The 72,089-nt window shown below is 38.8% G+C and overlaps 1 protein-coding gene and 1 long non-coding RNA gene across 2 annotated transcripts; one reads left to right on the forward strand and one right to left on the reverse strand.

Annotated features, from left to right (window-relative positions):
- Positions 1 to 342: 342 nt before the first annotated feature.
- Positions 343 to 6,025, reverse strand: foxf1 (forkhead box F1). The gene is made up of 2 exons (XM_048547186.2): positions 4,668 to 6,025; positions 343 to 2,141 (listed from the first exon to the last, which is right to left on the reverse strand). Exons 1-2 carry the CDS (start codon positions 5,647 to 5,649, stop codon positions 1,981 to 1,983), a joined length of 1,143 nt encoding a protein of 380 aa, XP_048403143.1. The 5' UTR covers positions 5,650 to 6,025; the 3' UTR covers positions 343 to 1,980.
- A 752-nt stretch (positions 6,026 to 6,777) lies between these two features.
- LOC125460083 (uncharacterized) lies at positions 6,778 to 30,097 on the forward strand. The gene is made up of 3 exons (XR_007249171.2): positions 6,778 to 7,003; positions 26,987 to 27,110; positions 29,406 to 30,097. It is a non-coding gene; the product is annotated as an uncharacterized LOC125460083 (long non-coding RNA).
- The last annotated feature ends 41,992 nt before the right edge of the window (positions 30,098 to 72,089 follow it).

The raw sequence follows: 72,089 nt of genomic DNA on the forward strand, positions 1-72,089 counted from the left end.
AACGTGTTGAAGTCGTGGCTGGCGCTATCCAAATGCAAGTCTTCGTGTTATTTCTTTGCCTGCATGACGCTATGATTTTGGAAGGGATACTGAGCTCAGTAATTCAAAAAGGGAAACGGGGCCGCGCGATGGCGCTACAAGAAAACATATTCCCTCTGACATTCCAGAAGTTTCCCGTTCCTTTAACACGCGACCCTCCACGGCTCTCTCCCAGCGTCCAAGTGTGTTAACAGAGAGATTGATCAACTTTTATTGATTTGACTTTTTATGTGTTGCTGGCCAGGTTTGTGAAAGTTGCTTTTTTTAAAGTCCCCCAAGAATGTCTCTCAGCTGTAAGGCATTTTAGAATTTTTAATGTCCACATATACAGATTACATGTCTGATCACACGAGATACACAAATGCACGGACATAAATGTGGATGTATATATAGAGAGATTGGAATGTGATTTCAGCAACTTAGAACAAACGATGAGTTCACGTGTGGATTTAACGATCTATTTACATCAGTGAATCTGTCCATGGTTTTTCAAAAAGAATGTAATCAATACTTTAAAAAAAGGATCAAGCTCCGTAACAAAAAAAACTGCAATGGAATGTCTACGTGAAATCAGCGCTGTCAAGAAACAAAAGGAAATAGTGTGCAGAAAGTTGGAGGAAATAATGAAGAGAACTCGCATCGAAACGGAAGTGGGCATAATAAGTACAATAACTTTAATAGAATGACATCCACATCCTTTGGGAAAAATATACTTCTTAAATGGCACAACACTCTTTAAAATAAAACGTATAAATTATACCTACGTGAACGTCTTCGTAAGCACTTGCTATTAGTAGTTACAATTCTGTGATATCCTCCTTAATAATGCGACAATTGCATTCCACTGACCACACTATTCACAAAAATAACGCGGGGACACGCCTTATGATGATGCGATTGTCAGCGGTATTTTGTGTCTATTTTGCATGAACACAGGATTTCAGAAAGTCTGGACCAGAGTTTGATCTGTCAATTTATTTCCTTGTATTTGAAATAGTTTTTTTTTAAAAATTGATTTGTTTTTAAATTCGGAATTTTCTGCTCGTTAAAAGATTGCATTTGGGGCTCGCTGTTTATTTGCACTGCAATTACAGAGTTAAATAACACTGATAATCCGAGAGGAACAAGCTTTCAAATAAATTACACCCCAGGTCTGAAATGTCAACTTTGAAACATTGCAGTTTCAGTTGTCCAGGACCTCGGGAGTAAAGCGACCTGCGGTGGGTCTACACGATTAAACCTCTCCGCCTATAAACTAGACTACACATTCCAGGCCTAAAATGTAGGCCGTGTTGTTTTGTTTTACTGAATTAAACAATATCATGTAGACTTCATACACAGAATAAAAGAGCATTTCATTTCGGTCATCTACAAAAAGGCACAAACCATCTCGTCTATAAATCCACACGAATTACATTTGTATACAGTGCATAAGATTATGTTAAAAGTCAGGTGTCAAAATATCGATTTTTTTGAAATTCTTCCCAATGCCAAGAGACACTAAATTGTGTTTTTTTTAATACATATTCAAATTTAAAAAATGGTTAGAATGACTTTATTTTAAAAAATGCATATTAAGGCTTGGTTTACATTATATGAAACAAAAACACTTCAGGAACGGCAAATATTGCCAACACACTGCACCATTGACTTATTTTACAATACTGATCAGTTTTAGAGACTATGCGGTGTTTTATTTATGATGGGTAGCTAAAACTTAGAATAAATAGAAACTATTAGATTGAGCTTCGCTGAAAGTGCCTTCACAAATGGTATTTTTCTCTCTCTAGTAATAATTCTGGATCCGCTTAATGTATTAAATAAGGATCCAGAACAATGTTTCTATGGACAAGAACGCACCGCTGCTGCGAACTATCGAGGTGCAAGACCGGGGATGGTGGGGTTGGGGAGAGCATATTCCACTGATTTTTCTAGATAGGATCACATTACACACGGTTTGATATCTTGGTAAGTCACTTGCTGGTGATAATAAGATCCATTGGTTGATGGATGCATTGAAGGGGACGTCATGGCGTTGAAAGAGAAGACGAATTCTTTCCTGTCACACATGCTGGGAGACTGCGAGTGATATCGTGGAATTCCTATTAAAAGAAAATGGGAAGAGGAGAGAGAGAGAAAAAACACCAAGATGAAGAAATGCCATTTAAGAGAATGTGTTTAAACATTAAGCATTAAAAAGGCCCGCCTAGTAATATCTTGCTTTCAGGCCAGGTTGTGAAGAATAATATTAAAATGGAAGTTCCCAACTGTTTACAATACTTTCCAATACTGTGAAAGACACATCTTTTAATAGAACATCTGTAATTCAAACAATGGATTCGCGTAAAGGCTTGATTATAACGTTTATCAGAGACCAATAAATGTTACCATGAATCACCATCTAACAATGTATCATTTTTTTTCCTTAAATCAATGTTGATAAGTTGGATGCAATAAATCAGTCGTCATTGTTAAACTATCCATTCACTAATATTTAACTTATCCAAGCACAAAGTACATATCTGGGATTATCTGCATGTCAAAACTGCGCCCTAGTTTTCCCAGCAAGTCAGCTCATATTTTATATTGTCCAGTTTAGATCAGAGGATAGATCTCTCTGTCTTTCTTTCTGATAATTTCAAAGACTGCTCAAGGAAAACCGCCGCCCGGTCATTTGAATTTCCCCGGTCTGATTTTTTTTTCGCCCCGCAATGAAAGATGCTCACCGTGATTTGTACGGTGCGGCTGAAGTGGAGGCATTACGATTAGGTCTTAACTAAAACCCAAGCTTTGGAAGTTTTCATGCCCACATATTTAAACACCGTGTCAAAACTGCTCTACTTCATCTCAAAATGAAATTCCCCCACGTGGTCTGATATTTTGAAATTTATCACGGTCAAAATAATAAGTCACAGATGAATTATTTCCCTTGTATTTACAAGTTACTACTGGCCGCCTGCTTCAATTTTCTTGGTCCATATACTTTCATGACAGAATCTGTTCGGAAAGGTGAAGGAAATTTTCTTGATTGAGATACTTTCACAGTGTAATATCAGTTATATCAGTTAAACTGAATCTGTTCGGAAAGCTGAAGTGCCATATTTAATATCATCATACTGCTAGCCACTGCAAGATGAGCAACTCGTATACCACAGAAGAAATGCTTCGACGGGGAAAAATTTGGTTTGCGGATTTATTTTACGCCATTAATTTGTGGTTGTTTTTATTCACAAAATAGACATGGGTTTAAACTTGGCTTGCACCTAAAATGAGCATCTGTTCTTGTCCATTGGGAACATAGTGTATCTGCAGTTACTACTGGTACACAAGCGTTAACACGATGTCTGTCAGAGTGGCAGAAAAATCGACCAGGTCAAACCGTTTGTGGTTGGACTTTAAAATCTGTTCCTAATATGGAACTGTTTAAAACAGTAAGCATTTGAGGGTTTTTTAAACGTAGAATATTTGCTACCGGGTCGATTTTTAAACATTAAATATCCCCGAGAAGATGCTCCGAAATTGGAATATCTTTCTCAGCATAACTGAGAGTGGGAATTTGGGCTACTGGAGAGTTATTATTCCACCCCCACACTGCAGATTCACAGAGTTAATGGGGCTCCTGGCCGAGTTGCTCTGGGAGCTGAACCGCACGCTATGAATCCCCAGTAGACGGTTTCTGCGGCAGGGAGTCGTCCCTTTTGCATTCTGATGTTGTTATTGCCGTCGTGTTGGCACCACAGCAAGCACTGTCCCTGCGGGGATGGCATCGAGATGTTTTCTTTGACCACGTTTTGGAATTTGTTGGAAAAACAAAAGGCCGGTTTATTCTTTTTTAGTTTGTTAGCATTGCAGCCTAGTAACCAATTACGTGCGCCGAGAGGAAGCGAAAACGACCTACTTCCTTAACTTAATGACACTTGTGAAACTCTTCTCCAAGACAACAGCTCTAAATCCAGTCTCTACCAAATTCCTTCTCAATCTTACTGGTGCATAGCCTCCTAACACTTTATACAGAGGGAAAGTGCACGAAAAGCATTACTTTCTCTCTTTAATACTTTTTCCTTTTTTTCAAAAAAAGTGACCAAATTAACCTTAAGCAGCAACATTAACAAGTCTTGGTTTTCGAGTTGCTCTCACTCCAAAAGCAAAACACTTTCTTTGGAACGACTGCATGAGAAGTGAAGCTGTCTCAAATAATTACTCGAAATCTTATCTAAGCCCTTGTTTTCACTAAACCGCTTGAGCTCCAAGCGGCTTCTTTTTCTGGTCCCTGTTTTTGTTGCTTCCTGTAGCGCTGTTTATTTTAGCCAAAATGACTTGCCACCAGCTCGAACACAACAATAAAACGGGGGGGGGGGGGGAGAAAAAAGTTGCGTATGATATTATGGGTTCCACATCTGGATTGACTCGTCCTAATAGCATGGAGCAGAAGTAAGTTCAACCGCACTATTGGGTCTGCTGTATTCTACAAGCATTCTTTAAAAAATCAGATTAAAATTAGATTAATACGTTAGTTTGTCACTTGGCAATATACTGCTGCTCTGTCGTTCGTAGATAAAGTACCTCCCGCGATTTAAGAGCATAAATCTTTCTTGCTAATGGCTATCTGTAATACTCTAGCTCTGTACCTTGTATATCGGTCGCATTGTGGCTATTTTGGTGTAAATAGGACTGGTCTAGGGAATGTGCTTGCAGGTTTGAAGTTAGGTTCGCCGAAGGGTTGCATGGTGATAGAGACTGTTGTTTGATGTAAGGAGCCCCGTTGTTGAGTGCAGAAGCCGGGGGTGCCCACGCCGAAGCGGTGGATGTGTACATGGAGTGAGGTTCCATCACCCCACCGCCGGTCAGCAAGGGAGAGGCGGAGACCGAACTGTCGGCGTGGTTGGGGTAATCTCCCACGGAAGAGCCTGTACAGCTTCCCATATAGTGCCCGTTGTTGGTCGACAGGTGAGAGACCGAGTGTCCTGGTAAAGCCATCCCATCAACGTTGTTGGGCAAATGTCCATTCATCATGCTGATACTACTGTCTAACGAAAGCCCGTTTGGAGCACAAGAGATGGGCGCTCTGGAGCCCTGGAAGTTATAAGTCTCTGGGATGTGGTTGAAGCCCAATCCGTTCATCATGCTGTACATGGGCTTGAGCGCTTGGCACTTCCTACGAAAGCCCCTGGGTCTGCGTCTGAAGGAACCTTCCTCAAACATGAACTCGCTGGCCGGATCAATGGTCCAGTAATGGCCTTTCCCAGGCCTGCCCAGGCCTTTGGGCAGTTTGATGAAGCACTCGTTCAGGGAAAGGTTGTGACGCACCGAGTTCTTCCAGCCTTGGTAAGAGCCCCGGAAGAAAGGAAAGCGGCTCTGCAGGAACTGGTAGATCTCGCTGAGAGTCAGCCGCTTGGTAGGAGCGCTCTGAATGGCCATGACAATTAGAGCTATGTAGGAGTACGGCGGCTTCTCAGGGCGTCGGATGCCAGCGTTTGTTTTCTTGGTTTTGGTGGTGGAGATGGCTGATTCCATCACAGAGGTCTGATTGTTGGCTTTCTCGGGAGATGCAGACATGGGGCTGCTCTGGGCCGTGCTGTGAGCCGGCGGCTGCTGAATCTCGGCCGTCATTCAGGAACTAATGTCGCCGGGCACTCAAAACGCCGAAAAAAAAATCGCCGACTCTGAACCTCTTTTTGTTCTTTAGTCCTTTGATTCAACTCCGCCGTTTCTTCAATATTTCCAAAGTAAGGTTTCAAAATAAAACTTGTTGTTGCTCTAGAATTTTTTTTTCAGAAAAAAGACCGGATCTTTCCCCCACCCACCACCAAAAAAAACGCACACACACACACAAAGTCAGCCGAATGCTGGGGAGGGAGCCTCGGCGCAGTTATTTCTTCAACTCTGTTACTTTTTGCCTGGATCGCCTGCACAGGGAGCAGCTTTCCATCGCAGTTGTTCTGGGATCTGCCACGCCAAAGAGATCGCGTTTACTTATCTCTTGTCATCAGCGTCTCGAACCTCTCGACTGTCAAGACGTAAGAAACAAGGAACTCCCCGCCCAGACCCCCCTCCCACCTCGGTCAGGACTGGTGGGCTGTGAATGCTCCTCAACACCCGCCTTCATTAGCGATTTGATATGGTGTCTGTCTTTCTCTACGTAGTTCAAACCAGCTATAATGTTTGGGGGCGGTGGGGGAATCTCTATGTAGATAGGTTTATATATCTCCACACACATACACACGGATATTAAATACAGTTAGTTCATTTAAATGGAAACATGAATAAATATAAATATTAAACCATGAACAACTTTTTAAGCCACAAAGAGCACAAAATTGACTTAGAATTGTTCAATATATATATTAGTTTTTTTTAAAGAATCAATCATTCAAAGGTGAGGAACGTTGTTTTCAGGCTGGCAAAAATGAAAAGTTGCAGAATTGGTGGTCTATATATTTTTAAATTTTAAGACGTAAAGTTAAATCTCATAACAGGACGGGGTGTTTATTGTACTTTATGAATCAGTTTAGATATAATTTTAAGAAATCGTTGATAATAAATTACGATTAGATTTTCTGATATTTAGAATCTGGATCAGATACACATTCTGTCCCTTGTTTGAAAACTTATGTTTAATAGACAGGAACATGTACAGGATGTTTATACAAAAACAATGTAAACAATCTGCAATCTGCTCCTTTAAAGAAATTTCAGTGAAATCCCATTTAATACTGTTTCTTTTCTGTTACTTATAAAATGCTCTTTTGTAGCCTCACGCCTGACTGTTTAGATATTCTCTTTATATATGTATACATAAATAAGTCATTGCAAGCTGAATTGTGCCCAGTTTCTGGCCCTGCACAGACTTTGCCACACACACTCCGAGAGAGAGAGAGGGAAAAAGCAGCGACGTGAACGAGCAGCCTCGGCGCCTGGCATCGTTTGCAATAACGTGTCGCATCTTTTTCTAAAAAAAACTAAGGTAAGAGACATCACAGATATCTCCGCACTTCTTCTACACAGTGTGAAAGATTTTCTGTGATTAGAAGACAACAGTGAGAAAGACTTGCTTTCATTCGGCGTTCTGGTTTTAGAAAGTGTCACTCTTGCTGGTGGTTGACATAGTTCAAAAAGATGAACTACAAAAGCTAATGTATGCGACACGACCAGACGGCGCCTGTAACCCTGATTTCCCCCCACATCTCGTTCTCTGGTAAGATCTCGAAATTGTTTAAAAAAGTTAATTCATCTATATAACGCCGGATTTCTAATAAAGTTGGGATTATGTTGGAGAAATGTTATTTAATGCAGATAAATTTGAACTCTAAATTCCTAGGAAGAACTACACCTCTGTAAATCAAATCTTGAAGAAGTGTGATTTTCAAGGGAATTTGCATCTAATTTCGCCCGAGAGTTAACTTCAAATTGAATGTGTTGCACCTTAGAGATTCTGTAACCGAGTTGCTTCCTTTTTTTCAGCGAAAAGTAAGGTTTTCCGGAAAGTAAGAGTTTTGATATCACTTACGACACGAAACATACTTTGCAAAGTAGCGCGGCCGTCAAGGAGCCGCCAATTGACTTGTAATAGTGGTTGGCAACAAATGTGTTATATTCCTCGTCAATGCATAGACCCTATTCACAGCTGTCCCATCCACATTGAGCATTTTCAACAGGTCTGAATTGTGTTTCTCGCAAGAACACAATCACATCACAATGTTAAAACAAAGCCGTGGTTTACAAGATCACATCCCGAATGTAATCTGGCTGCAAAGAGCTAATTCGTTTTTATTTTTAAACGATGGAAATCGGGAATATACTTAACGTTCGAAGTGATTGTATTTCCTAGCTTTGGCAAAACATAATATGGTTGATAGCAAAAAGAAAGCAAAACTCAAAAGAAAATGAAACACAGCAGCTAACAATATTGCAAGGAAGCGTTGGTGCAATGCAACTACGGTATGATACTTGGAGATGTATTTGTTTTTAAACACATTGGCAAGTAGGGTAAAAGCAAAACTATAAAACTTGTTGAATTCCTCGTGAAACCTCGACAGGAGTTCGAAAGCCGATCTGTGTATTCCAGTGGATAAGACAAATTGGAAAGTTTTAAATACACGCTGCATTCAAGTGGCATGTTTCCCTAACCAGTTTAGAGATTCTTTTGTTAATACTTAAGGTTGATTATTGAACAGACTGTTGTTAAGTTGTTTTTCGATCTATTATACTTCAATTGTTTAATTTCCTTGTTTTGATAGTCTTTACGCCAACGCCTTTTTGTAATAATATTATACCTATATGTTGAACTGCTGTTCTTTGATAATATTCACACGCTTCGCCCACACGCATCCAGGCTCCTTAACTATCAGCAGAATTGTTACAAAAAGTTTATTTCGAGTAAGGAAAAGATCCAAACAAGAGAAAAACGTGTAGGATTTGTTGGCGCACATTAATTTTAAATTAAATTCTGGTCTCATGCATATTGTTCTAATCATATATAATTTAAACACAAAATATAGAAAAGTTGTGATTTATCGAAGTACCAAAGAAGGTTTCAGCTTTATTTGATTGAACGAAATGTTCACACTGGAATGTACAGCTTTATTTGCGTGCATTGATGACTGACAATGCTTTACATCTTCGACTGTAATAGACAATAGTTTTATAGATTCTTGTTTTTTATATTGTGCAGAGAGCTTTCCACTTAAAATGCAAAATCGATAAATAAAGAAGCTGTAAATTTTATTTATGGAGAAAAAAGTTCTTTCTTAATCGTGAAAACCCATGGTCTGAGATCACCGTTGATGAGTGAACTCGTTTCAACATAATCTGATTTAAGTGCATGTGGATGGACTGTGTGCAATATTTTCTCATGCCCATGGTACAAAATGATCTACTGAGTCAATATTGAAGTTATTACCGCGCTTATTGAATTTTAACAATCTAAAATTATACATGTGCGTTATTTAAAACAACGTCTGTTATAAAACCAACTCTTTTGGGAAGTCAGCGTTTTACAGTTCCCATCCCACCCTCTTGGGCCAGTTTGGTCCCCCCACCCCCACCCCCACCCCGCCTCCCACCACCACCCATTAAAAAGCAGTTTCCGTTTAAGATCAAATTCGGCACCGGCCGAGTCGTGTTGATTATATTCGAGATTGCATGGGAGGTGCAAATAACGTTAATAAAAGGGGTATTATGCTGTGCAGAGACCCAGGTTTGGGTGAAGTTATTGTAAACAGGCTGCGCAATCAGTGACCCTGTTAGCCGGGGCCAGGCATTTATCAGCGCTCAGGGGGCTGAGGTAGAGAGAGGTGCCGAGACCACCCACCTCGCTGGAATGGAGGCACGCGTGTGCCCCGTTCCACTCCCTGATTTTAATTAGCAACCCCCTACCCCACCCCCAACAAGTACACACACCGATCACCTTCAACAGCGAATATTTAAATATAAAACCCTCCCTAACTTAGAACTTGAGGGCAGCCATGGAAATTGATCCCTCAACGTTTATACAAGACAAGGGGGTAGTGACAGGAGTAATTCCATCAGCTATTATACGCTTCTTTTCCCCCCATGGTGGTGACAGAGTAATGTAGTGTCTTCTTAATGGAGGCACAAGGTCGGTTCGTGAATAGCATACACACACGCACGCACACGCACAAAACTTACAAATGCCATCTGGAAAGAGGGACCCAGGATTGGAAACTAATTGGTCTATCCTCTCTCCCCGCTTTTTGCGATATGTTGTGAGCTGTACTTTTGCTCATCATTGTATTCAGCAAAAAAAAGCCCAAAAGCAGGAGTAACAGTGAAATGAAGGAGGCACATAAAACAATAGGATGAAGCATTTTGTCCAGTAACGTGAATATCAAAACAAAGGGAGGTCATTTTATACAAGGTCAATATTTTGATTTGAGTGTTATAAATGATTCTACAATACACAGTAAAGAAAACAGTAAAATGTATCTTCCTGACTGCTTTCTTGTACATTGCTCTTGGTAATAGTTTGTTTTGGTTATGTACTATCTATGCAGGATCATAGCAAACCATGCATTAGGCTGAAAGACTTGATGGCGCATGATGTTCTCTTAACTGGACTTTACGAGATGGGAGAGATTAGGGTACCGGCTGACGCGGAGGAAATGCTTTCCAATTCAGCTGTGTTTTCTGTTGCTGAAGTAGTATCAGGGTGTGTTGACAGGGGAGCAAACGTACTGACGTGTTGATACAATTTAAGTTAATGCCGCAACATAACAGGCGAGGTTTTGTTACTGAATTTTAAATCTTAAATACACTTGTAACGCCTTTGTAAATTATAAACTAGAAGAGAGCAGGAGCATAATATTTGCAGTGACCATGCAAAATAGTTACTGAACCAACGTGCAGCTAGTATTTGAAACAAAGTGAAACGGAATGGATAAAATACATTGACTTGGTGATAAGGTGCATTTGCTACTTCACCTTATTTCAACTACGAGCATCCCATCATATACCCGTTAGGTGCTCTAGAATTTAAGTTTGTTTACAAGGGTTCATGTTGAACAGGCATGAGCTCCATAGTCCCCATTTTATGATTTCGGAACAGGTCACATCCTCACAGATTTCATTGACAGGCAGTCTTGGTCGAACCCTATACTTGGTAAAGGAGATGGATGGAGTCCAGAAGAGCGTTAACGTTATTTTACAGTCGCTAGTTACAAAAGCACCGTCTACAACGTTTTGGCTCAGAAAATCTAAATTACTTTTGTGGCGTCCCTCGCTCGACCTATTCCGGCTGCCTCTTGAGTCGAAGGGACAGATTTTCCATGACGTGATTGCACAAAATATGTGACAACTCTGTAGTTGAGGGAATTTACAGCCTCTTCCACAGTTTTATGATCTGATCTTGTATCGCCAGCATTAAACAAAACGCACAATTCGAGTCTGCTTTAACACAAACATTGGCACGACAGTCAACAGACAAAATATGTAATTACTGGCAGTTTTTTCTATCAGAATTCCAAACTGAACAAAGGCAGCACACACGATAGTATCATTCATTAGCCGTTCTTGCTTCCTCAACGACACCCAAATATTAGGATTCGCGTGTTGACAACCTCCAAGTATTAAAATGCAGGAACATGGTCCAAGTGTGTATGCGTTATAATACGGAAACGAATGGGGTTCGCGATCATGACTGTAACGCACGTGCAACCGATTTTGTCCCTTTACCTGCTCAAAGGCATCGCTGTTCTTGAGTGAAAGTTTCATTGGGTTTCATGTGCGTGCGCCAATATTCCTAGCGGCGATTAGCCTTCTTTCGTTGTCTCCAAGCTTGTTGCGTTAGAGGTGCCATGAATCTATCCATTTCCCTCGCGCAGGCCAAAGGCTGGTAAAACTGACCCTCAACTACTTTTTTTACTGGGAGGGGGACGCTCGCATTTATCGCAATCACTGCCAATAAGTGATAAACCAAGCTTTTAGAATGCATTTCCCAAAACTTAGATTTATGTTAATAGGGATTTTTTTATCCACAGACAAGTCAAGATTAAAAGGCTAACTTTTTTAACTAAGTTGATGCATGTGGGGCAAGACCACCATAGGCGTAATTCTGTCAATTTTTTTTGTTGCTGTCTTGTTAATTGTAGTTTTAATTGCCTTTTTAGTTAAGAGGGTGGGGTAATTGGTTTCACTATTCTCAAGCAAAATAACGCATGAATCCAAATTTGAATCTCCACACGCCAACGCACTCGATTGTGCAAAATATTCTTAATAAAAGCATTGAATAATTAAAATTCTTTCGCCAATTTTTTGACCAATGATGTAACTGTCTGACCGGATTTGACTTTTGACTGTTTACAGCAACTTTGTGCACTATAAACATATTTTCCAATCAGATAGATTATTTTCACTACACATTCTGCTCAAAGCGAAACATCTCGATTTCTAACTTTCTACTTAATTAGATACCTTTTGCAAGATTTCCAGCTCCGTTTGAGTTCATTGTATTTTTTTCGTGCTTCATACAACAAGACTTGGAAAAGACCAGATTTGCTGTCTTGGTGTCGTGATAAACAAGTTTAACCCTCTTAGGTTCAAACCTCACGGAAGGGGATACTACATTGGTGTCTTAATGTAGAGACAGCGACTTAGTAATTTTCACAAGTGTCAGCATTTAAGGAACCCCTCTTTCTCAGCCAGAACCAGCAAAGCATATCTGTTGTCTTGTGAAATGTCCCAAGACGCTACAGACAGAAACAAACTCATGTTAGTTTGTTTGCACAGATTGTGAAGGAACCCTGGTATCTATATTGTGGGCATTAACCATTCTCTGCGGTAGCCAGTTTCACATTTTTCACCATTCCTTATATAAAGAAGCTCCTTCTGAATTTCCTTTTGAATTTCTTGGCAATCGCCTTATCTTGATGAACTTTTGTTCTTGCTCTTCCCCGCAAAATTCATAATATTACTCAGGGTTTTCAGAAAATGCTGTTAAATCTATTTGCATGTCCTGGTACAAGTAACTGTCGGAAATATGCGTTTCTAAATCGAACCCCAGTTTAGCACTGAATAACTGTCAACAGGCTAAAAAGCAGGTTCGAACGAAATCACTTTCAATGTTTACCTCAACTGTGTACAAACGTGACAATATAATTAGACACTCATGAATTAGTGGCCACTCCAATTTCCAACCAGTTTAAATAAGTATCAAAATGCAATATCTTTGCCCATTTTTCAAACTGTCACTTTTATCAGCTGAGGTCAATTCGAGATAATGTTTTCCAGATCTCCTGCTGTTGGAATGATCTTTTTGAGGAGAGATTGACCCATTTAAAAGTGCATGCGGTTGCGAAAATAGTGATGCTAACGTTGTAAATGTCAATTGTGTGCAGAGTGCATTGTATTAAGGTAGCTCGGTGTTGAGGATTACAGTTATTGTGTTCGGAAATTGTAATTCTACCGAGTAAGCACTAGAGGTCTTTCTTCGAGGTTCTTCATTGATTGAAAGCAGGACTGAATGTTGCAGGGACATAGCCGACTTGACCTGAAGTAAACACACATGATAAGGGACTATCACTGTCAAGAGACTAGAATAAAAGGAACAAATGCATATTTACTTCTATGTCAGTTGTGGTCGTTTAGCGAATTTTGGCCAGTTCAAAAGTCAGTTACTTCCACACCCTACGGCAATACCAACGAAATAGTTTCAGCATTAAGAAATTCAGCAGGGTCTACGTTTTGTTGTGTCAACGATCTTACAGTAGACAATAAATAAATCTGGAGAAAGATACAAAACAGTCCTAACTAGCACACAACAAATACTATGAACACAGGTTGGGACTCATTGGAATTTAGAAAAATAAGAGGTGATCTCATTGAAAGATATTGGATTCTAAGGGGGCTTGACAGTGTAAATGATAAGAGAATGTTTCCCCTCACGGGATAGTCTTAGACCAGAGGGCACAGCTTTAGAATTAAGGGACACCAATTTAAGTCTAAGATGAGGGGAAATTTCTTCTCACAAAGGGATATGAGCCTTTGGAAGTCCTAGCCTCAGAGAGCTGCGGGAACAGAGTCCTTGTGTCTATTTAAGGCTGATATACATTCTTGATCAATAGCGGAAGCAAGGGTTGTGGGAAAAGCTTAGGAAAGTGAGGTGTGTCAGATCATCCACGATCCTATTGAATGGCAGAGCAGTTTCAAGGGGCTGAACGACCTATTCCTATTTCGAAATCTTATGGTCTTAATTGTTTCATTAAACATTTCCTTCGATACTAGAAACATAAGGCTTGAAGAAATCACACTTAGCTGAAAACGTTAACTCTGTTTCTCTCTCCACAAATGCTGCCAGACCCGCTAAGCACTTTCCACAATTGCTGTTTTTGTTTCAGGTTTTTAGGATTTATTTATCTGCAAAGATTTACGCTTTCGTTTTAAGGAGCTTAGAAATTTGAAACAGAATCTGAAAATAGTAAAAGGTACAGCAGATCGGTCAAAACATGAAATTGTTCTAAGGTTGGTTCATCGAAAGTCGTTAGAAGTAGAGAATAGGTTAAGAGAAATACACGTGTTGTCATTAGCGAGAAATTGGGAGATTTGGGAGAAATCGATGACCAAGTACATAGATAGCCAATGATAGAATCGACTTGACAGTGAATTCCGAATAGTTATTACCCTTTGTTTTTGCACAATAGCCACAACTTAGTGACAATTTACACACTAGAACACACTGTAGCACAAGCACACCAGTTTTTCTTTAAAATGCAAATTAATTGTACAAGTTCATGCTGAGGCAGTTTCGAAGTTCTTGGATTAGTAGCACTGAGCAGGTGAATTTTTCGAACAGTTGAGTGAGAACGAAAAATTACATTCTTCGCAAATTCTAGCTTAGAAATACTTTTAGGACGGCTTGTTGCTTTAGAAAACGTTCCACCGTCTCAGTGAGAAAGCTTTGGTCGAATGTCCAGAACTCATCGATGCAAACTTAATGCAACCACATTGCTAACGACGATTAAATAGCGGCAGGTTGTATCGATTTGTACGGTGTCCCTAACATGATACGTGTTGATTGTACTCAAGTGCTGTTATAAGTCTGTCATGTACAAAGAATTCCTGTCTCGTCCGTTTTGCCACATGGACCTTCTTTTGCGCCAGTGCGGAAAATGATGGTCTGGAAATGCATGAAAGATCACATGGGTTTAGTATGATAATCTAACGAAGACTATCTGGTGTATCAGATCAATCAGAACAAATACTTCTTGGAAACAAGTATAGAACATAGAACATTTTAAATATTTTAAAATATGATCATGTAAAATTAGTTGTCAAACTTAATCTCCTGAAATCTAAATCTCGTGTGATACATCTTAAGTGAATTATATTTTTGGATCATTGACTTGTCTCTGTGTTGGCCCAGGAGCACCAAAAGGACATATGTGAAGTGAGTTCAGCAAAGTTTTGAAACTTGGATACGCACAGCAGAAACAGAATAATCACATGGCATATCCGTTTCGGATTTCAACTTATTTCGTTTCCAAACAATTTCGTTGAAATATATTAGAATAGGATTTAAGAATTTAAGATTTTTTTTTAAAGTTGCTCTATGCTTTGGATTTCATGATTCAATTAGTTACATAATAACTTGGCACATTTTCTTCATTCGCTAGAAAATCCTGATTTACATCTTTACGACATAATTGAATATCTTCAAATTAGGTCGATACTAGACTTAAAAAAATGCTACGATCTCAATTGCTCACCCGTTTATCAGAAGATTCTTATAAAGTTGGAGTTTACTTATTCTGAGATTAGATACAATGCACATCACGGCGATTTTCATTGTGTTGTGTACAAGAGTAGGTAACTAGGTGTTAAATTAATACAAGATTGTAATTTTCACTTATTGGTAGTGCAGGGAAACGAAAGGTTATATTTGCTGTCTTTTATTTGAGAGTCAATGAAAAATGTAAATATTGCGTCTTATATCTATCATTGTCTTTTGTCTGCTAGTGTTTTTATTTTTATTAACATCTTTGTTAACCTAGGGTTGCTTTAACCAGATAGGACTAAATTGGCAATATTTGTTTGTTCACAACATTCAATTAAAATTGGTACAACACTAGACCTCTTGCACACTTATTTTTTTCTACGTTAAACAAAGAATTGCTGTAGATTGCCACATGTGACTTATCCTTCCCAGTGATATGTTACAGTGTTGTCTCCTTCTCCAGTATTGTATAGTATCCTTCCCAATGATATGTTACAGTGTTGTATCCTTCTCATTAATGTGTTGTAGTCTGTACAGTAACCCTTCCAGTGGTGTTGTGGTGCTGTATCCTTCCTGGTGCTGTGTTATAGTGTTTTACAGTATCCTTTCCAGTGTTATGTAACAAGAGCTGTACCTTTCCCAATGACATGTTACAGTGCCTCATCCTTTCCAGTGATGTGTTACAAAGCTGTATCTTACCCAGTGATATGTTAGCGTTGCAGACTTCTCAGTGATGTCATACACTTTTGTATATGCATGGCATTTTCGTTTGGATATTTTTCCAAATTATTTCCGGACACTCCAAGCCCGCTTATTCTGGTCGGAAACCATAAGACTGGATCTCTAGTAACGTGCGTCCATTTGCTTCAAAGAATAATCCTTTGTCACCTCTTCATTCTTGACTAGTGAAATCTATTTAGAAACACCATGGACTGATAAGTGGGATTGGGGTGTAAACCGCCTTTAGTTTAGTGCAATCTATGTTTTCCCTCCCTTTCCCTTTGGAAGTGATTGCACGGATATCGGCGCAGGCTTGGAGGGCCGAAGGGCCTGTTCCTGTGCTGTAGGTTTCTTTGTGTTTCTTTTGGATATGGGCTAACGATACAAACCCTTAGTATTTCAGTCCACTTTACAATGGGTTGGTTGATATGTCCCAAAAAAAACACTTGGAGGTGGTTTCCTACCGAAGCAATAAGTGGTTGCTTTAAGAAAAAATTACGATTTTGTTCTACACAGTTAAGAAAGACTTTTTACCCAGCCTCGGCTGACATTTTCCATTAGGGTTCTTAAGTGTACGTTAACCGCATTTCTTCATGCAAATTATCAAGCTGAGAGGTTATGATTTGCTGTTCACAAGCAACTAGAGTCACTGATGTCTGCAGTTTTGTTTTTCAAACGTAATGCATTCTTTAAGTCTCGTAAGAACTGCCTTGTTTATCAATTAGAGGAATACCAGATCCATCACACAAAATATAAGCTGTCTAGTTTTTGTTTTGCATACAATCTGTTGAAGAAACACCAATGCCCGAAGCGCGCCATTATTAGCCCACCAACCAAAGAACAATTCCAGTCGATATGATTCTAGTGGGATACGTTATTATCCGTGTGGAGAGTGTACAATAGCGCTGATTCTTATTTATTGTCCTGTACATTCTTCATTTTAATAATTTCACGCTAGGAAACGCAATAACCAAATGAATTGGTGATCTCTATCTTACAAAAATATATTTCTAGGCCTGCACAAACTCATAATTTACTATTGTCGAAGATTCAAAGAAATAACAAAAAAATCACAGCGGCATCCCGATTTTAATTGTTACGATCTCAGAGAGACTTTAGGACCTCATGACGTTTGCCACTATATTTCTATAGATTCTAACGTACACCATTATTTCTGGATAAGAACGTCAGCTCCACACGTGCTGTGTGCATACAATCTAATCAGCAAAATGCTAATATATTAATTTATTTACAGAAAACATTTCCCAAACAGCCGAAAAAAAAGCAAACGTGACGGATGCATTCTGTTTCCTGCACGCTGCACGAAAATAGTCTAAAATCTGGATTTAACATTTTCGCGTGTGGGGCAAAACATTCGCCAACCACGTTCCCAAAACTCAGCAGCACAGTTAAGGTTACTTTTTGAAGAAAACATATTTTGTCTTTACGATCTGATCTGTAGGACTCGACTTCCCCATCTGACGCCACCGTTTGTTTTAAAGATAGAGCGCTGAGAGCGGCTCAGAAATTGGGGGTTCAATGGGTTTAACAAAAACTTCATTATTTCATGACTCACATCGCTGAAAGCTAAATAAGCCAATCATTCTCTCAATGGGTGGTATCTGTGGAACTCACTGTAGCTGTTCTAAATTCTCGCTTTGATAAATTGATGCTATAGTCACAAAGAACATAAATCATACAACACACATTCGATTAATCATGATCAAAGTTGCCACAGCTAGTCATTTGGCTCATTTTCAATTTCTGCATTTGTTGAACTGAACGTTTCGCCAAAGTAAAATGCGAGGACATGAAGGTTTGTCAATGAGGGGGCTATTACCCTGGGTCAACGTTTTTCACAGCCTTTCGTGCATTTGCGTTTTTTTTAGCAATACAGCGCGTTTCAAAAGACGTGTTATCAACCAAAATCCGCACGGTTTGTAATGTGCAATCAATAATCCTTCTTACGCGGATTGCAATCTTAAGTCTTAAAAAAAACAGCCACATCAAAATCGATGCAATTACCTTTTATGCCATACAATCCACACGAGCGATTACAGTTCCTCTGTGTAACATCTGGGATTTTGTTTGAGGTTTCTTTAAACGCATCCTGAAATTTGATTGACAAAGCATAATATTTATTACTGTAAGATTGCTGAATGGTTCTTCCACCATTCAAATCCACCATAGGTCCTGGCAGAGAAACCGCTGTAATTTAGTATTGAATATAGTTTAAAACACAATTAGCAAGTAGTTTTGAATTACAGAAGTCTGGAAATGAGTTTGAATTTCAACCTTTTCGATGGAAGAGGTATTCGATTTATTTGCTAAGGACGGTGCACCGTCGTGGACCATTAGTCAGTCTTTTCACAAATTAAAAAGAACATTCAAAACTACCATCGACTTTATCTAAGACGTTTTATTTAGTTGAATGCAATTGCTGATTGCTTTTTTGGTGTCAGCTGTGCTGACTCTAGTGACAGCTCATCACCCAGAGAAAAAAATCGCAAGAGTTAATGGTAATGATGGGATTACAACCAAAAACTTTAAGGGTTGTAACAAAAAGAAATACTTGCATTTATATAACACCTTTTGCAACCTTGGACCACCCAAACATCCATTACAGACAGTGAAACACATTCAGAGTTTATTCACTGATGAGAAGGTAGTTTTTGTACAGAAAATTTCCACAAGCAAGAATGCGATTATCAGATTTTGTTTTTGTGTGATCATGATTGAGAAGCAAAAATTGTCCTAGATACTAAGTGAATCTCCAATGCCTGTCCTCAAGCAATATCAAGAAACATTTTACATCCACTGAACCTCTCAGCCATTTGAGCTTTTAGTGTATCATTTCATCTGAAAGATAGTACAACCAACAACATTTGGTTAAGTTAAAACATCTTACATGCATTCAAGATAAAGTGTGGAGCTGGATGAACACAGCAGGCCAAACAGCATCTTAGGAGCACAAAAGCTGACGTTTTGGGCCTCGACCCTTCATCAGAAAAAGCATGCATTGCATGCATTCATATTGATTAAGACAGGCTTTGATTTTCAGGTAACACGGTCTGAAGCTGGATGAGCTTTGATTTTCATATTTAGTTCAGAAGCAAGTGATTGGAGCTGTCTGGCTGTGTAGTCAAATTAGGACATTAGCTTTAACCTAAAACAAGGATCTCTTGTTGCCCATCCTCAAAATATCAATGAAGTTGTAGCTCATGTTCTCATTGGCATATACATTACTTTTGGAATGATTCACATGACCCTCAGAAAATAAAAGTCATACAGCATGGGAACAGACCCTTCAACCCAACTTGTCCATGCCAAACAGGTTTTCCAAACTAAACTAGTCCCATTTGCCCGTTTTTGGCCCATTATCCCTCTAAACCTTTTTTTATTCATGTAACTGTCCAAATGTATTCTAAATGTTGTAACAGTACCTGCTTCCACCACTTTCCCTGGCAGTTCATTACATAACAGTCTTTTAACATTCATTTACTTTTTGTAAAAATCATTCGTTGGATATGGGCCTCTCTGATGGCCAGTACTTATTGCTGATTTCTAATTGCTTTGCAGAAAGTGATGGTAAGCTGCCGTCTTGAACTACAACACTCAGTGGGTTTTAGAAACATCCACAGTGCTGCTAGGAAGGAGTTTCAAGATTTTCATTCCAGTGACAGTTGAGGAACAGTGGTACAGTTCCAAGTCAGGATGTTGTGTGAGTTGGTGTGGAACTTGAAAGTGATGGGATTTACCTTCTGGACAATTTCAAAGGTTTGGAAGGTACTGTTGAAGGATATTGTGTATTGGACATTGGGCAACCTGCTGTCATTTTGCGTCAGTGGTAAAGATAGTAAATGTTGAATGTGATGGATGAGTTGCCATTAAATAATAATTCCACCATGAACTGTCACGGTGACAATACAGTACACAATAGATCTGGAGTCAGTAGCCAATCTGATTCTATACTGAAATTATATTAGGCGCTCTCATGAACATAGTCTCTCAGCTCCTGGCGCCTTTGTGAACCTACCTTCTTCAGGAGTAACTGAAAAATTGATAACACATAGAACATTCCAATCTGATCAAGCTAGGATTGAATCCTGATTGAGATGAGCCTGTCAATTAACACTTAGGCTTTGATGCTTTAAAATGAACATAAAACACATAGTGCATTGTCAAGTATAGCAGTCCTGTGCTCAGGGAACACATCATCATTTGACCGACCGTGAGCAAAGTTACAAGAGATATCTTAATGCCTTTGTTTATAAAAATGTTCTTTATATTTTCAGGAAGATTGCCCATAATGAATAAGTATAGAATGTTGAAACCATACCTAGTTAAGATTCTAGCAATGATGAACTCAATATTAGTTATAATGTATGTGGATGTGTGAGTATGTGTATTGCATGTGAAAGATTAGGCTTGCAGCTTTTGGAGGAAAGCAGCTAAGGTGGCTGGTATTGGTAACATGATAACTGCAGATAGGTTATTAGACATTAATAGGAAGTTTTTCCAGAATTTCTCACCATAATATCTTTTAATGGTAATGATTTGGAACCTAATTCAACTTTCAAATTTTCTTTTCACTAAACTTTTACCGAGTTTACTTTACACTGCACCCAGAATTAAAACATGTTTACATTTCTGAAAAGTTGACATTCCAGAGTGTAGTTGCATGGATGCATACACTTAAGCAAGTCAGTAAAACATGAGACATGCAATATATTTTAAATCATGATACAAAAAACTCAAAAGCATTCTAAGTTATGTTGTTTACAAGATATACCACTTGGCCTGGCTAAATACCATAGCAACTGTATGATTTGAATTTATACCTTATGGTAATTCACTATATGTGCATGATTTATGGTAATCTTCATCTATAATGTGCAAGTAATATAATCCATTGTGTATGTTCCAAATTTTCATGAGATGAACAACAATAATGCACAAATATTAAATCCTAACCATAGGGAAATTTATTCATATATCATATATAATAATATATACAGCCTTTTCCTTCTATACAAACCAACACAAGCACCATTAAAACAGCATAATTGCAGCTTTTGTAACTTCTAATGAATGGAATCTAGGTAAAAAGAATATACAATATGGTAAAATTTAGGTTAGCTCTTTTTGCACAACATCTATGATTGTTTATTATGAGAAAAGGTGACTACATTTCAGGATCTTTTACAAACTTGGGCGGCTTTCAGAAATGTAGTGAAGTGTTGATAGGTGATAAGATAATGAAAGTTCAGTGATCTGAAGAGAAAATCACATCTTAGAGTGTAGCGCAGTACTGGGTGGCATTTTAAATGGAGCATCATTCTTTTTGCTACTCTGTCATTGGTTAACAAATGGATTATTTCCTTCTGAAGCTAAACAGAATATTCACAAGATACAAACTGACTAAGCATTGTGATTAGAAAGCCCAAACTAAGTAATCTTATTTAGTCTACAAAAATACATAAACAATAAACTACAACATGTTTCCTTTTAAATTGCCCATTATTTTAGTTAAAGTTTGGCCACGTATTACAATCTTTAAATATTTCTCAGATGGTTGACTTGGTAATAACTTAGAGTTTAAATTTCATTAAATGAATCACTTCGCTGAAAACATGTAATGTTATTCCCTATTATTTTAACTGAACTCATTGTTTGATATGAAAAGTATTTGGAATATGGTCCCATGAATGCGTTAAATGTGAACATTGAAACAAAACAAAATTCAGTGTAAATCCAGAGGGAACAACATCAGAATTAAATTGTAACTGTTGAAATTAATCTTTTCAGTAGACTTTTGAAGCAATTAATAAAGTATCTTTTAAATGGGAAAACTGACAACATTAAGATTTCAATTATTGTATGTTTGAAATATGAATTTGCTTATCATCACTTACCAATTTGTACCATTACAATTTAATAATGTGGAAGAATAATTAACATGGACTGAAAAATTACGAAATTGAGAGAAGATTAAAAAAATCAAGAGATGGTCAGATGATAATTTTTTTTTGGAATTTTAAAATCAAGTAGTTTCAGGGATGACAAATAATAAAAGTAAGGAATTTTACAAGCTTGAGATTCTGGGAATGAACACATTAGCATAGGGGATGAACTTAGTCAGCTCAGTTTAACAAAAGCATGGTGCAAGGAAATGGAAGAATTGAGAGAAATTGTTGAGAGGAGACATGAATGAAAAAGATTAAAAGCTACTATGATCATACTAATAAAGCAAGTAAAAGTCTCATGCATCCCCTTCTGACATGTTGGAGCATATGTTGCACACCTCCTCAGATATGACACAAATAATCTGGCTTCGGATAGACAGGGTTTTAAAATTACTTAAGGGTGTTAATGGTGAATAAGCAGCTAATGAGGTAAAAAGAAGTACTGAAAACTGGGTTTATAGAGGCTGCTAATTTAACATCAGGGAGATAATAAGGCCCAGAAGAAAACCACATACTTTTTGAGACCTCTCATGAGAAGTCTTGATGACTTCTTGATGAAATAAGGAAAAAATGTTCCCACTCATTAAAGGATCAAGAATATGAAGGCACAGATTTAAAGTGGTGTTGGCCAGAAAAGAACTAAATATGATATGAGGAAAAGTCTTTTTTTCATACAACGTGCGGTTGGGATCCGAACTGTACGATGTGAGAATGTGGTGGAGGCAGGTTCAGTTGAGGCATTTGAAAGCAATGTAGATGGCTGTGTGAAAGCAATGTGCAGGATTACAGGGAGAAGGCATCAGAATGGCAGTAAATGAAAAGCTTATTTGGAGAACTGGTGCAGGCACAATGGATTGAATTATCTCCTCCTGCGCTGTACCAATTCTGTGACTCATATATGACACATCCTGATTTAATTATGCACAATAACTCTTCTACCATTATTTCCCTTAAAACAGCCTGTGCCTCAGTGCAAGTAATATTTAGTTAATTCAGTTAGCTTTTAAATGTTGATGGGTTTTATAGATATTAATCCCACAACAGAGATTGATAATATAATTAAGCAGTTACGTGGATAACATTGTTTCGTCTAAACAGTGAAACAAAATCATGCAAATTAAAATGTACTATTCTGTTGATGTGATGGGTATAATTTCTTTTTATTTTGCACTGTTGTTGCACTGAGTTTCTAGGCTGAGTTACAGACAGGGCATGGTTCATAGGCAGTAGATATCTTGGTTTTGTTTTGCTTGATAATACATCTCACTCTGTTTTCCTTACATGCACATATGGATCCATTACTTCATCACAGCATTAAAACGGATTCTGCTTATGTTTATAAATGTTGTAAAAATCCAACTGGCTACCTAAGCACTTTTTAAACCTACTTGACTGTACTGGACACATGCCCTACATAATAACAAACCCGTATGATTTAAGATGGTTCTCCCAATGATGTCTCACACTGCTTAGCTTATGAGCACTTTGGAGATAATTTATAGCCTGACTGCAGAATTAATTTGTCCCTTTTGTTTCACTCTAAAAGAAAGATTTATTGTTTTTATCAGAATTTGATCATTTAACTGGAACCCTTTCCTTCTTTATTCTTAAATATTAGTTATTTCTGAAGCTGGGGATTGAAGTGGTGGAAAGGATAATTTCTTTTGAGTATGGGGCAAATTGAGATGCGTGCAAGATGGCAAAAAAAAATTCTTATACCACAACGATGTTTGAAGTGTTCCTTTCCAACAAAGAGAAAGGTGTTTCAAATTAAACCAAATGTTTATATCAATGTAGAAAGAAATAACCTGGATACATGCATAAGTAACATGCAGAAACAAACACATAATGGATTCAGAATGCATTGATCATGATGAGTTTTTTTTTAATTAAGTGACAATATTGACATATAGACAAAGGGCTATAGTAAATAAAAGCTGGAGTAATTCCTTCATCCTCTCAAGGCCACATGGGTATCATGGGCAAGACCAGGGTTTATTGCCTGTTTCTATTTGCCCGTTAACTGACTGACTTGCAAGGCTATTTCAGAAAGCAGTTCAGAGGATGGTGTATCTTTGGAATTCTCTACCCTGGGAGGAAGCTCAGTCTTTGAATATTGCCGAAGAAGAGGTTGAGTAGATATCAGATATAAAATGGCCAGTTAGTACAGGAGGCAGTCAGAGACTTCTTTGCCCTTCAAGCAGGTGTGGGCGGTTGGGGATTTTGGATATGGAGGAAGAATAAGGCAAAATAAATACAGAAATTGTGGGTGAGGAGGCAAAGAAATGTTGGAGAGGAGATTATTGCAGTGATAGAAACATGAATAAAAGCCCTAATTGCTGGAAATACTCAAAGGGTCAGGCAGCATCTCAAGAGAGAGAAACAGTATTAATTTTAAGGTTGCCGTTTATAATTAAATATGTTGCTGGACATTTCATCACATGTTTGTTCCCCATGTCCCAGCCATTAATCAGCCATCACAGCCAACCTTATACCTCAATGGATGGTATCTGAATGTCAATCAGTCCTTTTTAACCCCATTTTCAATCATTTTACATGCAGTTGAGAGAAATAGTCAAAGAAAATGTTAAAATAAAAGCAATTTTTATAATATTCCTGTGAAGTGTCTCCAAGGTTGCACACTGTCATGTCCTAGAGATTGATCTCCATTTCCTGGAGACTCCAGGCTAGTGCAGCAGTTTTGTGTAGCACCTAACTAGTGAGTGGTAGAAGATAAATTGCCATACAAGCAAGATGAAATGACTGCCCATGACATCAAGGTAGAATTTTACAGAATATGGCATCAACAAGCACTAGCAAAATGTGTCTTTGGTAATCAGGAGAATCTCTGCTGGTTAGAATCAAACTTTGCAGAAAGGAAGGTGGTTGTTGGGACTCAAACATGTCAGCCATCACTTCAGGAATCCCTCAGGGTAGGTCCCTTGGCCCAACAGTCTTTAACTACTTCATAACTTGATAATGCACCCCTCTATCATAATTTCATAAATGGGATGTTCACTAATGATTATATAATGTTCAGCACCATTCACAACACCTGAGATACTGAAGCATTATATGTTAAGCAAGACATGGATAAGAGCTAGGCTTAGCTTGATAAGCGGCAAGTAACATTTACAAATCATACGTGTCAGGTAATGAGCATCTCTAACAAGAGACAATCTAATCATTTCTCCTTGTTACTCAATGGCATTACCATTGCTGAATTCCCCACCATCAATATCTTGGGGGTTATCATTGACCATAAACTAAACTGGACTAGTCAAATAAATACAATGGCTACAGGACAGTTCAGAGGCTATGAGTTCTGCAATGAGTGAATCAGCTCCTGAACTCACAATGCCTGTCCACTTCCTACATGCCTCAAGTCAGGCATTTGCTGGAATTCTCTCTACTTACCTGGGTAGGTGCAATTCCACCAACCCTCAGGAAGTTTGACACCATTCTGGACAAAATGTTCCTTTTGATTGGCATGCCATTTGCCATCTTGAATATTCATTCCCTAAAATCACCGATGTACGGTCGGTACCATTTACTAGTTGCAATGCAGTAACTCACCAAATGTCCGCAGACAGCACTTTCCAATCCTGCGATCTCTGCCACCTAGAAGGACAAAGGCAGCAAATGCATGGAAAGACCACCAAGTTCCCCTCCAAGCTGCTGTTCATCCTGACTTGGAACTGGAACAGTGTTCCCCTACTGTTGCTAGGTCAAAATCTTTGAACCTCCTAACAGCAATGTGGATGCACCAATACCCCAAGGAGTGAAGTTGTTCAAGACAATATCTCACCACCATCTTCCCCAGGACAATGACAAATAGGTAATAAATTCTGTCCTAGCCAGCAGCATGCACATTCCCTTGAATGAAAACAAGAGCATATTTAAGACAAAATATGGTTTATTGTCCATACCAATAAATTCAACAATATTTGGTGAGGCACAATTACTAGGACCTAGGTTTATGAATACACGTGCATACGTCCATTTCCTGTGAAAGCTGGTGGAGAATCACATGTCTTTACCCACAGTCTTTGTTTGTCATCAGTAGAATGATGGAGTCAATTTAACATTAACCCCTTCAGAACCATTACTTTCTGCAATATCCTCCAGCCACAAAATGCTCTGAGACATCCACTTTCATATAATTTTTGCCTCTTGAACATTGCCATTCATAATCTTTTCATCATTCATGTCCATGCTTTCTATTGTCCAAGCTGCAAGCAAAATAATTCCTGCCCTACATCTCTCCACCTCTCTGCCTCACTTTATTCCTTGAAGACACTTCTTAAGACCTACAACTTTGACCAAGCTTTGGTCATCTGATTTGTGGCTTGGTTCATAGATTCATACAGCAGCAAGAAGGCCCTTTGGCCAATCTAGTGTGCACTGACATAATTGACATCAAAAGTACACTAATCCCAATTTCCTGCACTTGTCCCATGTCCTTGAATGTTATGGTATGTGAAGTAACCATCCAAATAATTTTTAAAGGCTGTAAGGTATCCAGTCTCCACTACCTTGCCAGGCATTGCATTCCAGGTTCCTGCCACTCACTGAGTGAAAAAGTTTTTTTTCCCCAAATTCCCTGTGAATCTCTTACCTCTTACCCTAAAACTGCACCCTCTTATGATTGCACTGTAGTATACTTTGTTTACTAATGTGCCTGTGAAACATCTTGGGATTTTTCATTATGTTAAAGGTGAAAATGAATATAGGCTGTTGTTGTTACTGCTTTTGTTGATTGTTCTTGTTAATGACTATTTTGTTGCTTATGCAGTTTTAGAAACACAGTTGCCAAGACAACAATGAACAGGAGTTATTAAAATTAGCCAAATGGGGTGAGTTTAGAAGAGCAGAGGACTTGGGGAAAAGAAAAACATACTTAAGATGTGTTGTTAAGGAATATGCTTTCATGGAGTTATGGTTCGTAATGCTGTTTAACAGAGATTGCTTTTTGCAATGCTTCAACTTTGTTCACATGCACAACAATTGACAGTATGATTCATTTGTAATGTAGGTTGAGAAATTTAGGATTGACTCCAAGAGCAGGAGCAATGAGGAGAGAATTGACATAACAGGAGCTGTTCCACCTCGGTCTGAATAGTGGAGAAGTGAAGAATGTGGACCCAGCAGACAGTGCGGTAAGTGAAGACCAGACTGAAAGTGTGCTTTGCCATCGAGCTGTGGCATGCGAAGTGAAAAGGTTGGCGACTCAAAAGTGTACTGTTCATAATAAAAACCAAAAGAAATGTGGATGCTATAAATCAGGAACACAAACAGAAGTTGCTGGAAAAGCTCAGCAGATCTGGCAGCATCTGTGAAGAAAAAATGTCAGAGTTAACGTTTTGGGTCCAGTGACCTGAGGAAGAGGCACCAAACTCAACACATTAACTCTGATTTTTTTCTTCATAGGTGCTGCCAGATCTGCTGAGCTTTTCCAGCAACTTCCATTAGTATACTGTTTGTGTTGCTCTGCAAATTGTTGCCTGCTTGTAAGGTTTGATTGTATAAACACATCCCACCAATCTTTTAACAAAGCTATTTTAAATTATTCAATTTGTAAGCCATATCAATCCCTGAGTTAATACAAGTTAGAATATTGGAAAGGAGTCAGAACTCAGCTGTCTAGTGTTCCTCCTCCTATCTTTGCCCTTTCATACTTGCTGTGGGCCCTTTTTTCTTGCAGGTAAAAGGTGAGCATAAGTCTCCAGAGCATGATGCAATCTATCCTTTGTCAGCTGCCCTGTTTCATTCCATGATAGACTCTTGAGTATATTTCACTCACACATCCACTGCCATAGGACTTGGAGGACTCTGTCACTGAGAAAAACAGACTTGTCATCCACCTGCCACTACTCCTGCGAAGACACCTGTTGCAAGGAACAGGTTAATGCATGACTGCCCTTATGATTCCCTCCAGTTAGAGACCCATCACTTCTGCGTTGTGTAACAACAATATGCACATCACTTATTCAAACTCATTCACATGCCCAATCAACCTCTTCCTGAACTAGACCCAGTCTCTTTGATGCACCCCACAGCTATCTGTCTTCACTGAAACCTTTGATCAGATTTCCTGGGTTAGACAGGTGGGTTTGTTCCTTCGGTCAGCTGGGATCAAGACTCCCCATCACGCTCAGATTCCCCAAAGGAAGACAAGCAGGGAGGCATTGCCAAACTGTGGAGCTATGCTCTTTGTACTCTTAAGTCTACTTAGTCCTGTTTTTTCTCAGGGTTCATTGTGTTTCTGAAGGTACCAGATACTGATTTTGACTCTTGAGTTTTCAGATCCATACTCTGAGATTCTTTCAAAGAGCAAGTGTGCATATGAACATATGAATTTGGAATAAGCGTAGTCCAATTCGCCCCTTGAGCTTGCTCTGCCATATAAGAAACGTGACTGAAATGACTGAGACCTCCTGGTAATCTTGACTCCCTTATTAATCGAGTATTTATCTAACTTTACCTTAAAATTATTTAATCCTACTCCCATTGCTCCCTGGGGTAGAGAGTTCCTAAAACACTCCATGCTCTCCTCAGCTCCATCTTCAATTGGTGACTTTTTATTCTTCAACTAGTTCTCATGATATGATAAAAACATCCTTTTAGCATCAAACATTGTGCTTCTGTGAGGTTCTTCTTTCAATCTCAAATTCACTCTCTGTGAAGATTTTAAAGGGGCATTTAAGCTTCAGAGGTTAGGCTAGCTGCTCTTTAGAAATGGCGCCAGTACCTGCACATCCATTAGCTGCCCTTGGTATTTCCACCCCGACTCCTGTCCTGTGGTGGGCCCCACACCCTGTGCTCATTATTTGACAGGCTGTCACATGACTGTGTGCGGCTGCCCATCTCTGTCCCATGGATCTGCCAGTGGGACCCCTGTCACAATGATTAAATTCCACCTCTAATATTTATCCAGTGATCACCTGCATGAAGAGTTGTTTAAGGCTTAAACAAACTCAGCTGTAACTCCTGGAGGATCAAATAACCTGCAGGCATGCAAAGTCTGGGTTCACATAAATAAAGGCCACTTAGTCATGTAATGGAGACTAAACCAATATCCATGTAAACTTTCTTCATTATGTGGATGTAATGACAAGAGCGCATGAAGAGAATTCATATTTTGCTTTTGTGTTAAAACTATATTCTCTTATGATTCTCCTGCTTCAATCTTTTTTAAGAAACAAATGGTCAACACCATTGGGCCCTTAAGATAGCTACTACAGTCACATGACTGGAATTAGCTAGTAACCTCCAGAGTTTCCTGTGAGTCAAAACCAGCTAGTCTTTTAGCTCCTGGAGATTTAACCTGGCACGTGTGATAATAAGCTGCGTTGAAACCTCTCGATTCCCATGAAGACCATGACACAAAGAAATTGTCAATCCAATAAAAACTCTTCAGTTTGGAAACATTAACTCTGCTTCTCTCTCCACAGATACCACCAAACTCACCGAGTTTCTGCAGCATTTTTCTGTTTCCAGGTCTGACGTCCAGCATCCACTGTATTTAATTATTAATTGCAAATCACAACAGTTTGTTACCAAGTTGTTAATGACTTGACAATTGGCCACTGAGATGAACCCTCATCTCTTCATCTGACAATGTCCATTTTGATGAGGATGATCAAAATGCCTTCCTTCGCTGACTGGTTCAGCAAAAACCACTCTGGGACATGACTGGTACCCATTGCATACTGAATTGTTCAAATGTACAGTTTTGACTTTTGACTACAGATGCTCTTTTAATGTTACAAGAGGAGCAGCTCCAGACCAGAGCAGCTGGACTTACTTTCCATCTCTCTCTCTCCCTGAAAAGTCTCATCACCAGAAAAAACCTCAAACTTTATCTGCCAAATTGAATTTGGTATCTTTGGCCACCCATCAGAACCACAGATCCCAGAAAAAGAACTGTGACAAGATCAGCCACTTGCAGACATCAAATTGTGTATTGACTCAGTGGACACTGTTGCATTAACTGATTTCAATATCTATGTATTTTTAAGAAGCTTTTTGGAACTTCCCTTATTTTATCCTTCTACCTTGTATGACTACATGTGATTGAAGCAGCGAAGCAGTTCTTTGAGTTTTTAATGTCTTATTAATAAATGAACCCTACCTTGGTTTTCATTTTACAGGATTTTGCGTGGGTTTATTTCAAAAGCCGAAATCCAAAAACCAGGGTTTGAGGAACCCTTCAGAGTACCTCAGTAAGGGATGAGAGTAAAAAGGCAAGTCGGTAAAGCAAATAGTACTGTAGTGACTCTGGCTGAAGAGAAACAAAACCCTCATAATTTAAATTAACCCATTTCCCCTTTATCGACAGCAAGGGGAAGGGGCAGCTAACTGAGAAAAAGAGGAAAACAAAAGTGACAAGCTTTCACTGATACATGCTCAGCTACAGAAATCTTGAATTTTTTTGATTATTTTTCCACCATGTTTTAATGTAAACATTAACATGCAGCAAAATTGAAATGATATTGGAATAAGCACATTCGCCTTATTACCATCTGTTTTCACCTCATGAAGGAATCAGCAAAACTATTTAGTGGTTGTTTACAAAAATGTTGTCATCTATTTTTGTCTTAAATTCCTGAAGTGACAATGATATGTCATTACCGTATATTACACAATAGATTTTTTAGTATGATTGTTTTTATTTAAATAATAGCTGTTACAAATCAAATTCCCCTCACACGTTCTCATTTACAGAATATAAATCACTGCCCATCAACGTTGGATGATCCAGTCAGACGACAAAGTCCCCATCTTCCACCTATCCACTTGATTAAATGCCTCCATTACCACCAAACGTGTGATAAGGAAGTGCGCAAGTTTCTGCATGCTCATCTCAAAAGTGTGTGATGAGCTTCTCATCTGCGGACCAGGCCTGAATAATTTTTGGGTTACCAGTCAAGCAATATAACTGGTCACTGATGACAAAACAGCAGGTTAATTAGCCTGAGCCAGAATAAAAGGGGCACATCTAATTTTGAAACTGGACATTTAGGGAGTATGTGAGCTGATTGGGTAGGGTTGGGTAATTTGGTTCATTATTTAGTAGAGTATTTACTCATGAAATTTGCCAATCCTGGTGGAGGTTTTGATTGTGAGTAGGTTAGAATCTAAGAGTCTAATGCCTCAGCAGGGAGAAACATAGCCTTTAGTTGGGTCGGTGAGTGTAAAGTTTGAATATGAAATTGAGAGCCAATTTGGAGGTGGTGACTGCTGTGGAATAGGAATTAGTGGCGTTTGAGTGTAGATCATAAGTCTAAAGGAAAAGGTTGTTTGAGGGAAGGGCTCGAAGATGGAGGCTCCTCAGGCAGGCATTTGTATTCAGGAGTTTGATGTAAAGGCATTTTCATCCTTAATCCACAAAGCCGAAAGGAGCTTAAGTTGGGTTACCTAATTCTCAGTTAACCTAGTCAACAGCAATTCCATTTCAAAACATAGAATAACAGTGAGGATCACAGCATTTTAAAATTGCAACCTAATTGTTTGGTTACCTGGCCAACTTCTGGATACAGGTAACACTGGAAATGGATGGGCCGGAGGTGGATTTTTGGGTTAAGAAACAGCTCCTTCGGACCTTACCTACACCTCTGAACCAATCGGATCCTACACAAATCCATCCATTATTTGACTTAAACTTCATGACATGAAATCTTAGAATAGCACAGCAAAGAAGGTGACCATTCAGCCCCGTGAATCTGTACTGGCTCATTTGAAAGGCTAACCTGTTAATTCCACTTACTAACTTTTCCTGCATTTCCCTGCAAATTTTTCTCTTTCAAATATTTATCCAATTATCTTTGGAAAGCCACTTTTGAATCTTTTATCCACATGCTATCAGGCAGAAGAAGTAAAATCCCAAGCATTTTTTGAGAAAAAGAGATTAGTTCAATTTTTCTGTTGCTCATCAGCTTAAATCTTTCATTGCTTATACATTACTGATCCTTCAGCCACTGGATGCATTTTCTCTTTATATGACCCATGTAAATTATTCAGTAAACTTTCTCTTTCTCTGCTAAAAGGAAAGCAACTTCAATTCGTCTTATTAGGCTACATAACTGCAATCCCCAATCTCTGGAACTATTCGAGCAAATCTCTGCAAAACATTCACATCTTTCCTGGTGTGTTTCCCAGATTGGACACAATACTCCAGCTGCATCGAGTATTGTATGGACATTTAGCCTCGTATTTGAAAAGCCTGGTATCCTTTATGTTTAAGTGCTAACCCAGCATGTCACAGATATATGCACAAACATTTGCTGCTCTCATTATCCATGCATCCACTTTAAAATTGTACTGTCCAGCTTGTGTGGTCTGTTCTCATTCTTCCTCCAAAAATGTATCAAACCCACTTCTGCATATTAAATTTCATCTGCCATATGTCCAACCATTCCTCTGGCCTGCGATGTCCTTTTGAACCTTATTACCAGCTTCCTCTGTCTTTGATACAGTTCCAAATTTCATGGCATCTGCAAATTTTGAAATTATGCCGTCCGTATATTCTCAAATTCAAATTTTAATGTACATCAAAAGCCCTGGTCCTATTGTGAATGCTGGTGAACTTCAATGCATATATCTCCCTCTTACTGAAAAACGTACACAATTATCATAACTTTTTGCTTCCTATCACTTAGGCAATTTTGTATCCATGCTGTAAATGCCCTTTTACCCCAAGTACACAATATCATGTGTTTGTAAGGAATCAGTATCATTTGTGACAGTAATAAAGTGCACATTTACATGTGTAAAACTTTGTTTCTTGTGGTTCTTGCACCCACTGACAATAATAGTTATTGAATTAACAATTTTCTTTGACATGTATTTTTCACATGCAATTTACCTTACTATTACTTCAAGTTATTTTAAATTTGCAGTCCTCTGCCCAGATAGCACACTATTAAGATTTGACTACTAAATTAAGATGTATTTTACCATCGAAGCTGTGAAACCTCAAAATTACCATTGCTCAAAATGTTGTTACATGTTATTATCATGGTATCGGACCTATTCTCATTGCTCGAAACTAGGGCGAAATGTGTTGAAAGTGAACTAAAATTTATTGCAAGCAGGTAAACAGATCCTTTGGTATTGAAGTATAACAGAAATGTCAGCCAATGCTCAGCTTTCTTTGTTCTATGCTTTGATACAGTGGTAAATGGAAACCAATACTTTTCTAAAACAAGCAGTTTAGCCTAGGTCAGCACTTCTACTTATGGTGAAAAACATATATTCTGTGAGCACCTTGATTTATTTAGAAGTTGTGTATCAAAGTGACCGTCAAAATCTGTTGGGCAGTTGACATGGTGACAGATGTGTGTGTAAAAGAACTGACTTTTACCTAAGATTCATAGAATCCTCACACTGTGGAGAAAAAGGCCATTGATCTTCTGAGAGTTTCCAATGAGAAGCATCCCATCCCTTTGTCACCGCCACCCTCCATCCCCAAATCTACCCTCAGCAACCATTGCACAATCTAAAAACTCAGGCTTTAAAAATATTTGCAGGAGTTGCTTTCTCTTTCAGTCATCAGAATGATTAGCCTGTTTCGGAAGATTTGAGTGGAAGTGGAAAAGGAATTAAGAACAGGAGGCCCAGGGATATCACAGAAGAAGATTGATGAGCAGGGTGTAGAGTGATGATAAAAGTCTTTCTCAGAACTCTGTTCATCAGGACAATATGTTTGTACTTATCCTCAGTTTGGTTCACAACTGTGTACAATTTCATACGCCAAAGATTTTAACTGTTGTAAAGCCTTCTTTGCTGCTGTGACTTTTAGGTTGTGCAGTGCAAATTATATCAGCATGAAAACACAGAAACATAGAAGATAGAAGCAGGAAGAGGCCATTTGGCCCTTCGAGCCTGCTCTGCCATTCATCACAATCATGATTGATTAGCCAACTCAGTAGCCTAATCCTGCTTTCTCCCCATAACCTTTGATCCCATTCTCCCCCTTGTGCTATATCTAACCACCTCTTGAATACATTCAATGTTTTGGCATCAACTACTTATCATGGTCATGAATTCCACAGGCTCACCACTCCTTGGGGTGAAAAATGTCTCCTCATCTCCATCCTAAATAGCCTACTCCAAATCCTCAAACTGTGACCCCTGGTTCTGGACACTCCCACCATCGGGAAAATCCTCCCTGCACCTACCCTGTCTAGTCCTTTTAGAATTTTATAAGTTTCACTGAGATCTCCAGTGAAAACAACACTAACCTAGTCAATGTCTCCTTATATGTCAGTCCCACCATCCCTGGAATCAGCCTGGGAAATCTTTGCTGCAATCCCTTGAGAACAAGAGCATCCTTCCTCAGAAAAGGAAACCAAAACTGCGCGCAGTATTCTAGGGGCAGCCCCACCAAGGCTCTGTCTAACTGCAACAAAACATCCCTGCTTCTGTACTGGAAACCTCTCGCAACGAAGGCAAACGTACCAGGTGCCTTCTTTACAGCTTGATGCACCTGCATGCTTACCTTGAGGAACTGGTGCACTAAGTCACCCAGGTCCCACTGCACATTCCCCTCTCCCAATTTACAGTCACTCAGGTAGTAATCTGCCTTCTTGTTTTTGTTTCCAAAGTGAATAACCTCACATTTATCCACATCTGCCATTGATTTGCCCACTCTCCCAGCCTGTTCAAGAGAATGAAAGGATTAAAAATCAATGTTTTTGTTTATGATTTTGCTATCAGATAATTTATTTCTCCTATACTTCAAAAGTAATATGACAGTTTAGATAGTGATTCATTAAGTAATAATTTCAATAAGTCACAATGAAATTTTAGTTTACAGTTTTCAACTAGATTCTAAGAGCAGGGTGGTCATATTGGTACAGTACAGAGCTTTCATTCGGCAACAGTTAGAGTAATATGTGCAGTTCTGGCCTCTACACTATAGGAAGAACATGGTTGCACTGGAGGACTGCAAGGGTGATTCACCAGGATGTTGCCTGGGATGGAGCATTTCAGTTATGAAAAGAGGTTGGATAAGCTTGGATTGTTTCTTTGGAGCGCTGAAGGTTGAGGAGGTCCTGATAAATGTGCATTACGTTATGAGGGGCATGGACAGGGTGGATTGGAAACAGTTGTTCTCCTTAATTGAAGGGTCAATAACAAGGGGACATAATTTTAAAGTGAATAGCAGCTAATTTAGGGGAGATTTAAGGAAACACCCTTTCATTGAGAGGATAGTGGGAATTTGGAATGTACTGCCTGGGAATGTACTTAAAGCAAGAAACATCACAACTTTTAAAAAGTGCTTGCCTGGGTACTTGCAGTGCCATAACATTCAAGACTATGAGCCTGTTGTGTGAATTTGGAACTGGTGTAGTGTATTCTCTTCTGGGACGTGGGAGTTGGTGACCGGCTGGGATTAGTTGCCCTTGAGAAGATGGTAGTGAGCTGCCTTCTTGAATCATTGCAGTCTTTGTGCTAGTATATTTTTGGCTTAACAGTTTCAATGAGACTAATACGCTTCTTCTGTACTGTAGCATTCTATGACTGTATTTCTAAAATTCCATCCTAATGTGTCTTTAATGTACCATTCATTTTAAAGGATTACTATTGCAGCAATAAAATATTGTAGCATTTGTGAAATGATTTATCTTTTCTTTGATTTTCACAGTAAAGTTACCACCTATGCAAAAATGAACTGCTTTTAAAAAGTGCTAACTTTCAAAATTTGATGATAAAATTAGGCATTTGTGGAAAACCTTGTGGCCACACATATTTATCAGTAGGGACCTCATACATATTTGAAAATCTTTATTATCACACTGTTACTTCAGACCACCTAGATTTTAAGCTTTGTAATCTATACATGAGTACAAAACAAATTAGACGGTATAGGTTTGAAGTAATAGCAGAAGTTCTAGACTGTGTGACATGTATTTAACAAATTGTTCCCAGAAATAGCTAAAATCTATTGCCTCATTTGATCCTTAAATCAGACTTAAAAGATGTAATTTAAAATGCAAAATTACATCATATATTTAGGCCAACCAACTCATTAGTGATTGACTCATTTGTTTTTTTTACCATCTTGGCCCAGTACCACTCTGCCACTGTAAAAGGATATCATATTTTTAAAAAAAACTAATTCAGAGTGAACTGAGGTTGTAATCAACTTGAGGAGTTCAAATGATATCATAAACAATGAAAACACAGCACGAACAGTATGTAAATGTCATCTGAAACCTCATATTGCATTACACATTTTATTCACCACACAAATATAATCTGAGGAAATTTTTAAAACACACAAAACTTTTTTTCTCTATTAAATACTGGGCATCAGCATAGCTGTGAGGTTTAGTCAAATGTGGTGTAAGAGAAAGAACATTGAATCTGTTGGGATCAACGTTTAGTCTCCTCTACCACTTGTACTTTAGTACGGCCCATTCCCATCAAGTTCACATACTCAGTATTATGGATCAACTCTGTGTTAAATTAATGATACGTGCTGGTAGCACACTAATATGTCTGTATGAAATTACTTTGTCTATTATTTTAAGAAAAGGCAGTTACAAAACGCCAATGTAAAACACCATGGTTGAAATAAAAACATAAAATACTCAGCAGCTCAGGCAGCGTCAGAGGTAAAAGCAACTGAGTTAACATTTAAGACAAGTGACCTTCCATCAGAACTAGAAACATTATGGACTGTATCAAGCTGTAAGTGAGCACAGAGGCAGGAAAAAGAACAAAGAAATGGAAAGTGATTACAATTCAAAATTGTTTAAATCCTGGTTAAGTCTGAAAGACTGTACAGGGTATAGATATATCATTGAGTTTATGTTGAGTTTCATTGCAAAGTCAAACATAGAGACAGAAGGACCTAAGAATGCAGGTATAAAATTTTTAAAAGTTTGCATGTGTAGACAAGGTGGTTAAATAGGCATTTGGCATTGTTCAGTCCTTTAAGTATGGCGTTATGGCAGTCATGTTGAGGTTGTACAGAACATTGGTGAGGCTTCTCTTTGAATACTGTGTCCACTTCTGGTTGTCCAGTTAATATTAAGGTATTATTAAGCTGGAGAGGGCTCAGAAGTGATGTACCAGGATGTCGCCATATATGGAAGTTTTGAGTTATAAAGAATGGCTGGGTAGGGTGGGACATTTTTCCATTGGAGTGTAGGAGGTTAAGGTGCGACCTGATAGAAGTTTATAAAATAATGAGGGATACAGAGTATTAGTGGTAGTTGTCTTTTCTCTTGGATGGGGAATTATAAGACTAGGGGGCACATTTTTAAGGTGAGAGGATAGATTTTAAAAATGACATGGGTGGGGGCACAAATCTTTTACACAGAAGGTATAAATGGTGGCTCTAGTGGATTACAACATTTAAAAGATATCTAGATAAGTACCTAAATAGGGAAGGCTTGCAGGGATATGGGACTAGGCAGGCAGGTGGGACTAGTTTATTTGGGGATTATGTTCAGCATAGGCTGGTTGGGCCGAAGGCTCTGTCTCCATGCTGTATGACTCTATGGCTATATCATAGAATCATAGAATCTAGGCTCCATGTCAAAGTGAAAGTAAGACAGTCAAATAAAAATGGAAGCTGGAAATGGTTATGCTGGTTGACTGGATGGAAGTGTTCCATCAATCAATGCCAAAATTTCATTTCAATTTCAAATTAGAGGAAGCAACATCACGAAGAGCGATTGCACAACACTAAATTGAAAGAAGTGCAAATAAATTGCTATTCCACTTAGACAAAATGTTTACAATCTGAATGATGAAGGTAGGTTAGGGTAAGGAGGGAAAGGCAGGTGTTGCATCTAATATTTAACTTTACATCTTGTCAAAATACCAAATTGAAAATATTTTTTAGTGTGATTTCAGCCAACTGAAGTCAAAATCCTAATTTGTCTATTTCACTCCTACATAAAACTAATGGGTTTAAAATTGTTTTGGGGCATATAATACTTAATGGTTCGCCGAAGATTTCCACATGCAAACATAAAGCTCTCACTTCCTGAGAAAGAACAGAATGAAGAAGGACTATTTGGTCCATTAGGCCCATTCCTTCAAGTAGATGTATTAATTTAAACAAACTTTACTTAATTGAATTTCCTTGGGATTGCAGGTCAATCTTTCAAGGATATAATGTTTTCTTGTGATTTAACAAAGCTGTAGAACATTAATCCGAAATGATCTCCGAATGTAGCCTCCAGCACACCAAAACTAAATGCTTGCATTCCATTGGCAATATCAAGATGGCCTCAAGAATGGGATTTCTATTACTTATAAAATATATCATTTCAACTCATTATTTCAAATCTTTCAATTTGACTCTGGTTAGTAACTGAATGCCCATCCAGCCATTGTTTTTGCATTCTTATTGTTTTTAATAAGTTGATTCCACATATTTACTCATGCAAGAAAAAAAATTCTTATTCCTTTTCTTTATAGTTCAGTAAAATATAAATTACTCCATTTCTAGTCCTAACTTGCAACAAAGCAAGAACATGGTAGAACTGTACAGCTTTGAAACCTGCAATTCTTGCAATTTGAGTAATTTGATCATTTGATATTTGCTAAGTATTTAGTCATCCATTGAAATGTATGGTTAACATGAATTGTATTTCAATGAAATCCAATAAAGAAACATAAGAAAACAAACATATTTTCTTTGGAGAAGATGGCTTGCCTGACTACCGGAGCATATAAAAAAATTAACAAGCAAAGCAAAATGTAACTGAAATGACCAAGTAAGTGAGAGTTTCAGTAGAAACTCAGTTCTGAGGAAGGGTCACCAGACCCAAAACGTTAACTTTGGCTTTTCCTTCACAGATGCTGCCAGATCTGCTGAGCTTTTCCAGCAACTCTGTTGTTGTTCGGTAGAAACTGAATGATTGAAGAATGGCACAAAGCATATTTTAAATATTTACGGATTTGATGAGAAGAAATTTTTGAAAAAATATGTGGAAATAAAATAGCAGAAGTGAAGGGTTTCCCCATACAAATAATCATACACATACCAGAATGGGACATGGAAGGTATTGCAAGAACCAGTTCAGGTCAGCACGCCTCAATTTGCATTAATCTTATATTCAAAGGCTAAGGCTGTGGTCCCTAAACAGTGTCTCACAATCTCAATTGGGATCGCAGAAACAGGAATTGAACTTAGCAGAAATGCAATCACATTAATTTCCAGACCCTATGCATTATTTCAGCAGTGGGAATTCAATACGAACTCCCAGCATTTCAGTAGATTGACTATGGCAACTCTGATTAGGTGCCAGTGCTAGTGCATCTATGCAAATACATCGAAATACTCCTGAGTAGTTTCTTGTAACACAGTGATGAAGGTAGGTATAGATTTCAACACCATTAGAAGACTTCATTCCAAGGATCTGTCGTTTTGATCAATTGCTTTCACCTTTGATATTGATGTATAATACAAAAATTCAATAATTATATACTTCATGTTACGGTGCTGCTTTATTGTTGTTTGGGTTTTTTTGGTGTCTGAGGTTGAATTAATTTTCAGCTGTCAAAATAGAGCCACATTGAAAGGTAATTTGGGATTTGCTGCACTAAAGGCCAAAGTTTTAATTATCTGTCCCCGAAAATGTCATCATCATGACAGATTTCCAATGCATGTGCATTAGTTTTGAAAAGTATTCTAATATAATTCTGTTTCACAAAACTTATTTTTCTTTTATTTATTCATGGAAGGTATAAATCATTGGCTCAGTCAATGTTTGTTGCCCATTCCTGGTTCTCCTGGAGAAGCTGATGATGAGTCATCTTCTTAACGGCTACAGTCCTTGGGGCATCAGGACACACACAGTGCTTTTTGAAAGGGATGTTTTAAGACTTTGAGCCAGCGACAAAGAAGGATTGCCAACCATTCTGGCTGATGGGTCAGACATACAAACTGCAAGTTACTAAATGGCAAAAATATTATTATGCTGAAATAAAGCTAAAGAATTGACTTAAAGGTTGCCATACATACAATTGCTCTGCTTCAGTTCACTGTTCATTGCTTAGGAACAACAGTTGCAATTAAATAATCTGAATTAATGAATAGTAAGAGATTCACTAATAAAGTTTTAAGATAACCTAATGTATATTAAGTGGCTCTCCAGATTTTTCCCTGGTACACATAATTTGTAAAGATTATTTGAAGATCCTTCATAATCCTCAAAGCCCTTAAGTTTTTTGAAAAATATTTTAGATGTTTTTCTTTTCACATGGCATGGTCATGCTTTGAATTTTATAGTATTTTCAATATAGAATGTTTGTGAACGCCTACCATCTGGTTGAAAAAACAAGATGATTTATTAAGCAAAAGCCCCTTCAGACATGCAACATTCAGAATTTTAGTTTTAGCTCAGCATATAAAGTTATAATACCAGAGGTCACATTATCCCATGAGGATTTTCTTATCTTGTGAAATATTTGGTGAATGGCGTTGCATTAAAGAAATCTGCGGATTTTATGAATGAAAAAAAGTACAGGACTGCAGAATAATGTTGCTGTGCAAAGTTAATTGGATCTGTGCAAGTAGCAACTTTACATACCAAAAATTGTGGGTGAACAGCGGTTTGACATGATAGACCCAAATGGATACACTGTGGAAATTATCAATATCCGTGCTTGTAGAATTAAGTACTTGCATTCTTTTTCAAGCAAAGCCGTTCTTATTAGAACCTGTTCTATGGGCTGAACATTAACAACCTAAAATATCTCTGTTAATCAACATTAATCTTGTTAGCCAATCTTTCAGCACTACGCTTATTCTGAAGGAGTCTGCAACAGGTGCTTTATACTTGTGTCACATGTAGATCCTGTAATCAGTCTACTAATATGATTTGATGGTGAGTATCCCATCAGTCATCTGCGGCTATTAGTGCAGCAGTTCAAGCTATTTCTAGAGGTGCCTTGATCCTATATCTGCATGTCCCAGAGTGAAGTCATGCTTGGGTCAGGAACTGCAAATATATATGTAACTAGTAAGGTTGTCAGTGGTGCAATATTCGGTATTAAAAAGGAAAACATATATATTTATTTCTGACTGCCCTGCAAGATGTGATGTCCCTTCATGAAATTTCATGCATCACTTTCATGTCTTGACTCAGATATAATCAAGTATTAAATGACAATTAACTTTGCATAACTGGGTTTCAACTCAATCATAGATATAGTTCCCAAAATCAGCCTTACCCAGTGTTCTGATCCATTTGCTTTTATTCCCTATACATATATTTTGTGTTGTACAATATGCATTTTTCAGTCGTGTACCTTCACAGTGTTAAAGCCGAGAAGTCTTGTATTATCTTCTACTACATGTAATAGTTCCAAAATTGCCAAGCCTGGGAATGTTATATTTTTCACCTTTCCCTTCTAACTACAATGCTTTTTTAAAAGTCAGTCTCAATGTTGTTCCCAGTCACTATCTCGAGACTTGTCTTCTTTCATATTCTGCTTGTTTTGTGCTGTTTCACTAAAACGGCCCTTCACCTTTAATTTGGAGTGTCAAAACAGCCAGATGGAATGCTTGTTTTAGTGTCACTCTATATGCCGAATGCATTGGAATCACTTGTAACAGAGCTGATGGATTTTGTATTTTGAGTCCTTTCAAAGCAACTGTGTAGTAGTAGCAAAAGAAGGAGACTGCTTTTGTTGGAGGAGACAGCATCCTCCATCAGCCATTTAAGAAGAGTCTGAAGCGAGCCTGGTATTTAATTGATCTCCTGACTACCTAAAGGCTATCTGCTATCTACAAAACACAAGTCAAGAGCATGATGGAATTTACTTGGATGAGTGCATTTAAGAAGCTTGACACCATCCAAAGCAGCGCAGCTCACTTGATTGACACCTCATCAAGCACCATAAAGATTCAGTCACTTGACCACTGGTGCACATGGCACTATAGTGTATACCATCTACAGTTAGACAGCAGTGACCCACCAAGGTTGCTTGGACATTTTTCAAATTCTGACCTTCAGCAGCAGATGCATGAGAACACCATCATCTGTAAACCTACCTCTAATCCACACATCAGCTTGACTTGGAATTATGTAGTCACTCCTTTAGTATCATTGCTCAAAATCCTGAACTATCTTCCAAACTGTGATTACAACTTTGTTGCATGGACTACAGTTAAAAGAGGATGCTCACTAGCACCTTCTTAAAGGAAATCAGGCATAGGCAATTAATACTCCCTACCCAGTGACACTCACATCTACAAAGAATTTTTTTTAGAAAAATGCAATTGGCCTTTTCAATTGCATGCTGTGCCTGTATGCTAACATCCTGTTTCTCTAGTATGAGTAGATATGCAGTCTTTACCACATTAGTATTTATAAATTTCACGCCTTTGAAAATAATTCCACTTTTCTTATTTCTGTTGAGAATATACTAGTACTACACTGCATGATATTCTATCTGCCACCTTGCTCTCCAACTATTTAGGCTGTTTATGAATTTTTGTAGCCTATTTGTGTCCTTACAGTTTACTTTTCCATCTAGTTTTGTACCACCAGTAAACTTACACATGTTTCGCTCTGGTTCTTTGTCTATGCCATTAACAGAATTTAGAAATGACCGATGCTTCAGGAATGATCAATACTGCTCTCCATTAGATGGAGACTGTAAACTTCCAAAAGCTCTATTTATACCTACACTTCGCTCCCTCTTAACCAATCTACTAACCCTGCTATATTTCACACAATTTCATCAGCTCTTATCATGTGTGCTAACATTTTGTGTAGCATTTTATTGAATGCTTTATGCAATCCAGATATACATCTACAGTTTCTCCTTTATCTACCCTATTTTATCTTCACAAATCTGCAGTAGATTTAACAAAAATGATTTTCATTTCAAACAAAACATGCTTCTTTGTTGGATCATTGTTTAGATTTCCTTAATGATAGATTCCAGCACACTCCCAACAACTTATGTAAGACCAATTGATCCTTGTTTTTTTTTCCCCTCTTTCCTTTATTAAACGAGGAATTACCACTAAGCAGAAACTGAATTAGACAAGCTAAATAAAACTAAACAAAATAAAACTTAATGAGTTAGGGATGCAGGGCATCTGAAACAAAAACAGAAATTTCTGGAAAATTCAGCAGGTCTGGCTGCATCTGTTGAGAGAAACACAGAGAAACAAACCTGTTTTTGAAAAATGGTCACTGGATCCAAAATGTTAACCCTGTTTCTCTGTCCACTGACACTGTCAGATCTGCTGAGTTTTTCCAGCAATTTCTGTTTCTGTTTTAAAACAAAATAATATTGCACCTAGAAGAGCACTTCACAGGTAAGGTATTCTGCAACACGTAACTCACTTCTGGTGTCCCCAATACCTGTTTACCATTGACAAAATATAAGTCAGAAGTATAATAGAATACTTCCAATGTCCCTGGATGAGTGCAGCTCAAATAACACTCAAGAAACTCAACGCCATTCAGGGCAAATCAATCTTTTGATTAGCACTCTATCCACCACCTTCAACATTTATTCCCTTTACCACCAATGCTCAGTATGTACCAACTACAAATGCACTGCGGCAACATACCAAGGTTCCTTCAAGGGCACTTTTCAAATCCATGATCTTGACTGCCTAGAAGATCAAAGGCAGCAGATACATAGAAACACCACCAGCTGTAAAGATCCCTCCAACTTACACACCATCCTGTCCTAGAACTATATTGCCCTTCCTCTGTTGTTGCAAGGTGAAAATCATGGAATTGCCTTCCAAACAGTACCTTGGGTGAAGCACTTCAGCAGTTGAAGAAGGTAACACCATCTCAGCAAGGGAAGTTGGAAATTGACAATAAATGTGAGCCTATCCACAATGCCCACATTACATGTACAAATAAAAATGTTGGGAAATGTTGGCAATTCATAACCAGTGTGATCATTTTCTCTTCATATTTTATAACCTTAAGAGTTAAGGGATTTATCTGATTTCAATTTCCCATGTTTCCCCAGTATTTTCTGTATGTTGATATTAATTACCTTAATTTCCTCAGTCTTATTTGTTCCTAGGTTACCCACTATTTCTTGTGTCTTTGATCATGAAGATAGGCACAAAACATTTGTTTAACATATCTGCCATTTCCTCATTCCCAATGACAGCTTCTACTTCTAAGGAACCACTGTTTATTCAAGATGAGATCTCATTGGTTCCATATGCAAAAGTGGTTAGCGAGAGGCATTTGCAATCATAGTTACTTAATATGTACAGTCAACAGTTTGTAGTAATTTTCTCATAGTTTATTGAGAAGCAGCTGTCTAGATATGCTATATTAATGGCTAGGCAAAGAAGGGAAATATATGACTCATGTCAGATGAGAAGATTTTATTGATCCTGAAGCTACTCAGTAGAATGGAGAAGTAGGGACAGTGAGCCCCTATGGTCGTAAGACATCTTATCAGCTTTGCTGGTGTTCTGGGTTCATAAAGCACACAATTTGTAGATAGTCAGTCAATGTAGCATTTTATAAGTTCCTACTTTAGAAATAAAACCACTCTGCTACAAACCAAAACACCAACAGATTCTAAGCAAGGCCTCACACCTAACATGTATTATCTGACCTAAAATGTCAGCTCTTTTTTAGACTGGTAAAATCTTTAGCTCTCTCAGGGCAGTGACTTGAAAGAATTTTCAGGATGTACATATACACATTAATCAATTGAAACCGTCACACTAATTAAAGATTTAATAGCATCTTAGATTTGTTTAAGACATCCTCATCGGTTGAGTGACGCTTTGATCTTTTGCTAATAAATTCTGTGTTCTGTGAGACCCATTCTCGCTTCACCTGATTAAGGGGCTATGCTCCAAAAGCTTTCTGTTTTCACATAAACCCGTTGGACTATAACCTGATGTTGTTTGATTACTGACCTTGTTCACCACACTCCCACACTGCATGTCCACGTCCTGGCATTATTTGGTAGCAGCAGAATTTGCCCATCCCTCTAGCTGATATAGGGGAACTGCTGGTCATCTTGCAAAACAATAGTGGCCCATTTCCTTGGGCCCTCTTTTCTCCTCTTGCCTAACCATCCATCCATATTGTCATGTCCCACTTTGAGACTGTGTGTCTATGCTGCATCAATTATCTGTCTGAATCCTCTCAGGCAACAACCACAGGCAGTTACTCATGATGTGAGGCTGCAAAATGTAAAAAGCCTGTCCCACCTCCGTTTGAAGATTAACTTTCATTTCTTGAAAGAACAAAACCTTTCCAAAGCACTGCTGGTAAAACTTTGACATGAGTTAGGACATCACTGAATCTTATAACCTTTCCTTTGTTTTCATTCACTGTGGTCTATTTATATTTGCAGAAGGCTAGCCACTGCTGTCACAGCCATTAACTAGAAAATACAAACATGAAATATTGAGGGAATTTCAGTTCTAAAGAGGACCCCAATCCCCAACAGCTTGGGGAGGTGATTGCCTAGTGGTATTATTGCTGGACTATTAACCCAGGGACCCAGGTAATGTCCTGGGGGCCCAGGTTCAAATCCTACCATGGCAAATAATCAAATGTGAATTCAACAAAATATCTGGAATTAAGAATCTAATGATGAGCATGAATCTGTTGCCAATTGTGGGGACAAAACCCATCTAGCTCACTAATGTCCTTTTGAAAAGGAAGTTGCCATTCTTACCTGCTCTGGCCTACATGTGACTCAAGACGCACAGCAATGTGGGGTTGGCTGTGAGCTGCTCTCTGGGCAGTTAGGGATGGCAATAAATGCTGACCCAGCCAGCAATGTCATCATCCTGTTAATGGATTTAAAAAAGCTTTTACTAAGTGATTACCATAATCGACAAGAATGGCCCCACTTGTGTAAGATCCCTGATCACCTGATAGATATGTTTCCAAGAGCTGAGAGTATATAGGTCATTTTTGCACACTGCCCACGGATAGTGTTTACATCTACAGGTCAAGTAAATTTGGCCCAAAGCAATGAGTCTTGTAGTTCCTCTACTTGTGTGTCTCCAGTGTAAAACTGACCAGAACTAGGTGCAGTCTGCACAAAGCATAATGTCCATTTGTTTTATTCCACTGCTTTGTCCATATAATTCACTATTTTACTGGCTTTGTTTCTTACTACTATGTATATGTTGCAACTGTTGAGTTTTTTTCATTTATTCAGGAGATGTGGACTTAGCTGATTGGTCAGAATTTAGTGCCCACCCTTTGTTAAATCTATGATAGTGCCAAGATTCCTTTTGATGTTTCCCTTGAATTTGTCATCACTATTTATGGATTAAAGGTTCTACTTACTATTTTCTTCTTATTTGTTGAACATAACTTTATCTGTGTTAATTTTCAACTCCCTAGCTTGATTCAGTGCTCGCTGGTATGTTTTAGTCAGCTTGTTCTATAACTTTGTCTGATTCCATTTCTGTTTCCAGTCTATTATCTGCAAGTCTGATCAGCTTGGATTGAGCTTCTGAATCCAAGTCGCTTGTGTGATTTTTAACATGGTCACAGATTTACCATGGTATTAAGTTTAACGAACAATCTTTTGTAAAGAACTTTGTTGAATGCCTTTGTGTATATAGGCACACCATTTGGTTTGGTGTGCTACAGTATCAAGAAGGTTGATCAAGCGATGTATAATCCCACTAAATTAATGTTATTACTGTTTATAAGGTATCACTGTAGAGACACCCTTTAATTTTAACCCTGATATCAATTCCTTTATTTTACATGGTATATTTAATGTTCTGTCATTGTCTCTATTTTGTTATCCTTTTAGACCATGGATACCACATTATCCTGTTTCCAATCTGACTGCACTTTATCAGTGTCCAGTAACTCACTTACAATAATTGTCAATGCTTCATAAATCTCCAGGACCTCTCTCAGCACTACAAGATAAATACTATTAATTCTTGAAGATTTACTTGTTCTGTTTGATTTTCTGGAGGGATGTTTGAGGATGGCATATTCTTGTCCTTCATGAGTACCTGGAGGAAATGATCATCTCTGTCCCCAATACAAATTAAAGTAAACTTGGATGATTTTGGTACACAATACTAGTGAGTCTGGAATTATTTCATTGACCATTCAGTCTGCCACTATTCGGTTGATAAAAATCTTGACTATTATGCCTCTGTGAAATGTATTTCACAAATACATCTCACTATTTTCAGGTCATGTTTCCAAAACCTACAAAAATATTTTTTGAGTATTCTAACACCTGAAAAAGTAATTGAAGAACACGTAATTTAAAAAGCTTACATTAGTAGATGAAGATCAAATATTTTCCCACCAAGCAGGTCAAATGTTGAGTACTTTTATTTATTGAATATTTTTCAATAGGTGGCATTTCCATAAAGAAAAATGCTAAATGATAAGAGTGACGCTCAGTCACCATACAAAATAAACACAATATACTTGCAATGGATTGAATGTCTGGGACAACCCTTTGGCAGTATGCATGCATTCATAATGTGATTTCCAACTGTGTTTTTATCTTTTAATGATATGGTTGTGCATTTAAAGGAATTTTTAAAACATAAAAAGAGAATAAAAAACTTCTAGTAGTAATTTTAGGTAAAAGTGAGGTGTATGCAGTTCAATAAACCAGTCTATCCACATAAAAGAGGACATATTTTGAGGAAGATAAAGAATCAGAGGAAAAAAACCCAAAGAACTGCAGATGTTACAAATCTGAAACAAAAACAGAAATTGCTGGAGAAACTCAACAGGTCTGGCAGCATCTGCAGAAAGAAAGCAGAAATACTGTTTCAGGTCCTGTGACCAGAACTGATTGTAGCTAGGGAATGGTTGGTATACAAGCGGAAGACGTAATGGGGGGAGGTGTAATAATAGGTGGAGTTGGAGCCCAGAGCGAGAGAAAACAGCATTTGGGCAGACAAAGGAATGGGTAAAGGTCAGCCTGGGAGAATAATTAGCTGCTAATGGGAACCAGAGGAGCCTGCTATTAATTTTATTCCCATATCCTCTCACTGGCAAAGTGATATTGTCACCGTAATTAAATGAAAACAATTTGCAAAATTTCTTTTTAAAAGGTAGAAATGTTTGTCCAATCTAGATGAGTATTTACATTGTTAACAAGTCTGGAACTTACATTGACCTTATGTGACCAGGGCAATTTCACAGAAAGTACCCTGAAGTATCTTAAAGATCTTTCACACATCCTAGAATGAGACAGCTCCGAGTACATCCATGGCACATTTGTAGGTAATGTCATTTTAAAGTCTGGAAAATGCTTGAAACAGCAGAAAAAGGACATCTGCAGTATTTATATAACACCTTTCATGACCACAGAAAGCGCTGGAGTGCTTTACGGTTCTTAGCTGACTAGTGATTCAGCATGTTGGATTGATGTAAAAAGCGTTACTGCAATCTTGTTTTGATGAATCCCAACCCTTATTAATATTAATACAAAGGCAACACAATTATTTCTTTTAAAACATGAATTAACATAGTTGGAACGAAAGAAAAGATGCCTAACTTTTTAGTCTTTTTTCAAAAGATTGCAATATTTGATTATTGTGAGGAAATCTCAACACTTCTGAAAAATAAATCTCTGTACTGCAGTTTCAAATTGTTTCTTAATAAGAAACAGAAATAGTTACTCATTTAGGATTTTCTTATGCATACTTCAGTGCATTTGTAGGTAAGGATTTGCACATTTATAGTTCAGTTACTCGATGACCAGGATACTACTGAAAAGAATGAAGGCAGAAGAGTGGTTTACTAATTTGAAACTGATTATACAAAAGCACACAATAAAAGAGCATGCAGACCTCAAGAACGCATGAGTAACGAGTAATGAGTATCAAGCATTGGGTTCCATAAATACGCCAACGCATTCTCCACTGAAAAAATGTTATAAGAGCAATCTAAGCATAGAGAGAAATAAACTGCCATGATTTATCCAGGAACAAAATACACATATAGTCACGCAAGGGCACACGCACAATGTGTGTTGCCATGCAAATAATATGTGTTTGACACTAATACCATTTCAAAGCTGGTTTGGATGAAGCTTCCATTAATATGAAATAGAAATGCTGGGGAGTCTTATTATATTATTTTACAACAACAGCAGTCATATTGCTAAATCACAGAATTTTTACAGGCTGAAGGAGGAGTTGATGTGGGAGGCGATAGCCTGGTGGTATTACTGGTAAGCTATCAATAGAGAAATTCAGACAATGTTATGGGACCCAGGTCTGAATCCCAACATAGCAGATAGTAGAATCTGAATTCAGTAAAAATACCTGGAATTAAGAACCCATTGACGATCATGAAACGATTATACAGGAAAAATTACAACCATCTGGCTCACTAATGTTCTACAGGGAAGGAAATCTGCCACCTTTACCTGGTCTGGCCGACATGTGACTCCAGACCCACAACAAACAGCCGGCTCTTAACTGTTCTCTGAAATGGCCTCCCAGCAACGCATTTACTACAAAATCTCAACAAAGAAATGAATCCAGATGGAACAACTAGAAATGACAATGACAAAATTAGCCTTGTTGACCCTTCAAAGCCCTACTTATCACCATCTGGGGGGAGGGGGTGCCAAAATTGAAAGAGCTGTCTCAGATTGGTCAAGCAAGAGCCTGACATTGTTATACTCATGGAATCATACCTTATAAACCATATCCCAGACTCCACTATCACCATCCTTGTGAATAGCTTGTCCCATTGGCAGGACAGATCCAGCAGAGATGATATACTGTAGGGTAGGAATTGCCCTTGGACTGCTCAAGTTTGAATCCAAATCCCATGAAGTCCCATAGTATCAGGTCAAACATAGACAAGGAAACCGCCAACTGATTATCACGTACCATCATCCCTTCTTCGATCTACACATATAGTGAATGAATAAACAAGAGGGAAAATCATACTTGACCTCATCCTCAAACTGCAGATACATTTGTTCATGGCTGTATTGTTAAGAATGACAACCGCACAGTCCTTGTGCAGCTAAAGCCTGACATTCTTATTGACCGTTCCCTCCACTGCGTTGCATGTCACTATCACAGTGCTAAATGGGACAGGCTTCGAACAGGGCTAGCAACTCAAGCCTAGGCATCCATTCTGCATTGGGGGCCATCAACCGTTTCCCTTTTTGATGAATCAGTACTGATCCATGTTGAACAATATTTGGAGGAAGTACTGAGGGTGACAACAGCACAAAATGCAGTCTGGATGGGGGATTTCAATGGCCACCACCAACAGTGGCCCAGGGGTAGCACTACTGTTGAGCTGATTGGGCCTGAAAAGACATAGGTGCTAGACTGGATCTACAGCATGAGGTGAGGGAACAAACAAGAGGGAAACTCATACTAGACCTCATTCAACAATCAGCAGCAACTGAATTGTACGCCAATAAAATTTACAACATCATGGCCTGGCATTACCTCCACTCAACCATTACCAGCAAATCAGGGGTTCACACTTGTTCAAAGAAAGTGTGGGAGGGCATGCAAGGACCAGTCAACCCGGTGAAGCTACCAAACCGGAAAACTTGAATGCCAAACAGAATAAGGTCCAAGTGCTCATCGTGATTTTATAAACCTCTATAAGGTCACCCCCTCAGCCTAAAATGATCCAGACAATATGGCCCCAGCCTATTCAGTCACTCCCTATATTTCAAACCTTTAACCCTGACAATATCCTTGCTAATCTTTTCTGAGCTCTTTCAAATTTAACATCTTTCCTATAGCAGGGAAATCAGAATTTAATGCAGGATTCCAAAAGTGACTAACCAATATCCTGTAAATTGCAACATGACATCCCAACTCCTATACTCAGTGCACTGATCGCTCTTCCTCTCCTTTCAACTTTTCCCTTGATGAATTTCTTACAGTTCCCCTCATGACATGCATAATGTTCCCGGACATAGCCGAGCTATCCATCCATTTTATATGTGTTTTCCTTTTCACTTTGGCATCACATCGCTGTGTTATGAACCAGATCAGACTGTCTGAAAATATTTTAAGAAGGTTGCTTAGACCCTAAGGTTTTCCTATTTTAAAGGCAAATGTGAAGTGCTGTGGTCCAGATGCAATGTGATTTCTCAAACTGTTCAACATTAAGCAAAATACATTTTCTTTAAACATCACTGGAAGTTAGGATAACTTAATTATTGGAAAACTTAACGGAATAATAGATACATTAACTATTACTGCTTAACTGTTTCAATATAGTAACTTTCCTTGGTAAAAAAAAGATAATTCAGAAAAATAGATTTGTCTCACAGGTAAGCTAGCAGCAGAGAGAAACTCTTGCTTCTAGCTGTAACCAAGAGAGGGAAAAGGTAGCTTCTACTTCATCAAGCATACAACACCAACTGTTTAAAGTCTCAAAGCATTGTATAGAACAAATTTGAAACTAACCCACTAATTCTTGGAGAAAGATCTTGAGGTGCTGGTGAGTGAGGTGATGGAGAGAAGAACAGTCCGCTACCCAGCTGAATGCAATAAGAGGCCACCCCTTTCATAGTCAGCCTGGGCTGTGATTGCAGCTGTCAAAAGGGATGGCCAAGAATGCTGTAAGAAGTTCAATGATCTTCTGCAAGAGTAAATGACACCATCTTCTCTGTTATACCTGAGAATAAAAGGGTCATCACTGTAATACTTCTACCACAACACACACATATCTCATCCAACAAACATCTGCATCACATGCATTACATCAGGATTCAAATCCAACTCATCCTATTAAGTCCTTTGTGCTTCCTGCTCATTCACTGGGGGCAACTCACCATCTCTCCCACTCATGTTTGCTTACTTGTTCATCCACTTTCATTAAATTCAATCTCTTTCTCCCATTGCAGAGAAAAACTGACCCACAACATGGCTAAGAGATCCATGGAAGGCAGGGTTTGGTAGGTGGTGGCAGACATCAGGCCGTTCACTCCCTAAGTGCGGATGATACTTGGAGCTTAATGAGGAAGACCAGGACCACTCAAGGGGACTGCAGTGAGCAACTGATCCAGAAGCTCCAATGTGCCAATGTCTTCTTTGATTACATCCGGCACTAACTCAAAGTTGGTCTGTAAAAGCTGTACTCATCTTCTCCAAGTAGTTGCCTCCATTATGTGTGTTAAAGTGGCATGCAAGTAGGAGGCAATGACTCAGCAACAGGTCCACCTCTGAGGAAGAAGCCCATGAACACTCAGAGGATTCATTGGCAATACATTCATCTGTACCAGCTTGGAGATATTTACCTCAGTTGGTGCTCTATCTTGATTATAAGATAGTATAATCTTATAATGATTATTATGAGTGCAATCTGGAGAGCACATCACTGATATTTCTCTGTAGCCAGAGTTATCTGACAGTCAGAGGACTGAGAGAGTCCAGGGACCGGCTCAGGCACATGCAAAAGATGTGCCCCTATTCTCTTCCATGAGTGATATACTTAGCCTGCAGAGTCAGGCACAGAAATATAAGGCTAGTGTGCCAGAGCTACTTGGGAGGCTACAATGAAAGATGGAGGATTACTTCAATGATTTCACTACTGTAGTGGCTGCCGCAATTGATAGCCTGGCTGTCTCTACGGAAAGGGTAGCAGCTGCCTGGAAACTTGAAAAATGATGTCTACTGGAATGGGATTGATATCCATTCCTCGTGAGTGAAAGTCATCATCCTGCTCTGGTGTAGCTCTGAGCTGATCAATCAGGTCATCTTTAATCTTCCGTCATGCTCTTCAAACATTTTCACATAACTGCAGTATCTCTCACCACCCCTTCGTCTCTACTTGGTTGATCTTGTCCCACTGCTTCTCTGGAGGCTGGGCAGCAGCTGGACCCACTGAAGTTCTTATCTCTGTGGTCTCATTCTTTTGTCTACTCTCAGTAGGAGCAAGGCCACATTCATCGTAGTCATGGTTTCTGGCATCTCAGCTCTGTTAGAAGGTAATCTGTGGGGAAGTCAGAGAGATTATGCAGTGTTATTGAAGACAGAACAAACAGACCTTGGACTGTGGTTCATAGTTCCTTGAAAGTGGAGTCACAGGTCAATAGGATTGTGAAAAAGGCGTTTGGTATGCTTGCGTTTATTGGTCAGTGCATTGCGTATAGCAATTGCGCGGTCATGTTACAGCTGTAGAGGGCTTTCATTTGGCCACTACTGGAATACTGTGTCCAATTCCCTGCTATGGGAAGGATGTAAAACTTCAAAGGGCTCAGAAAATATTGCAAGAGCTTTGCCATGGTTGGATGGTTTGAGCTATAGGGTGAGGCTGAATAGACTGGAGCTACTTACCTTAGAGCATTGGAGGTTGAAGGGTAACCATTTGGACATTAATAAAATCATGAGGGGCATGGATAAGGTAAATAGGCAAGGTTTTTTCCCTGGGGCGGAGGGGTCCAAAGCTAGAGGGCACAGGTTTAAGGTGAGAGGGGAAAGATTTAAAGGGACCTAAAGGGGAACATTTTCACACATATGTTGGTGCATGTATGGAATGAGCTGCCAAAAGAAGTGGTGGAGGCTGGTACATTTAAAAGGCACCTGGATGGGTATATGAATAGGAAACGTTTAGAGGGATATGGGCCAGTTGCTGACAGTTGGGAAGATATTTATCTAGGATATCTGGTGGGCATGGATGAGTTGGTCGGAAGAGGCTATTTCCATGTTTTGTATCTCTACAACTCTATCATTCTATTATCCTATGACATGTCTAATCCCTCACAACCTTAACAACAAAGTTGAATGTTATTCTCTCAGGCAATGTGGCAGAGCTGCCCAAGGAGGTTATCATCATCTCTTGGTAAGAAACAGTTTGATATCAATGTGCCCCATTGGGAGAAGGTGTCAGCCCATAAGCCACCATGAAACACCCATCCTCCCCCAAATATCCCTTACACATCGCAACCCCTATCATTGCAGACATACTTTTCTTTGTGAGGATGTGGTAGTGTCTCTACATGGTTTTCCAGTACTTGCTATAGATTTTTATGGCTATCCAATTTAGCTTTTAAATCCATTATTATGATAAGCTTTTCTAAGACAACAAAGAAATTTTGATCAATTGGGTCAATGGGCAGAGGAGTGACAGATAGAGTTTAAATTAGAAAAATGTGAGGTTTTGCATTTTGGCAAAGCAACAAGAGCAGGACTTATACAATTAATGGTAGGGCCCTGGTTAGCATTGTAGAACAGTGGACCTAGATTTCAGGAACATAATTTTTTGAAATTTGCATCACAAGTAGACAGGGATGTTAAGAAGGCATTTAGCACTCTTGCCTTCATTGCTCAGACTTTTGAGCTTCGGAGTTAGGACATTTCGGTAGTAGATTCGCCAACTTTAGGTACATTTAAGTCGTCATTAGATAAGCATATGGACGTACATGGAATAGTGTAGGTTAGATGGGCTTGAGATCAGTATGACAGGTCGGCACAACATTGAGGACCGAAGGGCCTGTACTGTGCTGTAATGTTCTATGTTCTATTATGTGAGGTTATACAGGACGTTGATGAGGCTTCTTCTGGAATACTGTGTACAGTCCTAGTCTGTCTGTTATAGGAAGGATATTATTAAAATGTAAAGGCTTATGCAAAGACTTACCAGGATGCCGCTGAGAGTAGAAAATTTGAGTTATAAGAATAGGTTGGATAGGCTGGGACTTTTTTCACTGGAGGGTCGGAGGTTGAGGGGTAACCTTAGAGAAGTTCGTAAAATCCTGAGGGGTATGGATAAGGTGAATAGCAAAGGCCTTTTCCATAGGGTGGGGGAGTTCAAAATGAGGAGGTATGTTATTAAGGTGAAAGGAGAAAATTTTGAAAAGGACGTGAGAAGCAACTTTTTTATACAGAATCATTTGAAAATGGAATGAACTGCCAGAGGAAGTAATGGATGCAGGTACAGTTACAACATTTGAAAGACATTTGGATAAGAACTTGAATAGGATAAGTTTGGAGGGAAATGCAGGGAAGTGGGACAAGTTTGGTTTGGGAATATGCTTGACGTGGACTAGTTGGGCTGAAGGGTCTGTTTTCATGCTTCAAGGCTCTATGATTCTAAAGGAGCAATCAGTGAGTACAATGTGATCTTCATAATTGCCTAAGAATTTGTTGTTTGTACTCTTTAACAATTACTGACAACCATAAAAAGCTAGATTTGAAGACAGATAGATATCATTGCTTAATCAGTGAAGGCATGAGTATTGCACTTGCCCCTTGCAGGGTCCCAAAGTGAATGTTGCAAACTCTGCCACAGCAAAGAAAACAGTTACATAGTCCTGTCAATTTGCATGTAGTCCCAGCCATTTTGCAAATTTATTGCACAGTTGACTTTATATCCAATACGGCAGGCTTTCAACTTGATGTTTGTATGAATGTGTGTTTCTGTGAGTGTCCAGTGTTCCACTGTAACCTACCAATCTCTTCCTCACATCCTACCACCCCCACAATTTCTTCATATTCATTTTTTCTGTCTTTGCTACTTCAATGACACTTCAGCTTGTCCTATTTTAGTTCAGCTTCCTTACATCAATATGCCAACTTTACCTTCAGAGCCCTTTAATTTCTGGAGTTGCTATGCTCTTGCTGGCCTTATTGTATTCTCAGATAGAGGCCAGAGTCACCACGACCTTCTTGAAGACTTCTTCCCCCTTTCAGAGTTTCCGGCTCTCTCCATGCACTTGTGAGATCCCACCCTACTATCTGCACTTACTCCAGATAATTGCCATCAGTCCCTTTGCAACTCTGTATAATGAAGCTCATCCCCAACTTGATTTGTCCGCTTACTCCAGGAAACAATGGACTGCTCCCCTTACGCTCTCTGACTATTAACAATCAAACCCTCATGTCTGTCTGGTTGACTGACTTGGTAGGACAGTCCCAACTCACTGTGTCTGGCCCCCTCAGACTGACCTCTCAACAGCATCCTAACTGACCTATGTGTAATCCCCAGAGTGCTTGCACTTGTCTGAGACGACTGACCATGATTTAATCTTTGGATTGAAAGGGTACAGATCTCCAAACTCGCATAGGACCAAGTGTCTGACTGACAATGGCCAATTCCTGGAGAGGAAATTGGACCAGCCCCTTGGCTGATTGTGGCAGAAGTCCCCGACTGACTGAAGCCCACTCTCACCTTACCATACACTTGTCAACACTTTGACATCCTCACACATCATCACTTTCCTCAAGCATATGCAGCGTGTATGCTGCTGTAAGGTGCAGCTCTAACACTGACGTAGCATCTTGTTGTACAGTGATATGTCTGTCCCTTCCTCCAGATTGACATATTTATTTTTCCTGCTCCTCACCATCACATGCTGCCTGTTTTCATATTCATTGAAAAATCACAGCCAGTATCTAACTCAATGCTAAAGACCTTGTGCACTAAAAAGCAGATGAAGACTCAGATGACTCATAACTCCATGTCAGTGATAATAACCCTGCGTATATGGCCTAGCTGTCCTTCAGTGCAACCTGATTTGTACGAGCGTACAAGTTTCAGCTGTCCCTCAGCTCCAAAGTACGCACTTGAAGCACTGAAGTCATGGTTGAATTGGGCCAAAACCAAACATGATGCTGTTGTGAGGCTGGTGTTTTGCTGTCTCCAAGTTACACGGATGAAGGGTCCAGGAAGAGTAACCATTGCCCATAAAACACCTTGTGCAGGAGAAGCAGTTTATCAAAAACAAACCTAGGTGGCTAACCTAGCCATGCTGTGATCAGCAATATGCATTGACAGGATGAGTTGCCAGGTAGCTGCCTTGTTTTACCGGTTGAGCCTTTGTGCCATCGTGTTTCTCTATTGCAGAAAGAAGACTGAAATGTGATGTTAATACGATGAGTTCGGCTAATAGTAAGATGCAAATGTGTGGAAGTAGCTTTCTTGCCACCTAAAGGTGAGATTTCGAACTTACCATCTAAGGCATGAGGAATGATTTAGGAATTATTACTTTACATGAAGAATCTCGTTTGAAGACTCTTGCTCAACTAAATTGTTGCTCACCAATATTCTTGCCAACTCAGAAAAATGAAATATCTGCCCACTGTTCAAAATATTTTAAGCATTGAAGCTATTTTGTTGTTATGAAAATGATCATTGTACCAATAAATGTAGTAAATAATGTTGTACTACTTGTTAAAGTTGTTTTTAATCATTTAAAATGAAGTTATTTACAAGTGTTTGGATGCAACCCCTTCATTAAATGCTTATTTTTCATAATAAAATCATTTTTAGTTGTAATATTAAAACTTTATTTGGTTCTCGTTCTTACATACGCAAAGAAAAATTCTCAACATAGGGAAAATAATAAACAATAATGTTTGAAACTGTCACAGAGTCCACAAAAGATAATTTGCAAATATGTTGAGCAGAAGCTTAAAACTAATACAACTTTGAGTGCAATTTGCCACATTTGGCTACATATAAGTTATAATTTATTTCACTGTTTAGAAAAAGTAGAACTATGAGGAATTCCCTTATATTTGTATGAAATATGATCAGCATGGAGGTACTACTTAGTACATTTGATTTTGTCTAATACCAATTCTATACAATGAAACAACTGTTTAATTGGATCAAGTGAACTACTCGCTATCTACTGGCTATTCATTTTCCATTCAAATGTTCTGCACATCAATGAACATAATGATTCTATACACTTGAAAATAATGACACATGTTGCTATTTATTTGTTGGCTGTTCCATTTATACAATGTTATGAAAGAAACCAAGAAAACAATGGCTAGCTGAATAAACCATTAAACCTTGGCACAATGAGAACAGAAAAACACTACATAAAATATGCATGTGCCTCACTTGTAGTGCAAAATATACCCCAGCAGAAAATCTAAGATGCCTGAAATATTGAGGTATTTGCTCTCAAGTGTCATAATTATGTTCTTGTTATTTTTGACTATGATTTTCTCTACTTTTTTCCCCTTCACTCCTAAAGACATTTTAGGCAACTAATGGAGTGGACTTGTTGTTATATTGAAAACGGTGTTAGCCAGTTGGAAGTCAGTTTTGACATACATTTGTCAACAGGTTGTTCAATGATTTGTAGCAAACAAAGCGGAGCCCAGTCATTATTTTAACTTGTATCTACATGTATGCATTTTCCAGATAGCAATAAAGAATACATGTTACACAGTCAGAAACAGCTAGAGCAATTCAACAGTTCTGGCAGCATATGTGGAGAAAGAAACAGAGTTAACTTTTCAAATCTAAGATAATAAAATGTGAGGCTGGATGAACACAGCAGGCCAAGCAGCATCTCAGGAGCACAAAAGCTGACGTTTCGGGCCTAGACTCTTCATCAGAGGGTCCAGCATCTGCAGTTCCCATTATCTCTGATAACTTTTCAAATCTGTTCTGACTCTTCATCAGAACTGAAACAAATATTTGTTATCCTACTCTGAATGGGTGATACTGTTGACAGATATTATTGCAGATAGACATTATGATAGCTGCTTAGACGCAAAACAATCTTTGTGGTTAAGTATCCACCATGGATGTCAACAATTTTCATTTCTATTGGTTTCTATCAATGGTTAATCTGTCATGCTTGGTCAGCAAATTAAAATTCAACCCTATTGTCAGCAGCTACTACTAAGACCCTAAGATTAATTAACTCAGGACAGATCAAAATCAAAGCCGGATCTTTTCTGGGCTGAAACATGGTTCAGTCAAGGGGCTGGTCCAATTCCACTCCGGGGTTGATCATGATCAGTCAGACACTTGATCCTATGTAAGTCCAGGGATCATTTATCTGTGGACAAAGAAGATATTGATAAAATGGACTGGATTTATCAAAGAAATGAAAAATGGCCTTTCACATGTTGAGTTAGCATAAAACATCTTAAAATGATTAGCTGGTCAAAACTTTGAAATGTTAGTTTCAGGAGGTGAAGCATTATAAACAAGAGCTGTTCACAAAGGATCTGCAATATGGTTAAGCATTGAATTGTTGCCCACTATCTGTGAATTCTTAGTTTCAAATGAAACGCTATCAAAATCCATTAAGTGACGGGCACGCGTGCTTTTGAATTTATATTGTTTGCAGTCGAGGAATTAAAAGTTTGCTCAGATCGTTTAAAAGATGCCATGCATTATTTGAAGAAAACCAGGTTGTTCTATTTGTATCCTGGCTGATATTCCTCCCACCAAAAATAACAACTGGTACTAGATTATTTGTGCAATTAATCATTTGCAATTTTTTGGCACCTGTCTGTGTGGAAATTAGCTACCACATTTACATACATTAGATAGTTGACGGTATTTCAGTAATAGTCTATTGGTTCTAAACATCTTGGGGAGATCTGTCAGCATCATGTTGACAGATACTAAGCTGTAAAAGAAGGGGAAAGATTAAATATCTTTACAAAGTTATTCTTACGAGAATGTTAATAGGAAGTTAGCACAGCCAAAATACAGGCTTTGCTGTACTTAGGTAACGTTGAAAATTTGTCAGGTGATATCAAACAAATTGGGTTAAAACATTGAATTTCATTTTGTCTATCACAGGCCACAGTGCAATTTCTTGTTCCATAGGCTATGTTTACACAGTGTTACTCAGAATCTACAGAGTAGAAACAGGTCATTTAACTTATCAACTCGTAGTCCATGTCTATGTTGATGTTTCACATAAGACACCACCTACTTACCCATCTCCTTCTGCCAACAATCTTTCTATTCCTTTCTTCCTCATGTACATTTCTAACTTCTCCTTTAATGATCAATGATTATTATCACATTTACACTGAATAGTAGCAAGATATAAACTCTAACCACTCTCTAAGTGAAGAAGTTGTCCCTGAATTCTTTATTAGATTTACTAGTGATCGTTTTGTCTTCATATTTTCAAGTTTCATAAATGAAAATGATTTGTTTACACTTACGTTTTGAGGTAAGAATGCATTAAAAGCAGCATTAATGTAGAAAATGTCACTGTGTTAAATGTGAAGCTTTAAAAAATATAAAACAAAACACCTGGAGTGTACCGTCATCATTTCATTGGAACATGAAATAAAGACTGACAGTTTATTTTTCATTAAGGAAGGAAAACTCTCAGGGAATTAGTATGTTACAAGATTAAAGGTTTGGAGTTCAAAATTACTTGGATTCAAGGATATAACTTATGAATGCGGGAGGTGAGTGTTCCTAAAAGGTTCAACAAGATTATGCATTGAGTAGATCAGTCACTCAGTTCAGGCAGATCCGAGATTCAATGCTTATGCTATTAGTTGATTTCAGCGACACTCCACAAGTGGCATCTGTAACTGCATTTCAATTCTCATTAGTATTCATTAACTCTTGATAAAAGTGCATGTGTATGGAGGCTTGGGTTGGACCATAGTGATGGTTATGATTGAATATTGTGTGGATAGCAGGAGAATTACCAGCATCAAATCTAACAACTTGCATTTTACACAGGTTTTATCTATAAAATATTCAGTGGCACTTCACAGGAATTTGACCAGGCAAAAGATTGGCACTGAACCAAAGAATGAGCAATTAGGACAGGGAAGCAAAAGTTTAGTTAATTTTTTTTAGAAGCATCTTACTGGAAAGAGAGAGAGAGATAGAACAGTTTATGGAGGCAATTCCAAAGCTTCTTGCAAATAGAAATTGACTGCCCATCAAACTCTAGGTTCCCTAAGACAATGGAGGAACCCTCTCCCACTTTCCAAAATACTTACCTGGCTACAAATGCCATTCTTTTATTGTACGTTTTAAATTATTGGGGCAAGGACACTTCCATTTAGAAGAGCCATTCTTACCTGCCTTTGAATTGCACCCTTCTCCTGCTTTCAAAATCTAAGGCCTCCAACTGCCCCACTAAATTTGGGAGGACACCCTTAAATGGATGTTGATCCTGGCCTTTGGCCAGTTATTGGCTGTTCCGGAGAGAATCACAATGCATTTCCATTTCCAACACAGTTTGGGCCTCTGACCCCATTTGAGCCTAGTAGTAGAGTTCAGTAGTCCTGAGGGACTAACCTGTCCTTGGAGTCTATAAAAATATTTAACTTCCCTTTGCACTTTGTTAGTTTTGATGTCAAATTGATTATACCTCATGACTTTACATTTAAGGGAAATTGGATTCAATTTTAATTCTCGGCAGAAGGAATTAAGAGGGGCAGGGAGGACAATTGAATTGAAATGACGCAGTTAACATTTCCTTCCTCTCCCCAGTCTTTCAACTGCAACATTAAGTTGCAAGTGGCAAGAACATCAGTGGTGGTCAATGCCAAATTCAGTTCTGGCAATGATGGCCAACCTACAATTGTCGCCAAATGTAAGAGAAGGGGCAGCTTCATCAACATGAAATGCCTTTAGGGACAATAGCCAAAACAAGATGAGGCCCAGATGGTTAAGACTTAACTTGTTCAGTCTCCTTGTGGGCCAGAGAAAGCTATAGTGGTCAACTGAGCCCCATGAGGATTTCATGGGTCTCCCATTTCTCAGACTTCCCATCTGTCCTGATCAAAAATTCCTTCTCTGAGACTTATTTGCTTCGGTCCCATTTTCCTTATTTCTAATGGTATCTTATTGATGCCTAAATTTGTCCTTGCCTCTTTGACTTCTGCTGGGTGCATACAGGAATGACACTGTCAATGCAATTATGAGCCTGTGATCTACAAACTCACAATGTTTGGCTTGGGATGTGATTTTGATGCAGGTGTCGACCTTGTACATGCTTAAGAGGGTAATTTAATGACATTGAAATTAAATTATTGTTATCACAATCTCTTGTTCCCTAGTCTCACATTTTCTCATATTTTTATTATTTGAACCTTTGTTCTTCTTTCTTTATACATTCCTTTTTACTTTTTAAACGTTTGACAAAAGGAAGCCAGAAGTATTTCAACATTTACATGGCTGTACTGTATACCTCTGTGGGTGAAATGATTTTCAGGAAATGTTGCACCAGCACTTCCATGATATGGACTCACACAGAGTGAACATCAAATAGTTTGCAATAGAATTACAGCTGTCCTGTGGTCATCTGTTTTTAATAGTTCAAGCTGACCCAGATGATTTCCTGCACCATCGCTCATAGTAATATTGTATCTGCAGCACATTTGTACTGTTTAGCTGCTGATCTGACATATCTTATTACAGCTACTTCCAATTAGTCGCTGTCAGGAAGAGATCTAAATAGATCCTGAGGTCAATTAGAAATGAACTATTGGTGTTGTTGGCTGTTATTTTTAGCTTAGGCAATGAGTGACTTTGTTACCGTAACACCTCTTCTAAAGAGTAAGCCCAAAAGCCAAAAGAAATGATTGGATTTCTACTACATGTTTTCTTAATAATTGTTCAGTTGCTATTTCTATGAAACACAACATAAAAAGCCTGACATATAGAGAGTGATAAAATCTTTCTGAAATGTTTTACATTAATTGAATAATTGAAAAAAGGGCAACACAATGCCCCAGTGGTTAGCACTGTTGCCTCACAGCCCCAAGGACCTGGGTTCAATGTCACCCTTGAGTGACTGTCCATGTACAGTTTGCACATTCTCTTGGTGTTTGCATAGGTTTCCTCTGCGTGCTCTGGTTTCCTCCCGCGGCCCAAAGATGTGCAGGTTAAGTGGATTGGCCATGTTAAATTGTCCTTTGTGTCCAGGGATGTGAAAGCTCGGTAGATTAGCCATGGGAAATGCAAGGTTGCAGGGATAGGGTGGGGGTTTGGGTCTGAGTTGGATGATCTTCGGAGAATTGATGGATTTGATGGGCCAAATGACCTGCTTCCACACTGTAGGGATTCTATGAGTAGAAAGGCTGGAAGAACATGACCATGGATTGCTACACTGAAAATGTTGTTTGCCAGTGCTGCCGGTATATTGTCTATATTGGCTTCTGCTGAGCCATCTGGAATGCCTTAGGTAGGCTCATTGCCAAAAATTCTTCTTGCTGGTATTGGTTTAGGCTGCAAATGCCATGCAGGAAGAGATGACTTCATGCACCTTTGGCAGCAAGTATACATGGGAGCATCCTTACTGATTGATTGAGCCATGATTTAGCTTGGCTGTAATTGGCTTCACTGTCAGGTAGCCTTCATCGTTCAAGCTCATATGAGACCAACATCCACCAGGAGAAGAGTTTGAAGATAAGTATCGCCTATGAAACTGTCTCCTAGTAAGAGTATGTTGGCACGATAGCTCAGGGGTGAGCACTGCTGCCTCACAGCACCAGGGGCCCAGGTTAATTCCACCCTTGGGTGACTGTTTGTGTGGAATTTACACATTCTCCCTGTGTCTGCATGGCTTTCCTCCCACAGTCCAAAAATGTGCAAGCTAAGTGGGTTGGCCATGTTAAAGTGCCTGTAGTGTGCAGGGTTGTGTAGATTAGGTGGGTACTAGGAGGATGGGTCTGAGTGGGATTCTGTGAAGGTTGGTGTAGACTTGCTGGGCTGAAGGGCCTGTTTCCACACTGTAAAGCTTCTAATACCTAAAACGGACAAAATTGGTGACAAATCAGCGGATGTTTTCTCTACAGCATTGTTCTCTACTTCTTCTTTCTAAGTTCATCTCTCCTGCCACATCACAAATTGCAGCTGTGAATTCAAAACCCTAGGCATTGTGGGGTGAGCAATGTTCTGTTAGTGTTCTAAGATAGCAATCCCTAGTAACAATATATAATTACTGACCCTTTAATTAAAAAACAACATGAGAAGATACAAAATATGCTTCTTTTCTATTATTGTGGCACCTGCCAGAACAACTTCCAGGAAATTGTGCCATATAGTTTATCAATTTCTACTTTTTATTTCTTGTATAATTAATAGTAAAACTGTTCTGACTCACTGAAAGCTTATTGCATATATTCTTTGTACCTATTCTATACTGTTGCATGTATCCCATTTGAAGTCTTAAGGAATATACATAAATTTCTTTAAAAATTCAACTTACTGTATTGTACAGGTTAATTAAAAATGTAATATGTTGGAGGTGATTATAAAAGCTCTTTTGTTGGTAGCTCTGAAAGGGTTAACAGTCCCCTTCATGTATGCCACAGTTCTTTGGATCACTTCTCTTAGAGTCAGGAACTTTCGGCATGAATATAGAAGGAGGTGTGAGCCTAGTCTTGGTCTCTCCAGCTTGAAATTACCAGAAAACCACTGTGAAATTACCATTTTCCTTCTCACGCACTGCAACAAATCGCAATGACTGGCCACATGGTTCTCAACTGTTGACGAAAGGAAATTGTGATTTCTGCTTGTTTCTTACTTCAGCTACAAAAAGCTCTATTCATGTCAGCTAATTCTGGATTAAGGGAAAACATCATCAGAATGGCCTGATCTAAAGTGTAAGGCATAGATTTCAAGGCAGTAAATTTTCAGGGTTTTGTAAGAGAATTTAACCATGTCAAAATTAATGGAATTCCATAGTTTAGGCTCAGTAAGTGAAACTTACTGTCTTATCATTAACCTATTGGTATAATACTATTTCTCAAATGGGAGCAGTGTGAGTGAGCAGTTTGCATTTACGGCTTGCATTCACGTGAATCATTTTCAAACAAATGTTGTTCAGGTTACCAGCCTCCAAACACTGATGACATTCTTGCATGTTAGTAAAAATAAAGCTTGCTATTCTACTACCTCTTCAAACTATAGCATTAATGTTGCAGATGGCTTGGAAGATCACTTGAGAAGTTTCGAAATTCAGTTTTTCAATTGGCTATAGCCAATGTGAGACTACCTCCTCTGGGTGGCCTCATTATTAAGTGCTCTCCTAAACTAAAGTGATGTGAAATGGTTACAGTGTACTTACAGTGTTACCTTGTCTTGATGGAGCACACTAACCATTACAAGACAACGATACAAGACACGGAATATGATGGTGCCATGATTAATATTCTCTGTCATATTCACCCTTTTTTATGAAATGTTTGCTTTGCACGGTAAATAATCAATAAATTATATGGTGTTACTAATTACAAAGTTTCCTTTTACCCTACGCAACTGGTAGACAAAACTGTTTTAAATGAAGCACAGCTGTTAATGATATTTTATTTTCTTGAAGTAGAATTTTGATAAATTTTGATAAATTTTCTTCAAGGGCCATTTAGACCCAGCTGTAAAGGTCACAGGAAAAACAATTGAGAAAGTGTGGTTTGTAGTCTTTTTATGAAAGAACAACATTGCCCTGCTGCCCCCAATGTGCTGTGTTGTCTGCCTGGCTTCCTGGATTGTGAGTGACACCGAAATTTCAAAAAAAGTCAACTCATTATATCCCACAGAATCAACATCTGGATTCTTTTTGGAGGAACAGGGTTAAATATTACCCCTTTTTTTTTAGATTACCTAGAGTGTGGAAACAGGCCCTTCAGCCCAAGAAGACCACACTGCCTGTTGGAACATCCCACCCAGACCCATCCCCCCATAACCTACACACCCCTGAACACTACGGGCAATTTAGCATGGCCAATCCATCTAGCCTGCACATCTTTGGGCTGTGGGAGGAAGCCGGAGCACCCGGAGGAAACCCACGCAGACACGGGGAGAATGTGCAAACTCCACACAGACAGTTACCCAAGGCTGGAATCGAACCTAGGTCCCTGACGCTGTGAGGTAGCAGTGCTAACCACTGAGCCACCGTGCCACCCCTTTTCATAGTGATTGATCTTGAGAAATAAAATTGTTTTCTGCTTTAATTGCCCAGGGTCTAGATTGGGTTTACTGTGAATTAGAAACTCAATGCTTTACTTCTCCCACATATTTCAATTTAAAGCTCAGAACCATCTATTGCACTTAGCATAGCACTTCTATTTACTACCTGCTGCATCCCTCGGTAAGACTGACAATGTAACTTCAATTACTTCCAATTTATGACAAAGCAAAGAACTGATTATACTGAAAATCTGAAATACAAATAGAAATTGCTGGAAGAACTCAGCAGGTCTGGTAGCATCTGTGGAGAGAAAGCACAGTTAATGTTTTGAGTCCAGTGACTCTTCTTCAGAACTGCTCCAAGTTTTAACCAGACTAGTGATTTGTTCAAGGGACTTGAGGGGAAGTGTCAAACAACATTTCAGTTAGTCCCATTATACCTGGTAAAAATATGAGTCTTCTAATACTGTGGCCTGATTGGGATATAAACCTAGGTTGCAGAATTAAAAAAGACAGTTCATAAACTCACAAAAATAGCAACTATGCAATCAATTCCCTGAAACCTGAAAAGTGGAAAAATTCAATAGTAATCTAAACAGGAATAGAGTATCATGCAAACTAGAAATTCTTGTGAAAATGACATCTTAAAGTAATGAGTGGGATGTTGCCATCACTAAAATTTCACTTATCCACAACTCTTTTTTAGGATGTTGCATTGCAACTTTTTATGAAGGAACTATTCTGCTTACAGAGTAGGAAACTGTGCATGTTCGTAACCAAACAAATTAATGAGCAATGCAGAGTCTAAACTTGGATCGGTCAGTCAAAATATTGACAGCATTTGTTCATTTACACATTTTCAAGCTACAACTAAAATCTAAATGACTGAGGCTCCAGACCTAGTTCATTTTCAACAGCAGTTAGATTATTTAGTAATAATTAAAACTCCACACAGTAATAAAAGGTTACTTACACTGAATGGACAAACTCTAAACTTATCTGAAAAGTTCAGGCATTGCAACTGTACACTATTCAATGTGTTTCAATGACAAATCCCCTGTTCAGCTACTGTGCACTTTTGGAGCATGGTAACACAGACATCAATATCTAGGTGTTCGTGTCTGACTAGAAGGTAAAGTCAGCGTGGCCACCAGACCATTGAGCTACTCTCCCATTTAAAAAGAGAGACAATGGTGATGGTTCAACCTGAGGGTCACCACACATCGGGTTGCGGGGGGGGGGGGGGGGGGTTAAGATTAAGAAGGACACTCCTCATAATAACCTCAGCCAGCATGGGAATTGAACTCACCCTACTGGCATCACTCCGCATCACGAACCAACCACCCAAGCTAAATGATCTTCAACATTTGATGAGACATGTATAGTCACTGGTATTGTGCATTACCATGTAAATAACGGTGAATGTTGGGAGAACCACAGGACCAGAAGATAAATTAAAACATGAAGGAGACCATTCATCCCATTGAGACTATATCAGCTCTCTGCAAGAACAATAGAGTTACCACTACACCACTATATTTCCGCTTCAAGCTGCAAAATGTCTTTGCTTCAAATAAATTTCCTTTTGGAAATGACAATTGAAGCCAGCTTGAACAACCTATTAACAATGTATTCCAGATAGTCCTCACTCAGAATTACAGTAGCACAGATTTGTTGCAGGGCAGAGGGAGGTTATTTGGCCCATCATGTCTGCACCAGTTCTATCACCCTTGTGCCAATCTCTGCATTACTCCATATTCCTGCACACATTTTCTGACCAAATAATCATCCAATGCCTTAACTGAGCCAGCATTCACCACATTTCCAAGCAGTGCATTCCATACCCTAACTATTCAAAGTGTGAAAAATATTTTTCTCACATCGCCCTTGCTTAATTTGCACATCACTTTAATTAATCATAAAATTCCTACTGTGTGGAAACAGGCCATAGGCCCATAATGTCCTTACTTACTGTCCAAAGAGCATCCCACCCACTTAATCCTATCCCTGTAACCCCACACTTCCTATGCTTAATCCAGCTGGCCTGCACATCTTTGGACACCATGGACAATTTAACACAGCCAATCCACTTAACCTGCATATCTTTGGACTGGGGAGGAAACTGGAGCACATGTAGGAAACGCCCACAGACACTGGATGAATATTCAAGCTCCAAACAGACAGTTTTGCAAGGCTGGAATTGAGCCCAAGTCCCTGGTGCTGTGAGGCAGCAGTGCTAAGCACTGAGCCACCTTACAACTTTACTCACTCAAATAAAAAAGCTTTTCCTCATGTTACCTATGATTCTTTTGCCTATCATCTTTATCTGTGTAAGAGATAATGGGAACTGCAGATGCTGGAGAATCCAAGATAATAAAGTGTGAAGCTGGATGAACACAGCAGGCCAAGCAGCATCTCAGGAGCACAAAATCTGACGTTTTGGGCCTAGACCCTTCCTCTCTGATGAAGGGTCTAGGCCCGAAACATCAGCTTTTGTGCTCCTGAGATGCTGCTTGGCCTGCTGTGTTCATCCAGCTTCACACTTTATTATCTTTATCTGTGTAGTTAAGTTCTTAACCCTTCTGCATATTGAAACTGTTTTTCTACCAATTTTATCCAGGGCTTCTGTGACTTTGAACAACAAAGTCAAATTGGCATGGTGGCTCAGTGGTTAGCACTGTTGCCTTATAGTGCCAGGAGCCTGGGTTCAACTTCACCCTTGGGTGACTATCTGTGTGCAGTTTGCACATTTGCCCCAGGTATGCGTGGGTTTCCTTCAGGTGCTGTGGTTTTTTCCCACAGCCCAAAGATGTGCAAGCTAGGTGGGTTTGCCATGGAAAATTGCTCATTGTTTTGAGGATGTGTAGATTAGATGGGTTATAGGGGATGGTTCTTGGTGGGATGCTCTGAGGGTCAGTGCGGACTTGTAGGGCTGAAGGGCCTGTTTCCACACTGTAGGGGTTTTATGAAATCTTCTCATAACATTTTATTTGCTGAGGATAAACCTAGTACTTCTGCAATATGACCACAGAACTGACAACCTTAATCCACTTTTACTTAGGGGGGAGGTAGCTATAATGAGGGGGCATAGTTTTAAAGTGAGTGGAGGTAGATATAGGCGAGACGTCAGAGGTAGGTTCATTACTCAGAGAGTAGTAGGGGCGTGGAATGCATTGCCAGAGAGGGTAGCAGAGTCAACCTCATTAGGGGCATTTTAACAGCTTTAAATAGGCATATGGATGATAGTATAAGATAGGGGTGGAGGTTAGATAGACCTTAGGTTTAGGATAAAAGTTGGGCACAACATCATGGTCCAAAGGGCCCCTACTGCGCTGTACTGTTCTATGTTCTATGTTCTATGTTCTATGCCTACCGAATATTTTCTGCACCCTTTGAGATTATGCTTCCTAATGTGTAGTACTCAGAATTGGCCACACTGCACCCAGTTAGAGCTGATCTAGTGTTTACAAAAGTTCAACATAAGTTTTTGATTTTGCACTCTATACCTATCTTCATAAATTTCAAGGAAAAAACTTCCTCAACCTGCGTTGCAGTCCTCACCAATTTGTGCTCATAGTTTTCTTGGTCATGCATGTCTTTTGTAATTATGCTCTTTAGACCATCTCTTTTTTCCATCTGACATAATATATCATTTTGCACTTCTCTGTGTTCAGTTTCAACTGCCATATGTCTGCCCACTCCAACCTACCTATGATCACTTGATGTCTATCAACATCCTCCCCACTATTCACCACACTTCCAGGTTTTGTGTCAAATTTAGGTATTGTGTCCTGTAGGCCTATATCTAAGTTGTTAAGTTTATTTTAAAATTGGTAATCCTTGCTCTGATCAACGTGTAACCATATTGCATTCTTTTCTCCAGACCAGAAAATAATGTTTTACCGTCTATTTCCTGTTTTTCAATTGATTTGATGCTGCTGTTATCCTTAACATGATTTCTATAGTTCAATTTATCCCATTAAGTCCAAGGTTATGGCATACCTTCCTTTATTTTCTGAATCAAAAGGAATGCTATCACAGTTTGTTAGGTGACATTGGATCCATAGCAAAAAAAATGTTGCTGCTATTACAGTCAATTTCTGTTAACTGATTAATTTGTTTTACAAAGGAGTTTATTATTTGTCAAAAAGTCACTGCAATTTGGTATTAAATTTCTCATGTACAACTTATTGCATGCTTTTAATTATGACGCAATCATGTTGAGAATGTAAACCATTTCATATTTTTATGAATTTGACTGGCTGGAATTTGATGGAAATGATACAAGTCATTCAATAAGTGACTGCACTGGAGGGGCCACACACATTTTTAAAAGGGTAACAACGGCAAAGAGAAAACAGTTTGTTTATTAACATTTGTACACAGCTACAGTTATTCGGTTAACATGACTGAATATTTGCAATTAGTATACACAAAATATTTACATCTCTCAAACATGCTCAGAGACTTCTAATCTTTCAACTGTCTGTTAGATCTGGCACATGAACAAAACATCAGTAGCAGATGTAGAAAAGCAGCTCTGACATAATTGAAAAAGGATTAAGTGTAGGCATCGGCCTAGATGCCAAATGCAAAAATCATTACACCAGAAATTGGATCACCCTGTGCAAACTGCCTCTGCCATTTTCAAATAGGATGGGATGGGATGGTGGGAAGCTTGTAAAGTTAGTGCCCTCATTTCCCTGACCATGGATCCTATGCCATGTTTTTCTCAGTGGTGGTACTAGTGGCCTCCACATACCACTGGGGCCAAATAGCATTTTGAAATAACTATCTGCTCCAGGCAGCCTTCCCTTCTGAAAAGCACAGAATCTTTCAAATAGAAGCTGCAGCAATGCGCTGTGTTCAGAGAGAAAACCACGTTGGAACACTAAAGCTCAAGGAAAATGTTGTGTCTTACCAGAGATAAGGCTCTCTACTTCAGAGATGCCAACCCCAGGAGCCATTGGTCAGACAAAAAGAGAGATGTCATGTTTCCACTGGGTTGGGAAGAAGCAAAGAGGCTTCTAGACAGACTGGAAATTCAAAGAACCAGCAAATGAGCAGTATGCTGCATCTCCTCAGCCCTCTCAAGCAGATGGTTTAATGAATCATCAGGACAAATGTCATTGAGCCAATAGGTCCAGTCCTGGAGAGGCCATCAAGATTTATAAAAGCAAAATACTGTGAGCGCTGGAACTCTGAAACAAACACAGAAGTTGGTTGAGAATGTCAACAGGTTTGGTGACTTCTATGGAAAAAGAAATATTTTGATTTCACATTGACGTTTCTTCAGAATTACAAGGGGTTTGAAAATGTTACTTCTTCATACTTCTCACAGAAGTGGAGGAGGGGCAAGGGGAACAGATGATGTGGTCACCCAATGCAAAAATCAATGGAGTTGTTAATGTGGTGGAAGGGGCATAGAGATATAAAATGGATGTAAATTAAACTGTGAAAGAGAAAAATCAGCCCTGTCTACTGAGGGAAAAGGAAACAAGACAAGGTCATTGGAGCAGCTAGGGAGTGGGGTTTTGGTGGAGATGGTGGAGAATGTTAGAAAAATGGAGAAAAGGCATCAGGTGGTTAGCTTCTGCAGTTAAGGAATTCAATATTGCGATCTAAAGGCTTTAAAGTACCTAAGTGGGGAATTAAGAAAAATTTTTTTTAAAAAAACGAAAGCACTCATGAAATATAAGAATCTGTTATGTGATAAGAAATGGTCCACAAAAGTATTCAGGAAACTTGTGACACTGATAAGGTTGGAAGGGACGTGCTACTATCTCCTTTTTAAAATTCATTCAGGGATGAGGGCTTCACAGGCTAGGCCAGCATTTGTTACCATCCCAAATTCTCCTTGAGAATGAGACCTGCATCTTGAGCTGCTGCAGTCCATTTGGGTAAAGTACCTTAAATGGCATTAGGGAGTGGGTGCCAGGATTTTGACTCAGTGACACTGACAGAATGGTAATTTGCTTTCAAGACAGCATATTGTGAGTGGCTTGGAGAGAAACTTTAGCTGAAGCTTCAATAGGCCCGAAAAATTTCTTGGTTGCCATATTTTCAGGTAATTTTAACAAAAATAAGAACAGTGACTGTGAAAATTTAAAAAAATGAAATTGGATTTATGTGACACCGTTCATAGATTCCACATCATAGCCCTGTTAAAGTATATTCATCGTTGTGATGTCAGTAAGTGCAGAAGTCAGGTTATGCACAGCCATTTTTCTCAAGCAACAATGAGGTAAATGAGTAGACAATTTTGATTTGGTAATGATAGTTGAGGGATAAATGTCAGCTCAGACTGCAGAGGGCACTTCCTGTGTCATTTGAAAATGCCTGTGATCATTTTACGTCCACTTGATCATAAATCAAGTTCGGTAGAAAGAGCATCATTTTCTGTATTTGCATATTTTCTTTACTTGAGAGAATTCATTTCTACCAAATTACTTCCCATTCAATCTTGATATATAAATTTCCTTAACTAAGCACAGCACATGCATAAAAAGTCACGATCCAGGCATAAAATGTTCCCTACTTATCCAATTTTCTGAAGTT

This window comes from Stegostoma tigrinum, chromosome 16 (assembly GCF_030684315.1).
Source record: "Stegostoma tigrinum isolate sSteTig4 chromosome 16, sSteTig4.hap1, whole genome shotgun sequence".
Classification (NCBI taxonomy): domain Eukaryota; kingdom Metazoa; phylum Chordata; class Chondrichthyes; order Orectolobiformes; family Stegostomatidae; genus Stegostoma; species Stegostoma tigrinum.

What these genes read in the sequence shown, in the direction of transcription:
- foxf1 (XM_048547186.2), bottom strand. Translation starts at nt 5,649, where the DNA reads ATGACGGCCGAGATTCAGCAGCCGCCGGCTCACAGCACGGCCCAGAGC. An exon ending in CAATGCGACCGATATACAAG is followed by an intron (nt 2,142 to 4,667) that starts GTACAGAGCTAG and finishes TTCTTTTAATAG; the next exon opens with GAATTCCACGATATCACTCG.